The 72089-nt window shown below is 37.9% G+C and overlaps 1 long non-coding RNA gene across 1 annotated transcript; it reads left to right on the top strand.

Moving 5' to 3' along the window:
* Nucleotides 1-3340: 3340 nt before the first annotated feature.
* LOC149792839 (uncharacterized) lies at nucleotides 3341-26075 on the top strand. Its single transcript, XR_016422641.1, has 2 exons — nucleotides 3341-3491; nucleotides 25222-26075. It is a non-coding gene; the product is annotated as an uncharacterized LOC149792839 (long non-coding RNA).
* The last annotated feature ends 46014 nt before the right edge of the window (nucleotides 26076-72089 follow it).

The raw sequence follows: 72089 nt of genomic DNA on the forward strand, positions 1-72089 counted from the left end.
TATTGTTTTAGTTGATGTCAATATTGTTGAAGATGCGCTAAAAATGAACAAATCTCCATGGACGCTAGGATACGCGATGACAATTCACTCATCTTAAGGATTAACTATTTCTGATACGCGAGTATGGATCGTAGATGATCGTATCGAATGGTCAAATTTAGTTTATCTCGCAGTGTCTCAAGTCAGACGAATATCTCGGCTGCGGAGAATTGTCATGGACGTTACAGAAACCACAGCCGGTGTCCTCGATCGCAATGATATAATAAGAAAAAAAAATAGCTGGTTATAAGCAAAGTGACAAAAAAAAAATAAACGCGATTTTGATCTTGATGATAAATTTATCAACACGTTGAAACAACGGCAGAATAATCATTGTGCAAGTTATACTTGTGTAATGCTGTGGCAGTACTCGAATAACAATCCACGACAATATTCCGTAGATAGAAAAGATAATCGTCTTGGCCATACACGAGAAAATGTGATGTTGACCTGTCTTGAGTGCAATCGGCGTAACGGAACTAATTAAGTGATCGCGGCGGTAATGCCGTATCTTCAGGAATTATGTGTAATTGTTCACTTGTAAATCCACGTTGAGGAGCAGTTGAATCCAGTCTGTAGATTGCAGGTCTGCCAGTAGATCTTGTTATGTTAGATATCTTGTGCGTCGTAATACTCCAAAAAGGATCAATCGCTCTTATTTTACCACCCTCAAGTTCACCGGGTTCATATTAATATCTTACAGTAACATTACCTAATACTGACTGCACTGAAAAATCACGTCGTTGTACGGGTATGTGTTTTGTAATTGCATTAATGGGTTTCATGTAGGTTGTTCGAGTAATGTAATTATTTAACGCGGTTATCACACTTGGTAATTTTGCAACCCATTCACGAGATCTTTTATGTTGAATGAATTCCTTCGTGTATTGATATCCAAATAACCGCTCAGCAAGTGTTGGATTAAATCGTTCAACGATCGCCTGATGACGATGAATTGCAGTGTGTACTCGTCTGATTTTGACATTATGTCGTTTCATCAATGATGATACTGGACCAAGAAATTCTTGGCCAGGATCAACCTGTAATAGTTGTGGCCATCGTAGACCACCTCGTTGATAAATTCGTTCAAACACAGAAGCTACTTCAGTCGCTGTCTTTGTTGATAATGGTTCTGCATTTTTGTACCTTCTTGCAACATCAACAAAGGTTAGCGCGTATTTGTATGTTATTTGACGTCTTCCAATTTTGATATTATCGTGTGGTAGAAACAGAATATCTGCTTGATGAACTTCATTAGGAACACTAACATCAGAATACGAGTACTGAATTTGTTTCGGTGCTGGTAGTTAATTTGCCATATTACCTGTTTAGATAACCACGCTTTAGCAGTATAATGTTTTACTTTTTGCTGCATAAGCGAGTTTACTAAGTGCTGTTCTGCCTTTCCAATATCCTTCTTATAGAATAATAAATCGATTCCATTTATACATTACCAGCCCCTAGCGCTAATTTACCTTTCATCGCGGATCTTACTAACCACTTAGCTAATGATTTTCTTATTTTTTATTTTTTATAGAATTTAGCGCGTGAATCAACTTCACATCTGCGATATGTCGCTGCTGCAGATCTTCACTTTTAATAGCCACATCATGAACATGACACGCTTTATCAATAGCGTTTATTGGATACTCACCTGGTTTTTGTTGATCCCGATTATCAAGCCTGATATCGAGTCGAATACCGGGACCGCAATAATTATATCCTGGTAGATGTTTTTCTCCAGGGTATTTAGTCCACGGAGTTCCTGGTAATTTTCCTAATTTTGCTGCAATATCACCTCCTAGTTTTTTTCTTTCTTTCTTTCTTTCTTTTTCTTTTAGGCTGACTTTGTCCCTGACTTATCAACGGGGATAAATTTAAATTTCTTTGTACCACACCGCGTACACTTACCCGTAAGTGCTGATATGTTATTTTTTGTTATAATACTTGTTAGTGTATTCGTCGGGGTACGGGTCCTGCACATCACACAATCTAAATCCATATTATATATAATATGGACGTAATTTATTTTTCTGCAACACGAAAGCAAGAGCCGATCAAACATCATGCTGCGCTACCAAATTCTATTATAATGATAATAATAGGACCATCTGGATTGGACAAGACACAACTATTACTTCATTTAATAATGAGATGGCTAAAATGGGAGAAGTTGTATTTGGTAGCCCCGTCTGTTGATGATCAGAGATGCTACGATGTGCTTAAAGATTTTAATTAAAACGCAAGATTACTGGATGACGTTATCGAGTTTATAATCGATATTGATGAAGCACTGTCTGTAGATGATTTAGATGGATTTATTAATAATTTGGTTGTTTACGATGATGTGACGCTGGACAAACAATCAAATCCAGCTAGGATATTTTCTCGTGGAAGACACAAAAATACTGATATGATTTATGTTGCTCAACGATATGTACAAATACCAAAAGTGATAAGAGATAACTGTAATATTTTAGTTGTGTTTAATGGAGTCGATACACATACGTTGCGAAATATTCATCAAACTTGGCGTGGCGGTGACATGGATATACTTAAATTTAAAAATTTCTTTTCACGAGCACAGTCAACCCCACACGGATTTATAACAATAAATTTACATGATCCTAGAACAAGATATCGTGTGGGTCTGGATAACATATTTGGTAAATAGCAGCAGAGGAGGTGCGACCTCAGGTTGGTTCAATTTTTGCAATGTAATCGCTATTGACGAGAAATAACGTGGATAACCCCAGGACGGACTCTTAGAGAGAAACGCTCGGAGAGAGTCCTCAATGTAGTTAGTTATTTTGATTTTTAAGGTTATTAATCCCTTTTTTAGGAATGTTTATTTCGGTATTTGGACGCTTCTACAAAAAGGTCTGTTCACCTCCTCTGCTGCTCAAACTCGTGTTGTTTGAAAGTATGTTCTGTAATCTTGTACATTAGATGCATGCTTGAGGAAACCATCTTGGCGATTAAGTCAACAGGGGGAGTTGAATCAAATGAATATGGACACCGAATCGTTTCTTTTCCAGCTAGGCACACCATTGGGCGCACGTGCGTATTGCCAAAAAATCAAAATACCAACCATACAGTAAGTACTAAGTGGCATATATCCCGCTGATGGAGTTCGATGTATGTGCCAGTACAAAGCAAAGTTAAATGTAGAATATCATGTACATGACGTTGCACACTCCCTAGTCATTGTATCTGTACTTGACGTGCATATCTTTTGAAAGGTGGAGTTTGCATATACGACACACGTACTTGACTAGTTCATTCCTTTTGAAGGGTGGAATTTGCATATATGACACACGTACTTTACAAGTGGTGAAACCCTCGTATACTAGATAACTATTTGAGTTGTACATGCCTCTTTTAGGATGAAACTCGACCAAATCCACACCTTCCCCGTGGCCGCTGATAATGGAACTCGTTCCTGTCGAGAGGTACTGCTTCCATCCATAAATCTTTCTTCTTTTTTTTCTTTCTTTTTTAAGCCGTACAATTTTGTATGTATCACGAAAGGAAAGCATGGACTTTTGTTATAAAAATGTGGTTTACATGAAGATTTTTAAATGCCTATGTTCAAGTATTTATTGTACTTAGTTTCACACTTTTATATACTTTAAAGAATTTTAATATCGTTACTGTTTATCTTTTTTATTTGCTTTTTTTTTTGGGGGGGGGCGACATTGTAAATTAATTATTGAAATTTTGGACTTAACTGTTTTTCATCTAGATTTGTGGTATACATATTTTACCACTAGATTTTGGCTATACATATTTAACAAACACAAATATAACTCTGAACATTATTAATGAGTCCATTTATGGTCGTCCCATGTAAAACGGACGCCTGGACACACGTAGTTTTCAGGAAAAGGGAATTTAAAAGGGAATTTAACAAAAACAAAATCTAAACTCTGTGTACCTTGAAAAGAATTGATTCGGCCATTGGGGCAACTTATGATTTTATGTTCCCATATGGGTTTTTTATATATATTTTGGCCATATAACTTCAAAGAGGTTAGCAGTAACTGTTCATTGTAACTCATTACGAATGTTTGGAATATCTTAGTAGTTAAGGGGGATCTTATAGGGTCTATGGGATTTATCATTAAAAACACCCTTGGGAACATATAGGGTCTATGTAAATTTAACATGGAGAAAAATCGTGGGAACATATAGGGTCTATGGGAATTAACATGGACAAAAACCCTGGGACAATATAGGGTCTATGGGAATTAACATGGACAAAAACCCTGGGACAATATAGGGTCTATGTAAATTTAACATGGTCAAAAAACCCTTGGGACTGTATAGGGTCTATGTAAAATTGAAACAGGGAGGGTCTCTATTTTTTTTATAAAAAAATAAAATAAAAAATAAAATAAAAAAAGGGGTAGGCAATTCAAAGGCTATCTATTTTCGAGAAATATGGGGCCCTGAAAAGGGCCTTTGGGTTTTCTTTTTCTTCTTCTAATTTCTTCTTTTTCTCCACCAAGTTCTTATTTTATCTCCTACACTCTTCTTCCCTTTCTTTTTTTTTCTTCTCCTCCTCTTCTTTCTTCTTCTCTTCCTCCTCTTCTTTCTTCCTCTTTTCATTTTCTTCTTCTTTTTCAATTTGTTCGTTCCATTTGCGTATTCTTATTATTTCCTCTTCATCCTACTTCTCCTCCTTTATCTCTTTCATTACACCACTAATCTTGTCCTTTGCTTTTCTCAAGTTATTAATTTCCATCTTTACACGATGGGGACTATAGGAATAATGGTCTTCAACGAGTCTTATTAGCATCTGTTCCATTATTCCTAAGTTGTCTAAAACGTCTTGCAAGGTTTGTATTTTGTCCATTTGGTTTGACGCCATCTTCTTTTTATTCTTTGCAGAATGGTTTGAACAACAAACACTGTGGGTTCTTATAGTGAAAGCGCGGACGTGAAGGAAAACATCCCCTAATAACATAAAATTGATCTTACCTAGATCATGACCTAACATCGCGCGGACGTGAAGGAAAACATCCCCCCTACTTTCTCATTTCATATAATATAACCACAACTATACTCTCTACATACGCTAAGAATCAATAAATAAACCCATAATCTACTATTCACACAAACTTACTTCATCATTTACAAACAAAAACACACAAACACACAAACTCATACACTCTCGCTATAAAAAAAGAGTTAGTGTTTATATTCACACTACCCTACCTGCACACATTGGCAAATGGATAGTTATTTCTTTTCCAGAGTATTGGGTAGCCCTTAAAAGGGCTGTTTTTTAACTCCAGATGCACCTATCTAATGGTTGCACCTTCCAGGCCTGGCGCCGCACACGCATCTTTGACTCCAGTCTCTTTTTACTTTTTGTCTTGAGAGTGCAGAGGCGGGATGATTCGCTTCAGCACCCCAATCCTCTGTCTCGGGAATATTGTATGACATCCTCTCTTCTATTTTTTTTTCTTCCTCTTCCCTCTGTCTTCTCTCCTCTTCGTTCTTTCTTCTTGCTTCTTCTACGATAGCCTCCGCTGATAGTTCATTTACTATGCGCCTGGCATATTCCAGGTGCATCTGGAGTTCTAACAGTTTCACTATTCTGCTATTCATTCTTCTGGCTGTGTTGATCAATCAACAAGGGTAGCTGGACTGCCGAACGAGTTTCAATTTATACTGAAAGCGCGAACGTGAAGGAAAACATCCCCCTAAAAACATAAAATTCATCTTACCTAGATCATGACCAAAAAAAACAACAACGCGCGGACCTAAAAGAAACACTCGTTCACTTTTTTATGCTACCCATCACTATTGTAAAATTTTTATAAATCACTTCAATAGACTATCCACATACGCAAAGCAATCCAATCTAACCCAAAATATACACCTCTAACAGCCAAAAAACAAACATCATTTTAATCTACTATCCATACCAACTTACTTAACCACTTACAAACACAATCACACAAACACATACCCTCTCATATTTTAAAAAGAGTTAGTGTTTATTTTCACACTACTCTACCTACACACATTGGCAAATTAATAGTTATTTCTTTTCTAGAGTATTGGGTAGCCCTGAAAAGGGCTGTTTTTTTGTTTTGCTATGGCATTCTTTTTTTTAGTTTCTAAGAATGCGATGTCCTCTGAGGATAGACTTTCTGGCGATAGGTCTGCTTCTTCGGAAAGAGAAGAAGAATTCTTTGGTGTCGATACGACAATCGACAAAGCCTCTGTCAGCTTCAGGTTGTTGCTGCTGTTGCTGTTGTTGCTGCTGTTGCTGCTGTCTCTGAAGTCTGTACTTCTCTGTCCATTCTTCTTTTTCCCTGTTCATTTCTTCTCGGAAGAGTTCTTCTATCAGGTTTTCAGTGATTTTTAACATTCTCACATTCTCTATTTCTTCTGGCTTCGGTATTAGACTGTGTCTGACCCTATGCAGATTCACGTAGGCTTCGTTGAGCTTAGCTAGTTTGGAGCACATCTTCTTAGGAGGATGAGTCGACAATGGATGGCTAGACTGGGAACAACCCGGTTCTTAAAGTTAAAGCGCGGACGTGAAGGAAAACATCCCCCACACGGTTTTCGAGCTGCAACGTTCATGAGAGGGATAGTAAGAAATGAAAGAGCATCAATCCAACATTCTTATAGCTAAACAAACCACAAAGGCATTTTTTTTTTCAAAACACAACATTTTTTATTCAAAAATCACTTAACACTAAACAACAACATTTCTAACATTTTTAACAATAATCCAACACTATAACATCAAACAATTTTTTTCAAATCACAAACATTTTTTCTCAATCTACAATCTACTTTAAACAGGGCTGACAGCGTTGTGAATGAAATTGTGATTTCCACTGTTGGAAATCATTAGGCCATTGATGGACACTACGTTTCCTAGCTTGAGACAAAAGATAAGCATAATGGTCACAAAACCATCGATCTACTTTCACATCGTTTCTAGCAGAAGAACGAGGATCGAAATGAGTCACTAAATGTTCTAAGGAATAGCCCAGGCTGCGATGATGCAGAAAATACACACAGTACTGTCCACACACCAAGGAATCTGTGCCTTGTAATTTCACGTTATTGAATCGGGTGGTCTGAGCATTTCTTCTCATAAAGTCGATGATATCGTCTTCCAAAGGGGGCAATCCGTACGAATCGAAATATTCCACACATCCTTCTTGAGGAAAGTGGGTTCCTGGGAGATGACTGTCGTCCGTGTTGATCACGTAAGCTTGATGGTCTTTAGGTTTGCGATGAGGGAGTTCATCTTTAGCACAGACGACAGGATTCCAAGAAGACGTATACGAACTGTGGTTCAAAAGGTAATAAAGTTCCCAGGTATCCATTGATTTGTGTGTTTTTTTTTCTTCACAGGTAATAATAAGTCGTCAATTCGATCCTGACTTTTTGCTTGAAAATGTCTGACGAATAAACGGTTATTCGTTCTGTTTCCTCACTCTGATTCAGGAGAGCTTCGATACGATGGATCTCTTGAGTGGTTAATGGTGGACAAGAATGTTCACGCAAGTCTTTATACCACTGGTGCAACACGTCTTTGTTCGAGATGAGACTCCAAGCTTCGTCCAGATACTCGTCCAATTTTTCTTCTTGACTCAACATCAGGCATTTATCGTGTTGAATTTGACTGGGATGATCGTTTTGACATCCATAACAATTTTTCTTGATCAATTCCGTCATTTTATCGACCAAGTGTTTGGCAAAACAGGAGACTAAATGCGCTTCTTGTTCTGGCCATCGGGACTTCATCATGATCACTTCTTCTTCCACAGTCTCCTCACATTCCATCTCCAAACTTTCTCCACTAGGTAAAGAGGGATAACAGTCTTCCATGGCTTCTAATAATCTAGAATGACTTCTCTCAAACTGTTGATTTCTATGGTATTATCGAATTCGGCATACAGGATGACGTTCACTGTCTGTTTCAGTGCTTCTGCAAACTGAAGTTCCACACGAATCTGGCCAGATTTTATAGGGTGGAAATGTCCCTCGTCGCTGCCTTGGTCTGGAGTGAAATCGAAAGCCCACAAAGCGTAGCCTCCTGCGTAATCTTCGTACGTAATGCCGTGACTGGTGTTGGTTCCTAACTGGCCGGTGGCTTCGTACAGGGACAAGTACGATCTCAAGTAATTCATCTTCTCGTCAGTAAAGTCAGGTTCGAAAGGTCGGGTACACAAGGTCTTGCCATCGCGACTGACTTCGATTTTCTTCACGTTGAAGTGTCGAAAGTTGAAAGGATTTTCTTTGAAGGCTCCGTTGAAGGTTGAATTCGAGACCATACCAAGGATTAAACGCTTGGGTAACTGTCCTTGGAACAGATGATCTTCGATCATGGAATGCTGTCCAGCAGGAATGGTGAACGTTTTCACTTCCACACGTCGTATGGGATACTTGGCGGTCGTTCTGCTCAACGTCTGACTGATGTCATTTCCCACTTTAGGTAACACTTCCACGCGTCGTACGTAGAGTTTGGCCTCCTCGATTTTGCTTTTGGGATTGATGTCAGCATTTTCAGCTATCAAATGGAAAGCGGCACTGCTACGATTCAGTCTCAAGCGGACATTGACCCCGTTCAGCAAATATTTCTCTTGCAACCACATGTCCAAATGCAAACGATCCATCAGTTCTAAACTCTTTCCATCTTTGATTTTGTTTCTTCGTTCTGTAAATCCCTCATTGTATGGTTTATTTTTATCAGTTGTAATAATTTCGAATGTTTCAAATTCGTTAGCTTCGTCAGGTTCCCATAGCACGCAGGCATTGAGATGGGTGTTCTTGGCATCTATTCCGTACGTCAAGAGATTTTCCAGGTAGGCACGATAAGGGTAAGTATCCATGCTGCTACTGACTAGTTTGTTATTCAAGTACAAGTCCACTGAGCTGAACAAGGAATGCATGAAATTGTTGACGGGAGCTACTGGCTCAGTGTCTATAGCATTTCCATCCTTATCTAGAACTTTGACTTTCAAGTACAAGTAACTGCTATTCAGATCGATGTAATCTTCGGGCTGTCCCTTGATTTCAAACTCGATGGGAGCGGAATCGGCCAGTGAGGAGACGGGGTGAAATTCCACCCACTGGGATTCTTGCATGGTCATCATGGTGGGGGGCATGGCAAACAGATCCAGTTCCGTCTTGGAACAGGCGCAAGACTCTCGGTGCATCATTTTTTTCTGTGTTTCAATAATCGAAAACATCTAAGTCTCGAACGGTTCTTCTTTTCTTGGCCTTTCTCGCTTGAAGTCTGGTGAAAGGGTGTTTTCTTCGTCGTCTCTTTCTGCCTTGTCCTTGCTGAATGCTTGACTCGGTAGCGTGCAGGGCATTTATAGGTGTGTCTCGTCGGCCCAAAAGGTCTTTGCCCGTTTGCAGCAAGACATTTTTGCCTGCCCTCATGAAGGCTTCTTTAGGGTTTTGTTTGTCGATGATGACATTTTGGAGAAATTCTTTGCCTTGTGTCAGTGCCGCATCTTTCAAGGCGTGCAATCCGCGTGTCACCATTGGTTTCAACACTGGGGCCACCGAACGAAAGGCCGATTTTAACATATCTCCTAAGCCGTGTCCTCGCTGTCGTGCAACCCCTTGGTACGCTGGATACATGACTTACTTACGAATCGTGAGAAAACCGTTTTCGAAAATGGAGTTTCACCGTGACTTTTCCTTTGGTGAATGGAATATTTTGTCCCAGATCTCCTTTTATAGCAATGTTGACCGTGTCCAAATACGACTTGCTGACAGGCAAATAATGAGGATGTACAAATTCCCGGTGGACGTGATAGGTATTTCCACCTTCCTGGTCACTGGTTGTGGTACTATCCACTTTGAAAGGAATGACACGCAGTAACGGTACGGAGGTGTGTCCCACCACGTTATACTCCACCACATCGGAGTACACGAACATTAAATTCAGTCCTTGGTTCAGTTCTACCGGTTTTCCAAAAGCTTTGTAAAAATCCATATTACTGTTGATCTTGGGGCTCATATTGTTTGTGACCATTGTTGAATGTCCACCCAAAATTTCAAACAAACTACCATTGAACCTGAAGGACAATGTGTCCGTATCTGGAAATTTCATCAGTAAGCGACGAGCCACTTTATGGTACTCCAGGGTGACACTTTTTTGGGCTCTGATCAGGGCTTTGCCAAAGGCGAACTCGAACCTGTCCGCAATAGTGTCCACCAAATGTTGGCCACTAAAATAAAACCCTGCTGGAATTTTCACGGTGTAGATACTGAAGGCTGGTTTGCTGGCTGGTCTTGTGATCCCTGAAAACCCGATGTCATTCATGGCTTCTTGTAATTGTTGGTTCAGGATTTCCACCTCAAAAAAGTTTTGTTTTTCGGTGATGTTTTGGATTTGTGTAGGATGAATCATTTCTACTAAAGCCACTTCCCAATGGGCTTCGTGATCTAAGGGGATGGCCTGAGGTAATTTAGCCGTGTAACAGCACAACGTGTTCTTGGGAAACACCTCCATGGAACTGTCACTGGGTAAGGTTAAGTAAAATTGGTTTTGGTGACTCATAATTCCAGAGTTCTGTGGCTGTCCGAGGGGTTAGTGGACGTCAGAGGCGTGTCTCCGTCTAAAATGGGGTTCTGATTGTGATTGGAGTGGTGACTGGCACTGGCACTGGACACAACGTTCCCGTTCGAGGAGAATTTCAGGGAGGGATTGGGAAGCAGGTAACCGATGCAACTGCTCAATAAAATGGTCCACAATTGTTTGTCTCCTTGTTGCAAACTCAAATTGGCGATGGCTGCCCCGATGACACAATACACCACAAAGATTTGGCAGAAAAAGACGATTTGCGTTTCAGGCACACGTTCTCCACACCACACCCACAAGGGTTGTTTTTGTAAATCTTGCACAGAAGAACTGGGTGAAGAAGGAGTGGTCGACGTAGCTGCGTCTGATGTGTGAAAGGGCATGATGGTCACTTCTTTTTATAGTCGATGACTTGCGAAGCGTCGATCCAAGAATCGAAACTGGGTGGATATCCTTTCCAACGTACTTTGACTTCTTTGACACGTCGTTTGCCCACTTTACGGGTTCTGCGTTCGAGAATGCTTTCGATGTCGTACACGTCGTCTTCTTTTTTGTTGACACGTTGTAACTCGGGCAAATAAAACGTTCCTTTGAGTACTTCTCCGTTCATGTCTTCCAATTTATAGACGGCAGGATGACGGCCATGCACTCGTCCAGTGACGCGAAACAATTCGGTCGTCCAGTTAGGTAAGTAACCTTTGTCGAAAGTGCGTTTGGTTTTGCCAATGCGCACCCAATCTCCTACGGCCAACTCTCCACTTTTCTTGGGGACAGCCCTCGTCGGGGACGTACCGAACAGACGCTCGAACACCAGCACTTCGTTCTCGGGAGTCACGTCTTGCGGGGCACGTCCGATGCTTCGATGGTAAGATTGGTTGTACGTTTGCACCAGATGCGGTAAGATGTCGATGTACTTCAGAGTGTGGTGATGCGTAAAATATTTCCACATGCGTTCTTTCAAAGTGCGTTGAAAACGTTCCACGATGCTGGCTTTGGTTTCACGATTCTCGGTGGTAAAAAAATGAATGTCACGTTTCTTTAATTCTTTTTGGAAAGCTTGGTTCAGAAATTCGGTGCCTTTGTCCGTTTGCCATCGAAGAGGGTGACGACCGCTTTGTTTCAACACCCGTTTTAGGGCTCGCACTAACTCGCTGCTGGATTTGGAAGTCAAGGGCACGACCCAGGCAAATTTGGAAAAGACGTCGATGACACAAAACAAATATTTGTAGCCACGATTGTAGCTGGCCAAATGAGAGACATCGGCTAAATCGGCTTGCCATTGATGATCGATGCCTTCCACTCGGGTGCGACTTCTGGCAAACTTGCGTCGAATGGGTTTGTGTAAAGTGTAGGTAGCTTGTTCTTGTAACCATCGTTGCACTTGAGGTAAACGGAGACTTTTCAGTCGAGTTTTGGCAGCACGATACAATTTTTGAACTCCTGCGTAACCTGCAGGATGGGAGGGATCGTAGTAAATGCTGGCTAAGACTTTTTCCATTTTTTTGTGTTGGTTGGTGTGTTAATAAGGCACCCACTCTTGGAAGAGGCTACTCTTTTTCTCTTGGGGTATTTTCTTGGATTGCAAGGCTTTGCGTGTGCGGCCAGCAATAGGTGTTGAAGAGGAGGAGGATGTCTGAGCAGGGGATATCGGTTCTTGTTTCACTTCTGTCTTCACTTCTGTCTTCACTTTCTTTTTCTCTTGTGATGAAGAAGGGGTGGCCATCATCTTTTTAATCCATCCAATTCTGGAGGTAGGTGGTGTTGTTAACTTGCGTACTTTTTCTGGTGGAGTTTGAAACCCTTCCTCTTCTTCTCCTTTTTCTGTCTTAGTCACGGGTACTGGTGGTACTGGTGATGGTGTTGAACTTTTCATCAAGGTCTTAAAATCTTTTAGAGTGGGTAAAGCTGTTTCGTCTAAAGCTTTCTGGTGAAAGAGTTGCAGTCGTTGCAAGAGTTGACCGTACTTTTGCGATTTTTCTGTTTCGGACAAATCTTGGCGATCCATCAAGGATTGCAATTCGTGTTGTAACTGGGACATCTCGCTCAAATTGGGATTGGGAGGTAAATGCGGGGTGCGTTGTTCTTGCCACCGATGGTATTCCATCCATCGTTTGTAAGGCACTAAAGCTAGTTTTCGTCCTTCCATGGGGGTTGTCAGGGGTCGATTCTGAGATCTTGGAACTTCCGAGGCCTTTTTATCTTGCTCCCACCAGTCCTCCCAACATGGTTCCCAAGACTCCTTTCAGTATGGGGCCTAACAAGAGAGGTAAAATGCCTCCACGTTGGACCAACATCTTCTTTTTTTGACGAATGGGAATTTTCTTTCGAACCATTTGGCGAAGAACGTGACGATGTTTGCCTAAGCATTGTTTCTGGTGTTTGGACAAAGGGATCGTGCCTTTCAAAACGTTCAAACAACATTCGCACACGGTATCGATGACCTCTTTGGAGGCCGTTTGAATGAGTTTTTTTCGTAGGGGTGAAGAAGCTTTGGACAGGACAGATAACATGTCCCCATGTTTAGCTAAACGTGGTGGCAGTCCTTTCCTTTTCTTTCCTTGGGGTTTTCTGGAGGGTGACATTTTTGCTTGTGGGTTCCGGGACATTCACCGAACAGACACTAACGTCGATGACTTAACGCACACCCTTTTATCTTTTTTTTGGGGACTATCGCTTTGTCATAAAGGTGACAATGTTTTTCCCAAAATCGCCAAGGAATCCTCCCCTTTGTTGACGCCTCTTTTTCTTGGAACGACTGTGTCTTTTCTTAGGGTAATGTCGATGCTTGGCTAAGCGCTTTGTCGGATGACGCGTCTGCCTTTGTCTCTTTCTTTTGTGGCTTCTTGGAGGTGACATCTTTTACAAGTTCACTGATACCCCGACTTGGTCACAGGCTCTTTTTATACTGGAACGCGTCGCCACTGATTGTCTTTACGTTTTATCAGTTTGAGGACAGGCATGACACGTCGTGCAGGGGTACGCAACGGACTAAATCGAGCCAGTTCTTGCTTGGACAAATCCAGTAAACTTTGTAACATGCCCGATCTTTCTTGGACTTTGATTTTGGGAGAAGGTACTTTGTGAGCAGCAGCCACTGCCACTAAATTGGAGGGTCCTGCCACTGGGGAAGTTCTTTTGGGGGTCATCAACGGAGATGTTCTTGGTGTGATCAACGTCTCCAAGTACTCTTCAGTTCCTGGTGACATCAACGGAGAAGTGGATGAACGTGAGGATGCCGGAGACGCAGTCACTGCCGTGGCAGGTCGTGGTTTGCGAGTGTAAGGTTGCGTCCTGGCCGAAGTGCCTCTCTTGCGACTAGTTTTCTTCTGTGGACTTTTCTTTTTCTGAGGACTTTTTCTCTGTTTCTTTTTCTGGGGGCTTCTTTTCTTTTTCCGGGGTGGTGGTGTCTGGTAAGAGGAGGGTCCTGCCACTGGAGAAGTTATTCTTCTTGGGGACCTAGTCTTTTTCTTTTTCTTCTTGGGGCTTCGTTGGACTTTTGTCTTGGGGATAACTTTGGGGGCATTAGGATCCCATCTTAAGAGTGAGCGAATGATGACCCCTCCTAGAGTACCGCTCCCTCCAGGTTTCAAAATGATTTGTTTTTTGGTTTAAGTGTCGATGCGGGGATCGGCCAGTTGGACCAAAGCGACTTTGTTTCGATCGAAAAAGCGTTTGGTTTGATGAGGAATCTGAATGATTCCTTGGAGTAATTGACGTGCCGTCACCGTGAACCATCGTAAGACTTCTTTGAGACTAGCTTCTAAGACACGGGCTCGTGTTTGTGGATTTTTTTCTCGACTGATGCCATACAAGGCACGAATCAATATGACGGGAAGATGCGACTGAAGGGACGTCATGTTCACACTGTGTGAGACAGACGAAAAAGGGTCTGAGGTTTTTATAGATTTTTTTTCATGGGGAGTGAAATGAAGTCGAGGACGGAGACGTGTACAGGACAGGCCCTCCGTCTTGGCACCAGTGGTGAAACAAGTGGGTACGAAATCGCAAATCCTCGGGAGTCGTCGTCGAGTGGCATCGTCGTACGCCTGAGTCAGCCAAGGCGTTCCTAACTGTTTGGCTAAGACTTGCACTTGCGATTTATCTCGAGGGCTTTTAAACAAGACCACGTAATGCGCATTGAGACTGATGGTGCGATGGGCTTTACTTTGTTGAAACAAATTTTGGGTGATGTAAATGACACTGGCATTACGGTGATGCCCTTTGCGCGTGAACCACAATTTAATTTCTTCTTCGTCTTCTCCTAACATGTCGTCGAAAATGACCAAATGGGTTTGACGGGAGTCAGAGACGATGCCGTCGTCTTCTTTAGGAATGCCTTCCACAAACACGATGGAATCGCCTTGACTTTCTCGCAAGAGGCTGTACGCCGATTGCCACTCTTTGTAACACCACACGATCCGTTGAGGGGGCCGATCGATCAAATGATGTTTATGTTCGATCAAACGTTTGACGAATTCGGTTTTGCCTGAACCGCTAGGTCCAGCAATGAGCATGTTAAAGGGATGGCGAAGATACAAAGCCTCCCAACTGGCACGATCTAAGTGTTCGTCGATGACTTTGACAGTAGAGGAAGAGGGAGCAGAGACAGTAGAGGTAGCCATGGTGTGAGAAATGTCACTTGTGACACGAAAACAAACAAGACAAGAGTTTATATACTTTTTTTCAGAACACGTTTATTGAATGTTTTTTTTTTCAAACATGAATACGAAAGACAAAAATACATAAAAGCCAAAGGCTTAAGTACAAGGATAAAAGGCACATGATAACGATGAACGTGGAATAAACACAAGTGTCTGTACAACATGTTTTGGGTAATGTTCTAACCAGTTCTATAGTAGGGGGTAAGGTCACACAAGTGTCCTCCCGAAAGGGTCTTTCAGGTCTGTCCACGACAGTCCTGTCCTGGGTGACGGGTTCTTCTGGCACCGTCACTAACACGGGTTGAAAAGTAACTTTTTTCCTTGAACAACTCTCGTGCATACTGGGCCACTTCTTGGGTCCAAGCCTCAAAATCCCATTCTTTCCAGGCACGGACATCTGTCCAGTGGGGATGTAAGTCACAAGCTACACACACATCGTCATACACGTCTTGGGTAGCTAAAAGTTGACGAATCTTTTTTTCCCGTAGAGGTCGAGAAGTATCCAGATGAAAACGCAAGGCTTTGAGCAAAAGGAGTTTTTCGTGACCATTTAAGGCCATGGAGGTGGTAAATACTGATCGTAAAGAGTCCACAAAGAATTGGCTGGTAAACGAAATCCCAGAAAACAAGTCACTAAGACACACACCACTTGTCGTCCCAAATTGAATGGATACAGTTCTTGTAATAATCGATGGTAATGATTCACGGTTTGAATATGGTCATTGAGTTCCTTCCACGGAATCTGTTGGATGACATGTGACATAAGTCGTGGCATGGCAGCCTGTTTTTATAGTCTCTTTGTTTCGGAAACAATACACGTACTTTCTAGCCAGAGATCTTCGTTCTCCAGTAGGGAATCTAAATCTTGCATACTGTAACCGAAACTTCAGAGTTCGTTTAGAAGTTTCCTCTTCCTCTAAGTAGATTCCACGTAAAATATGTTGATAATCCTTTAACTTGTCTTCCTCAATGTATTGCTGTAGGTGAATCTCGAAGTAACCAAAATAATGAACATTTCGATCATTCACTAACTCAAAGTGTTGAACAAGGTCTGACCACTGAAACAATTTCTGACGAATCAGTTCTCTTATACCATTCAGGTACCAGTGGTTAAAGATCTGGTGACGTAACGGATGCAATTGTTCTTTACGTTTGACTTGTATTTTCACCAGCTCTCGGTAAATGCGTTCTCTCAACTCCACAGGCAAAGCACGAATGTTCTCTAGCAAAGTATCCATGAATAGGTCATACTAAATCCTCTTTGGTCTGACACAAGAAATGTACTGTTTGCACAAACATGGTTTCACTTCAGTGTCAAATTTAAATCGTTGAGTCACTAATCTACACATTACAATTCGTTCAGAAGTTTCCTCTTTCACTAAGTTGACATTGTGTTCAAGATGTTGGTAATTCGTTAACTCTTCCTCTGGAATTCGATGCAGTACGTTTACAATGATGTAGGTAGAATCGTCCATACCAAACCAATCCTTTTTAAAACTAGACGATCGTTCATCAATGTCTGTCCGATGAAACACTTTCAATTGAATCAATCCTTGTATAGCCTTCAGGTACCAGTGGTTCAAACACTGGTGACGTAACGGATGCAATTGTTCTTTACGTTTCACTTGTATTTTGACCAGCTCTCGATAAATGCGTTCTCTCAACTCCACAGGCAAAGCACGAATGTTCTCTTGTAAAGTATCCATGAACAGATTATTATGGTAAGAAGTTACTTCAATGTCTCGGTCCCACTAAAGGTAAGTAATGACAATTCGGTGACCATCGAGCATGTTCAACGTAGGCCGAATCTTGCGGTTCCCAGTGGTGAAGTGACACACCGCAACTGAAGCACTTGACTTTATCTCCTTCGCCCAAGTAGAAAAATCCGGCTCTGGCTAATTCTTCGGGGGTCGGTCCTCCCAGATACTTAGGCCATTTTCCTTTGAACGATTGAAGACGATTTTCAAAGTCGCAGTATTCCGACAAACGCACAGGAAACGAATATTCGTTTTTCACAGGTTCGTTTCGATGAGGGTTGGGTGACATGAACAGGAGTTTGCTCAGGGCTGGATGACATCCGTAGGGGGGTAGACGTGAAGGTGAACATTCCCCTTTAAAACGAAACCCAGTAAAATCTCCAAGAGGACGAGCGGCATCACTTTCGCATCCCACAGGTTTGACACGCACAGCATCACTTTCCATGATAGGGGTAGGGGCACTAAAGTTCCCATGATGCTTTACGGCATCGCTCAGGTCACAAGGTACAGCATCGTATCCATCGCAAGGCTCACAATCGCACTCGTCTGCAAACTCCGTTACGCAATTACAATGGTAACCACATGGACAATCACAGTTTCTTTCCGGACATTTTCCGTCGCAATGTCTGGGTCTTATCCATCCAATATTAGCCACACTAGAGGAAGATACAACTTTTTTACAATCCCCAAACTGGAACGATGTCTCTTTCAAAGTATTCATCTTGTTCGCTCGGTCTTGGTAGTCACAATGAACTATCGATCTTGACCATAGCCCCTTTTTATACTAGTCGCAATGCAGTCTCCAGCTTGTACATCTTTCCTTTTTTACGTTTTTTATGTCTTGTTTCGGAAGGTACCGTCTCTAAGGTACCGTCAACATTGTACCGTAGTGTAATGGGTGTAAAGGCCATAGAAAGGTAAGGGCAGTGCGGAGACCATCGAGTATGTTCCAGAATAGCTGAATCTTTATAGATACATAGATCCATTCGTAACTTCAGTCCGCAAGCGAAACACTGTACCTCGTATCCCAATCCTGACTCAGGTCCCAAGTAGACAAATCCTGTTCTAGCTAAAACATGCGAAGAAGGTAATCCTTCCCTATCCGTAGGCCATTTCTGAAACGTGTCCAATCGACGGGCACAATCACAATAGTCAGGTAAGAAGACTGGAAAATGGTAGGGTTTGAACTTGGAGTTCTCATCGGGTTTCTCACTCGATTCTTGCTGTGGCGAAGTCATCTTTCTGGTGGGTGGCTATCCTCTTACAACCAATGTTTTATACCAACGTGTCCATACGGTAAGGTGAAATGATTGGGAAGTCGAACTCGCTTCTGGTACACGATTTGATAAACTTTTTCCAAAGGTCGACTGACGATGTGGTGAGTGGGTAAACGTACAATCTTGTTCGGTTGGTAAGTGGTCACTTTAAAGTTTCCATCCTCTTCCGATTGCAAGGCTTCTTTCAATACCCCAAAGTTGACCACTCGACTGGTACGATGATTCAGAGTCAGTCCTTTCACTTTGCACGTCGTGTGCACTTCTCCTTGTTTGTCCCGGTATTCGTAGCCGTAATTTTTGGGACCGCCACTGACGAAACTTAGAATCTTGTCGTCGGGATGCTCGTCTGTCCAGGCTCCTAAACGGTCTCCTTCGATGTCAGGGTGATGTTGAATCGGGTGATGGATGTAAATGCAACTGTCCGTGTCAAAGTACAGGACGCGTTCTTCTAACAGTTCTAAAGCTTCGTACAATTTTAAGCGAGCATGGGCTGTCACGTAAGCCGCAATGATGACATTTCCAAAGGGGTCGTCTTGTACAAAGTCCAGATCTTCTTCGTAAATCCTCGCGAACGACGTCCACGTGTTTCATGAATTTGGTTTTGTCGTGAATCATCTGAAAGTAGCGGGAAGGTTCTGTCAAATATTCCGTCTTGGGTAAACACGGGCGTTGTGCCATTTTACCCCACAAGCAATTTAACATCACTTTGGCAAACGATCGCCTGCCTTCGTTTTTCTCGATGTGGTCTAAAGTGATGCCTTCTTGTTCGTAGTATTTCTCTTTGAATTGTATTTGGTCTTCGGGAGTGTGACACCAGGAAGGATAGCCGCTGGCTTCTTGCTTCAGTTTCAAAAAGGCATCCACGTAGTCTGCGAAAATGCCTTTCTGAGTGGGGTCACCCTTATGGTATTGTTCTGTCTTGGGAAAGTGGCAAAGTTCGTACACTTCTAACAGTTGGTATCCCATGTCCAGAGCTTTGAACAATTCTACGCTGACCCAGGTTCCCGTCAAGGCCCGTTCTTCCTGGCTGTGCTGACAAGGTTGGTCTTGGTTGCACGTTTCGGCACAAGTACGGCACAAGGGAAACATCAGTTTGCCTTGACAATGGTGAGGTAAGACGGGATGGTATAGGTTCGTGGGAGGCAAAACTTTACACTTGATCAAGCCTTCGTATTGTCGAATGTTTTTCAGGTCGATGTGTTCCGTTAACAATTGCGGGTGCCCTACAGGAAAGCGACAATATTTGCACACGTAGGGATACAGCGAACACACGTCCAAGTATTTGATTTCTTCTCCTTTCTCTTCGTCGGTTTGGTACAGCAAACAGGTGGCATTGGTCCTTCCTCCGTACAAACTATCCCTCGGGTTCAGCGGGTCCATGAACTGGTAACTTTCCACGAGGCGTTTAAACTCGGGATCGGTTTTCATACGGTGATCGTACTCGTGTTCCCACATTTCCACCACTTGGTATCCTTGCTGTTCCAACTTTAGGCGTCGCTGACAAGTGTCCTGGTACAAGTCTTCCATGGTTCGTTGTAAAAACTGATTTTTAGTGCCACGGTCAGGGTAACAGACGGGACATCCGTGAAATAAGCAACCGTTAAACTCGTACACGATCTTGGGGTTTTCTAAGTCCCAGCCATCGACCGAATACGTTCCGATGGTCTTTTCGCCCCCTCCGTTGCGGGCATGCTGAATCCACTTGTCTTCCTTATCGCACAAGTAATGTAACCAATGTAGGGCTTTGACCGAGTATTGACGCTTGACATAGTGGGTCGTTTGAATCGTTGTCGATACACTAAGGAACACGCTTTGGCAATGGTGCAAGCTTCTTTCAAAGGATCGACCCCTCCGTGTTCCATGAACAGTTCTCGAAATTTTCCACAGCAACGCCGTAAAATGTCCACGTCGGAACGACAATACTTTAGCATTTCTTCCTGAAAGTCGAAAGGGTCCGAAGCGTGAGCCTGGTACCAAGCGTAGAAAGCTTCTCGTTGTTCGGTACGCATGTTGTCGGGGTCGTAATAGTGAGCCTCGGGCAAATGGGGTAGAACGGCGTGTTGATTGGCTTCCGTATTGAAAAAGTGTGGAAAGTACCCTTTAACCATTTCTGTCATTCCAAACGTTTTAGGCATTCGGCTCAAAGGCATGGCCAAATAGCTCATCGAATCTTTAAACTGTACTTGTCCCACTTGCATGAAAATGATTTTGGCTCCGTTCAAAGTCACTTTAGGACGCTCGGTGCCTTGTTCCGTATAGTATCTGAGAAGAAACTGTCCATCGTATCCGGAGAAATTGTGAGCCATCACCGTGGCATGACGATGACAATCTCCGTAACGTTCGATGTCCTCTTGGCTCCACGTCTTGTCGATGGAGTCTAAGACCCATTTGGCAAAATCAGCTAACGTGTTCGGTCCCCGAAAGATTTTTTCACGCCCTCCAGGAATCTTGCTGCAGAGAGGGCAATGACTGAAGATAGGTTCTTGAATGCACTTCTCGCACGCTCGATGAGCCACGCAGAAATTAGGAATGTGAATGCCAGTCTCTTGCATGCATTCGAAATCGAAAAAGATGAAATTGCCTTTCTTCTTGTGACCGTCCTCTTTCTCTGGTGGGGGTTGGTATTTTTGCACGTAACATTGGTGTTCCAAGTCCACGATGTGGTGACAAATGTGACATTTTTTCTTTCCTGAACATACGTGTGCCTTGGTATTATTGATACGTATGACTTGTTCACACGTAGGGCACAATCTCAGGAGTTGACAAGCACATTTCTTCTGTGAACCTTGCGTTTTCAGATGTTGTTGGTAACAGGTAGGGCTGACAAACGTACGCAGACAAGTTGAACAAGGCACTGGTTCTTCGCTCAGACAGGGTGAAGAGGCCAAACATCCTGAGCATTTCGATCCACAATGCTTGTGTTGCTCTCGATTATTATAACCATGGTCACATTTCTCACAGTAATAACCGTATCCCAGGAATCCGGTGATACTGGTAATGGTATCGAAATGGTCATCGTGATGATAAACGTGAATGTATTTTCCGTCCTTAAAATCTTGCCCTCGAAACAACAAAGACCCGCGCACTTCTTGAGGGTACACTTTCAAGGTGTATCGTGGAGCTAGGGCATCTTGCAATTTTTGCATCTCAGGTATGCCACAGGGTGTGTCTTTGGACATGCCAGCTTGTCGTAACAGGAGTTCTGCTTCACTTCGTTGTTTGGCTCGGTCCGATTGTCGAATGTTCTCCCAGTCTCTTTTCCATTCTACCGTGTCGTTCTTGTTGGCATAGGTTCGTCCCACCACGATGGCACGGGCTAAACACATCTGGTCATGAGGATTGTGAATTTGGACAAGGCTACGCTTAACGCTGCGAAGGTCATTCACCAATAACATCTTTTTGCGTCCGGTTCCTTGAGGAGGAGAGACGTGGGTCATGTCCAATGTGGCTTTTCCATCGGTGATGTCAAACTGGTCATTAGATTGTTGCACGTGTTGAATCTTGTCCATGACTTTGGAAGCGGTCAATTCTTCAGGGGTGCTAAACTCGATCCAAACAGGGGATTTCAAACCGTCGTGTTGTATGGAAAGTCTCAAGCGATCGTCTTCTTTGGGTTGACATTGTCGCTTGAGTGCAGTGAGCAGAGAATCCCATACTCCGGTGATGAACCCTTTTGCTTTCTCTAACGGTACTTCGGACTTGAAATCTTTAAACTTCACCGTGTATTTGTAAGCCGTGGTTCTAAATTTTCTAGAGGAGCGCTTTTCCGTCTCTCGAATGGAATAGTATTTTTCAGGGTTGACTAAGGGTGGTGAACTTGGTTTAGAGGGTTCTGATTCTGGTTCACTCATGTCCTCTTCAAAATCACTGGCATGAATTTATGCCAAGATTTCAGCCCTGGTACGAGGCGATAGATCACGTTTCTGCCTCTTACTTTCTTTTTCTTCTTCTTTCTTCTCGAATGAATTAGATCGTTTCATCTTGAAAGCAAAAAGTCAAATGACTCAAGTTCAAAAACCATGAGCTACTTTATAGTCATAGCAGACCAGCGTATATAAAAGGGTGTGTGTCTTATCCTTTCACTATTCATTTCACTCTCAAGCCGAGCACAACGATGGAAGAGACTAACCAGATGGAACGTTTCGTCAGAGCTTTGCGAGGGGTCATTAGAAAATTCTCTTCAGACCAGCCTACGGACTACTCTCCTTCCTTTCGAGATAAAAGTCAAGATACTTGCTATATCTGCCAGAAGAAAGGGCATTGGTCTTCAGAGTGTCCAGATCGTCAAAAAAGAACAAAAACAGGGGCTAAAAAGACAAAAGTCAAGATACCTGTTATTATTGTAAAGAAAAAGGACATTGGTCTCCAGATTGCCCAAAAAAGAAACAAGAGGAGTCAGAAGAAAAGAAGGATTCTTCAGAAGAAGAGAGGGATTCTTCAGAAGAAGAGAGGGATTCTTCAGAGGAAGAAAGCAGACAGGTGAAGAAAAAGAAACAGGAGAAGAAAAGAAGAAGGGAAGAAAGTGAGGAGGAAGAAGAGGAAAAGAGTGTGACAGTGAAGAAATTCAAAAAACAGAGAGACTAAAAAAGGAGAAAGAAGAAGTCAATGAACTTTAAATTAAAGTGTTGTGTTGTGAATTGGATTGTAAAAAATGGATAAAAGAATAAATGAATGATATAAGGTAAGAGTCTTTGAGTTTTGATTTTAAAATAAGAAGCTACACTCACGCACTCATACAAAGACACGTACTATAGGGTAAAATGGGTGGGTTATTTTTTTTTTTTGAGTTATTGGCAAATTGAAATTGTATTTCTTTTCGAGATATGTGGGTGGCCCTGAAAAGGGCCTTTTTTCTTTATGACGTAGGGGTGAGTTTAAGCAATCAACTTTAACTGCCTTATGCCTTTGCCACGGCCAAGGCCTACTTCTGGACTGCGTAATGTTGATGATGATGATAATGATTGGGTTGAAATCACTAAGGGTGGTACGGTAGGCTTAGTCACAGGGTTGACGTGTTTAGCTCGGGAAGGTCGTATTCTCTTCGGTCGTGATAAAGAAGTCTGATACATTTGTTTCAGACTTCTTAACTCCGCTAAAATGTCCAACAGTACCGTAGCCGTTTGATTTTCACCCTCTTGTTTCTTTGCGGCTACTTCTTCTTGCTGTTTTTTTTTTTCTTACCTCTTCTTCTTGTTGCTGTTGCTGTAAGAGAAAAGCCTGTTCCGCTTCCTTTTGTCGTTGTATAAATTTCTCCAATTCTTCTTTCTGTCTCTGTCTAAAATTCTCCACTTGCGGTAATGAAGAAGGTAACGAAGGTTCCGGAACAAATTCTTGCGAGGAGAGAAAATCGACAAAATCCCAATTCACCTCTTCTGAAAGTAAGTCCGGGTTCCCTTGGGCGGTCTCCCCTGCTGGTGCACCCCATTGGATCGTTTTCTGAGTTTCCGTCATGTTGAATCACTGTCGCATAGATTGACTGCACACAAGCGCTAGCGAATCTATATAGACTACGTGACGTCACAGACTGCTCTCTTCGGATTGGATGCGGGCTGACTGAATTCTGTAACGCGTGTTCGGCTTGGTGAATGAACTCAATCCGTTTCAATCCTTTCTGTCCCTATAAATAAGCGCAGTTCACTGCATTGATTCACCTATTGTCGGAGCCTCAACATGTGGACAGACGTTGAATCTTCAACCCTTGTGTCAACAATGATGTTCAGGACGGACATGCTCATGTATGTCCGATCCAAGTGGACCGTTGTCCACAGGACCAGCAGCAGCCTGTGGATAAGAAGAGTCTATATAGAGAGACAAGGTTGCCTCAAGAGGACTCTGATGTATGGCCCTGCTGTAAGACGAAGTTTGAGGACAAGAAGATGTCGCAAATGCCCTTTATGTTAAGGGCATATTAACATAAAGCAAAGGCCCTTTTCAGGGCCAGCCATATTTCTCGAAAAGAGATAGTCTTTCCATTGCCTACCCCTTTTTTTATTTTATTTTTTATTTTATTTTTTTTTAAAAAAAATAGAGACCCTCCCTGTTTCAATTTTACATAGACCCTATACAGTCCCAAGGGTTTTTTGACCATGTTAAATTTACATAGACCCTATATTGTCCCAGGGTTTTTGTCCATGTTTATTCCCATAGACCCTATATTGTCCCAGGGTTTTTGTCCATGTTAATTCCCATAGACCCTATATGTTCCCACGATTTTTCTCCATGTTAAATTTACATAGACCCTATATGTTCCCAAGGGTGTTTTTAATGATAAATCCCATAGATCCTATAAGATCCCCCTTAACTACTTATCTTGGTTACGTTATGGTAAATAAAAATAGGTATAAAGGTTGAATCGATTGTCATGAGCACACGCATTTCAGTTTTTGCTAGTTTTCAAACCTTTTACCTAATAATTACAATAATACATGTACTCATAGCAGTTAGAATTAATTACAATTATAGTTTGTCTTCTACTTAATGTCATGTAATCAAAATGCAATGTATAAATGCCGAGGATGGGAACAAACAGCCAATTAGTTCTTTTCATTCGTTATTGTGTGTAGTAAATTGAATGTATATAAGTCCGTTGGCTTATCGAGCATAAATATTTATTGTCTTAAGATGCAATGTGTTGTCACTGGAACTTATCTGTTTACCCTGATTTATATGCTTGTAGTTATCTTTATTAATGACAAAAATCTCTCTGAAAATATGAAATAGTCTTATTCTTCACACTTTCACCAAGGACACAAGTTCGTCTTATATTTCATACAGTCACATCAAGATACACTTGTTCGTCTTATTCGTCAAGAAACACTTGTCTTATTCTTCACACAGTCACAGAAAGACACTTATTCGTCTTATTCTTTACATAATCATGGAAATACACTTGTTCGTCTTATTCTTCACAGCCACATAAAGACACACGTTCGTCTTATTCTTCATACAGCCACGGAAAGACATTTGTTCGTCTTATTCTTCATACAGCCACGGAAAGACATTTGTTCGTCTTATTCTTCATACAGCCACGGAAAGACATTTGTTCGTCTTATTCTTCATACAGCCACGGAAAGACATTTGTTCGTCTTATTCTTCATACAGCCACGGAAAGACATTTGTTCGTCTTATTCTTCATACAGCCACGGAAAGACATTTGTTCGTCTTATTCTTCATACAGCCACGGAAAGATATTTGTTCGTCTTATTCTTCATACAGCCACGGAAAGATATTTGTTCGTCTTATTCTTCATACAGTCACATAAAGACACTTGCTCTTCCAAAAATGTTGGTTTGCATCAATAATACACGCTAGATCCTCGTTTACGTTTGGTTGGGGGCGGGGTTGGGGCAATGTCTGTCTCACCAGATTAGCATTATGTTTGAAGGACAAAAAAGATAAACCAGGATCATGTAGGCTTGGGATCACAAAAGACCAAAGTATATGATGTGTATACTGTCGCTGGAGATTATCGAAATCTTTTTGACGTTGTTGTCGAAATATTTGAACCGAATAGCATCATCATGTTACAAATTAAAGAACATAAAACATGACGCTCTAATAATTAATGCACAGATGAAAAACATGTCATATATGAGAACAGATATGGCAGCCATTCTGTACAATAAAATGTTTGGATAGGAAAATGCCGTGATAATATATATTTCAGCATACGTTCCAGAGTGCACGATTTCAATACGTTTTGTCGACTGAAGACTAGCTACAATTCAAACGTCTTGCTCGTTGGGATAAAAGGGCCGCAAATCCACATTCTATTCGGTTGACTTCTATCTTGTGTAGGCGAAATTCTCTCTCTCTCTCTCTCTCTCTCTCTCTCTCTATATATATATATATATATATATATATATATATATATATATATATATATATGTGTGTGTGTGTGTGTGTGTGTGTGTGTTAATTTGCGATTTTTGTCATCTGATAATCGACTCCCTTATAAGTGTGACCAACTATAGTATCTATTGTCTGAAGAAAGCAAAATAACATTGCTCACATTGCATAAACAATAGAAACCTTACCCGTTTCTTTCACCGCTATTTGCATAATTGTTTTATATTTACAATGAAACGATTTAGAATTTCAAGGTATGGTCCAAAAGTGTATAGGAATAATAGAACAACTTATTTTAAGGCTTTAAATAATATGTTCATGACTAGAAATATCAGTCTTAAAATGATCCATATAAAATTACAAAACTGAAAAACCCTTTAGAAAACAAAATGTATAATGTCTTGTAGTAAGACGTATTACAAAATGCAGTAAAACAGTAATCCTGAGGCAATGCTCACAAGAGTTTCAATACTAGTATTTCACAAATATAATTTCGTAATTAGGTTAAAATTACATTGCACGCCATGTGTTCGTAGAAGTAATGTAAGCTGTGATTTATTAAAGCGGGCTTGTATGTAATTATGCCCCAATTAGACCCTGGATGACTCGTCTTCACAAACTTAAGTTGCATCTAGTTCGGTAAGGTTCCATAGAAAGTGCTAAAACATACGGAAAAAATATCTAGTAACTCAATATAAAAATCACGTGGTGTTGACATCTCAGTCCAGCGAAAAAAGTCCTTCATTATCATACACCTTACTCCCTCCATCAAGACTGCCTCCATAGCATAGGATTACAGGGCATATTCTTTATATGTTAGTACTCAAGAGGACGGGTCATTGCAGGGACTTGTTATATATCCATCGTATATTTCCGACAGGTGCTTGGGTAACACCTGATATTCGTATCACCTGTACTTCCTTTTCCAAATACATTTGTTATTTATTTATGTCACCCCAACCGATACTCAAATATATTCATACTGACCGATGATGTTGCATCGAAGTAGTATGACATGTACGTAAACATCGGAAGTAGATGACAGCTATAGTAACATAGTAAATTGAGAGAGACGATGTTTAAACAATTTATACATGTTTACTTGCATAAAACTATGATTTCTAGCTAACCTCTCTCTCTCTCTCTCTCTCTCAGCAAAATAGCAAAATGAAAACAAATAACAAGATATCTTCAATAAAATATAAAAGTATTCATCTAATTCAAATTTATCACAAAAATGGCATTCCTGGTTTTGCCTTCTTTATTTTTATCAGTGAAAATAAATGAACCCATGATCAACCCCCTTCCGGACCGTGTCTTGTTTTGACAGGACATTGTCTTATCACATGAATTATCAGTACACCGCAAGTAAGTTTAAAGTCCAAGAACATAGCTTATTTTAAATCGTTCATTACGCAGACTCATGTCCACTACTTGTATATCAATTATTTAGTTGAAGTGAAGATAAGCTATCGTCACGAACGTAGTCGGTTATCCTCATCCAGGCCATCGTGATCAGAATAAAAGAGGTTTTCAAATGGAACTGTTCGAAATGAAGAGCGAACTGGTCTTAAGTCTATGTCGGTAGAGTTGTAAAATAATCCATAATTTGTTTATATAATGTGGACACTAATTGGTCCATCTTCGCCGACCAAGGGTCATAATAATACATGTCGTTCCAAGAAGGCCAAGAACTCAATGGATGGATCATTCTTGGCAAATTTATATTTTAGTTGGTCAAAACAGACAAAACCATTCTGAAAAGAAATGTATAAAAGAAAAAATTACTACAAGATCGCAAGGGCAAGTGAGCGAATTTGTATGTATTTGTAAAACAAAAGACAGACAGACATATTCGAGACAAAATCATCGCATCTCTGTGTATGACATGGTTATTCTTATTTTTTTTATTTAAAAACAGTTAATGTAGCCAAGCATACTTGCAATTTTAAAAACAAAGCCGATGAAGTTCACACATTGGGCTTATTAAAGAAAGACACAGTGACCAGTGGAAAGACTACTTTTAGTAAAAGACAAGCTAAACACCACCCGTAGCAAGGAGCAGATCTTGATATTTATTCTACACTAAACTAATCAATGAACAGACATGAAGACATAATGAATACTCAGCTGAGTATGGAACATTTCTACAGACATGCTGAATACTGCGTTCCGTAAAAAACATAAATTGAACACTAGACTTTGAAACTAAGAGACCTAAAGATATGGATGACCAGACTTTGTTAATGTCACGTTATAAGTAAGGAACAAATAGCCAGATTGCCACATGTATATGCTAGACCATGAGGCTAATTATTCGCTTCATAAATGTTGCGAGTGTAGGCTGACATGAAAAGAACGGGTGGGAAGCCAGTTGTATATAACATGGCCATATGAACTTGTTACCGACGTCTTATTTGGCTGCGTGCAATTCACTGGTACGTGGCATAAATTGCCCGCATTGTGCTCAAAGGAACAACAAGTGGAGGTCGTAAATCCACCCTTGACAGACTGCCGGGGAGGGGGCAATATCTGCTAATTATGTAGATGATGGGTGGATCAACATCCACTCGAAATTGAGCAAGGCGTGGCCACCATTGGAATAGCAAGTTTAAATCTAGTGTCTTGAAACTAAACGTCAGCAGTCGCTAAACCATCTTACGGGAATTACATAAGGACGTTATAAGCTACTCCGACGTCATTCGAAATTGGCGGGAAACATTGTTATTCTGGGAATTACAAAGGAGCTTTGGAAAGGTCAGTGACTTATTTGCTCCATTGTCGCAATCCATTACGGCAAGATAATTGTACTTTAATTATGTGCAGTATGTATACATCATTACTAGAATCGTTAGTACGTATAATTACCATTTGTAGGGTTTGATTCATTGTAGTGTTTGATCTACATGCATATTTTGAGATATGAGCAATGTTTATGTAAAGAATTAATATTGTAATTCGCTATTTCGCTAATTTGTAGTAACCTCGTGCATTTATTAATGGGATATTATAGATTTGCAAATGTTGAATTGAATTATAACTTATAATTGTTGCAGTGTGCAACATTTGTTAAAAGGGGTATTTGACTATTTGTGTATACTTTGTAGGAGTATAATGTGTAAGGATATATCAGCGCATGGATATGTGGATATCTGTGTACACTTTGTATAAGTGTAATGTACATAAATGCGTCTGATTATGTGATATTGTTCTGTATAATAAGATTGATAATCTATATATACCGATGTGATGAAATCTATTGATATATGCATGATAAGCAGTTGATAAGGTGTATACCATACCAGAAAGTATGGGTATTTCGATGTGCACGAATGCGTGACCTAAGAAGGTAATGGCTTATCTGATGATAGATTGTTGTTTAGTGTGAGACTAGATAGCTAGAGGAATATAGTAATGTCCTTATGTGTGTTCGGACCCCAAACTTTTAGGGACCGGGGGAGCTGTAGGAGACAGAGAAATACCTTGGTACAGTTGGTCCCGAGTCTCTGGGAGACAAGGAAAGGAGAGAACGGAAGTGGAGGAAGTGGAAGGGAGAAGGACGTGGTTGTTGGACTGAAGGGGTACTGGGTGCAGTCAAGAAATACTACAGATGAGTAGACAAGTCAGATGATGAAATAGGCCGTCACTTGGTCGAGTGAAATACGAGTGATAGGGTTTTGAATATTGAATATCATTTGAGGAAGGACTTTCTGTAATTGAATGGCATCAAATTTGTTGTTTATATGAATTTCACCTTTTGTGTATTCAGTAACTTAACTGTCGGCATCGCTGACTGTGGGCTCGGAGCTTAGCATCTCGATCACTACTTCAGTTTCTAACAAAAACGAGCCACGGTGGGTCTTCTGTAATAATTAAAGATGATACTGGGAGCACCCGATCCCAACTTAAGGTAGTCTACGAGACCCTTTACAGTTAAGAACAGAACCTTCAGACATATTGCACACTGTCCTGGGTAAAGAACATAATTAATGGTAAATTGGACATAATGTTTAGTAAGGAACATAAGTAAAGGTAAATATGACACTATGCTTCGTAAGGAAACATAAGTAAAGGTAAATTGGACAGCATGCTTACTAAGCGAAATCTCTAATGACATAGTGAAAACGAGGTTTGGTAAGAAAAAGATTTACACATACACACACAAAATATCGAAGACTATGCTTTGTAAGGAACAGACCTTGAAATATTCCGGCCACTATTCTAAGTAAGGAACAAACCTAAACACGTTTTGAACACTAAGGTTTTGTAGAGAAAACAACTAGATGGAAAACAAGCATTTTCATGTTAAATCGGCTTTGATTATTCAGATAAATAATGAAGGTAATATTTAGCCTTTTAATATCATTTGTTATTAACACGTGACATAACTATTATACAGTGTACAAAGGCCACTAACTTTATCCTCAGTGTAAAGCCTGGTGAATATTCAAAGTAATAATAAAGATAAACTGACATGTTCTATAGGTGGAGATTCCCCTGTTGTTTTGTGGTCGAGGATACAGAGTCAGTGCTATCGATCTAGACTTCAAAATGTATTGCATGTAAAACCACGCCCTATGCTGGATGTATTCCTTGACAAATAAATGCAACAAAACATCATTTTATAATATCGATCAAGAGAACTGTAGTTCTAAATACAGTAGATACATAATATCATGACCTAATAGAGACATATTTCCAGTTGGGTATGGTCACACTGCATGGTATCTTACCCCATACCGACAGATTTTTATTTTTTGTGCAATCCATGTTGTTAAGACACACACACACACACACACACACACACACACACACACATATATATATATATATATATATATATATATATATATATATATATATATATATAAGCCCTGCTTATGAGACTCTTTGATAGATAACAGCGATCAGTAATAGTTGACAACCCTGCAAGTAAGCTTTTACATTGGAAAATAACACCAATCTGACGATTGCCGTTGTTCCAGCAAACCGTCCAAACCATATTTTTATCAAGAACAAATTTTAGGCTTATTTTTTTACTAATTAAAAATGAAAATAAAGAAATATATAGGATATAAAAAATTTAAACCTTTATGGTAAAAGAAAAACAAACGATTATAATTGCTTTCTAAATGCGACATCTTTATTCGTCGATGACTCGCACCTTTTAATAACAGCATGGACACAATATTCCCGTCGCTTAAAGTGTCTGCAGATCAGAATCTATGCTGTTCACTTGCATAAAGTAACATAAACATCATAGACCGTTATCTCCCAAATGCATTATGTAATAAACAGCATATACCCTTATCTTTCATATACATTATATAATAAACAGAATATACCCTTATCTCCCAAATACATTATGTAATGATCAGCATATACCCTATCTCCCAAATACATTATCTAATAAACAGCATATACCCTTATCTCCCAAATACATTATCTAATAAACAGCATATACCCTTATTTCCCAAGTACATTATCTAATAAACAGCATATACCCTTGTCTCCCAAATACATTATGTAATAAACAGCATATACCCCTATTTCCCAAATACATTATGTAATAAACAGCATATACCCTTATCTCCCAAATACATTATGTAATCTCATAGATATATCTATCTTGTCATCTGTTGGACGCATTTTATGCATGAGCATTATGTAACGAGATATATGTATCTATATTGTCCTCTGTTGGACACGTGTTATAAATGTGCATTATGTAATGGCATATATATCTATCTCGTCCTCTGATGGAAACGTTCTAAATGAGGATTATGTAACTGCATAAATGCGTCTAATTTTTTTGTTGTTTGGCACGTGTTATACGGAAGAAGCTACGGTAACAAATCGATTAAGACAGAGTAATGACGGTCTCAGTTTACAGCTACGCCCTGGTGACAGATTTACGTCAAGGTGCAGATGTTTCTATTGCCGTCGCCAGATAAACTGTGCCAGCATCAATAGAGAAACTCAATACCAGTAATTATAATTTTCGTCAGGAATTTTAGTAAAAAATTTTAAGTTCAAACGAACTATGTTTGTATATGACCGTCATTATATTACGGACTTGCATCCAACACCAGCCCCTCAGCGTCAGCTTTGGGTCAAAATATTTTGATTCAGGCCACGTGATTTGGACTTTTATCCAAATTTACAGCTAACTGCAATCTTCAGACAAATTCTCGCATGAGACTAAAACGAGCAACCAGCTACTGTTTTGAATGTTACTTATGTTTTAAAAAAAATTAATCATACAATTTGTACAAGAGAGTTCGTTTTATGACTGTCACGTGCCATTTAAAGGAAACATCTGGTATGGAGGCAGCATACAAAATATTGTGTACTGTAGTGGTGTGCAACCTTTTCGCTTGAGGAGCAAAAGTGCAATGTTTTATTACTTACAGGGCCGTTGCTGCAAGTTATGAAAAGATGGCGGGCCAGATATAAATCTTTGGAGGGTCGGATTCTGGCCCACGGGCCATATGCAGAACATCCCTGTTATAAAGCATAACATAATCTCGTATTCTTTGTAAGATATCTCCATTCATTCTGTTTATAACATATCTTATTTGATTTATATGCTATCTCATAACACTTGTAAACGATCTTGTAGTGTGTATGAGATATATCCAAAATGTTATAAGATCTTTTTTATAGTTTATGAAGATATCTAGTTTTTCAAATAAATATCGATAATATTGATTAATTCAAGTGAGAAGTCTACTAGCCTGTTATACATTACTGTTTACCCCAACCCCAACACCCAGCACTATGGAATATAAATGTACGTGTCCTTGATTTCTTTTCATGAGTTGGAATTTGACAGATGTACTGCATATCGCCAGGTAAACTACTGAAGCCTGTCAGGGTTGAGCATACGATAGGCATTCTCATATTGCGTGAAATCTTTATAATTATCTCAAGCACATAAAGTTTTCATGTTACGACATTTGAGAGTGGTCTGACATTATATTGAGAGTGGTTTGACATTTATCTGGTAGGCACAATCTCCACTTTAAATGAAATCCTTTAAAATACCAGGCACTTGAACACCTCAATACTACAACTTAAACTCTGCAACACGAGAGAGAGAGAGAGAGAGACTCAACCATGCTGACTTTTTTATTTTGTTTATAGAAATACAATTTTATAACAGAAAGCTACAAACTCTTACAGGGTACAAACTATTCCTGTGTAAGGATAAATTCAAGTCAAATCAGTTCATTGAATGGTACAAAACATGTTCCTATGTAAGATTCTCCACGCAGTAATGGAGAAGGATCAATTCAAACCAATTCATGCATAGTGCAAAACATTGGTGACATTCCTCACGTAGCAGGGCAGTAGAACGAATTCAAGTTAAGTCAATTCCAATTTGTGGTACAAGATATGTTTCCATGTAAGATTTCCCACACTTGGTGGAGCACAACAAATTCATGTTACGTCAATTCAAATACATAGTACAATAATTTTCCTATTGAAGATTTCCCTCGCGGATGTGGAGCAAGACGAATTTAAGTAAAGTCAGTTCCAATCAGTGTTTAAGAAAGCATCTTCCTGTATCAGATTTCCCACGTGGTTGTGGAGCATGATAAATTAAAGTCAATTCAGATTTTTGGCTTAAATATTCCTGTAAAAGACTACGCATGCGGTGGATGAATTCAAGTCAATTAAAATTTAAGGTACGAAACAACGTTCTGGTGTAAAATCGTACACTTGTTGGTGGAGCAGGATGAATTCATGTAAAGCCAATTCTAATTTATTGTACAAAACATGTTCCTGTATAAGGTTTCACACCCGGTGGTAGATCAGGATCAATTCAAAGTTAAGGGACAGTTATTGATGTGTAATATTTCCCACATGGTGGTTGAGCAAGATGAATTCAAGTCAATTCAAATTTATGCGCAAAACATGTAGATGATTAAGTAGAAGACAATGTTAAAAATCAAAGACAAGTGGCAAGACAGTGGTACACTTCAAAGATGTTATGTTCGAGTAATTACTATGACATTGCTGTCCTAATATTGTGACCACTCATATTGAACCGTTTAAATTCTATCTGCATTTCATATAAGCGGTAATGGCTTATGTATTGGACAGCATTGCATATCAATATACGCTACTTTACAAGGAGTAATCGCGTCCATTTTTAATACAACCACGCATTTTTTAAATGAAATGACAGGATAGAAAACACTTAAATGATAGTTTATTTACAGCCATTTTCAATCTTTGAGAACAGTTTTAACCAGGTTCGAGAGTGTCCCTAAAAATATATATATCTCTCTCTCATGAAAAGTCTGAATAATTGAAGGTTTATGTGAAGAGCTTCATAGCATGGCAGCTACCATAAATGTTGTCTTTTATCTATATAGTATTCCATGTTCAACTCATAATTTAACATGAAAGAACAAACTTTCTCACATACAACTTCTCTTTTGTTTTTCTGCAATATTCTAAAATGTTCATGCAAAATCAAATGTGTAAAGCTGAAATTTTTACAGAGACTGCGCTTGAATACAATGTCGAAAAACAGGGCCGTTGTTTATGTTGCTTTTCACTTAGCATAAACGGATGCAGTAACAGAGGTTCTCCTTGGATAGATGGATGGAACTGAGTGCTTGGGGTCTTTGGATCGAGTGAAAGTACGTATTGGTCTTTTATTTGAAACGAACGCTTCAGTTCTACTGAAAACTCGTTTGATGTACCTGATATGACCCTGTATGACTCGATCATAGTTAAAATTAGATTCTAGAAGTCGTGTCATGTCAGAAGGGTTTCTTTCAAACAATTTACTGAAATATTACCTAAAGATGGTGTGATAATGATAGGATAGCCATGTTACATATAAACATTTTTAAGAGGAAGATTAGAAGAGGAAAATTAAATCCCAATAAACTCGTCATCATAGAAGACACCCAACTAGGGGTATGATGAAGAAATAATTTGTCACGTGCAAGAGACAAGTATTGAAAATAAAAGGGATGTATTAGGATGTTGGAGACGAAATAAGAGTAGTGGTAACATTTAGAACAGCGAACAGGCAAAGGAGTCGAGTTAAACGGATTGAAGGCAGCCGACCCGAGCTGGGCTGGATGGGTATGTTACCTGCATTCCTTTGATTACGACTCTGGGTTGTGCTTCCACTGTTTTCTACAGTGTCCTTGTCCACTGAGCTAACCGTGTGCAATGTGCATTTACTAAAAGGGAACGGAAAGGCAAGCAACTGCCGTCGTTGCTGTCAGTGTTAATTCTCCCTAAATATTTAAGTTCATGCCTGTCATGTATCATTCCATTTTTTTAAGAAGCTGTTTCTGTAATTAATATCAACATTTGATTGGTTGTCTTCAGTGTGATGCAGACTGACAATTTAAAAAAGCCTGAGGACACTGAGAAATGAATGTGAGATAGATTTATATTTTTGTCGACTGATAACAGAAACAAATATTGATATTAATGACGGACTGATTTCTGCGGGGAACAGAACGAAACCATGTTATAATGCTTGACGTTGACTGGTGAAAATTATCAAGGACTGTCTTGTACGTACTCGTATAAGTAGTGAATGGGGGCTTTATACGGACAATGGGAAAATACATTACAGAACCCCCATGGGCCTGTATACGGACAAGATTTATACGGACAATGGGAAAATACATTACGCCCCCCCCCCGGCCTGTATAAGGACAAGGGGAATTTATCATGGGAAATTGAACATAGGAACATGTATAGGGACAATGGATTGGGCCTGTTGACGGACAAGGGGAGTTGAACATCGGGAATATTGGGCATGTATAGGGACAAGGAAAAGTGGAGTCTGTATAGCGTCTGACGTCACGGTAGGGAAGATTGGTAACAATGTTGCAAGTAGGGGAGGTGACATCACAGTACTGAGCAAAGAGCGGGTGTACAGATATAACACAGACAATAGACAAACACATATACAATATTAAAAACAATTTTTTTAAGGCAAGTAAGCAATTCTTTTTGAGGCATATGAGTTGCCTTATAAAGGGCCTTTGGCTTCTTCTTCTTCTATTTTCTCCAATTCTTCCACCAGCTCCTGACCTTTGCTAATATTCATTTTTACTTCTTCTTCTCTTCATTTTCTGGCATCCAGTCAGGATGGCCTATGGCTCTGAATTTCTCCTGTACTTTCATCCAGTTGTTGTTAAGTTTCTCAAATTCCTCTTTCTTCTTTATGTTTTCTTTGTCATTTCTTTCTTTAGCTCACATATCTTTAATTTTCTTTACTTAGCCAAAACAAATATAAAATATACTATCCACACACGCGAAGAAGCACAATTAAGCCCCAAATACACTATCCACATGCGCGAAGAAACAAAAACAAACCCAAAATATACTATCCACATATGCCAAGAAGCAAACCTCCCCCCAAATATACTATCCACACACGGGAAGAAGGAAAATTAAACCCAAAATGTACTATCCACACACGCGAAGAAGCCAAAACAAACACAAAATCTACTATCCACACACGCGAAGAAGCGATCGCAAACACAAATCTACTACTTACACGAGCGAAGAAGCCAAAACAAACACAAATCTTATCTCCACATACGCGAAGAAGCAAAACCTAACCACAATCTGCTATCCACATATGCTAAGCAGCAAACGCTGACCACAAATTTACTATCCATACATGCGAAGAAACCAAACCAAACAAATATCTGCAATCCACACACGCCAAGAAGCAAAAACTAACCACAATATACTATCTCCACACGAGAAGGAGAAAATCAAACCCAAATTATATCATGCACACGCGCGAATAAGCTAAAAACTAAATCCAAAATATACTATCCACACACGCGAAGAAGCAAAAAACAGACACAAATGTACTATCCACAAAGAGGTGGGAAGCAAAAGCAAACCCCAAATATACTATCTACATAGAGGGAATTAAAATACTATTATATACTATCCACAAACCTAAACTGTACTATCCACACACGGGAAGGAGCAAAAAACAAGCTCCGATATACTATCCACAAAGAGGGAAGAAGAAATATCTATTATATACTATGCACAAACCCCAATATATACTATCCACACACGGGAAGGAGAAAAGCCAAACCCCTTAAAATAATATCTGCACATGGGAAGAAGAAGAAAAAAACTAGTATATACTAAAAATCCCAAACTATACTATCCAAACACGGAAGGAGAAGAAACAAACACCAAACATACTATCAACAAAGAGGGGAGGGAAAACAAGCTCCAGATATAATATCTACACAGAGAGCAGGGAAGAAAACCAAATCCCATAACTACTATCCACACAGAGGGAAGAAGACAACATAACCCAATTAACACTATCCACACAGAGGGAAGAAAAAAAAAACATATTATACTAACCACACAGAGGGACGAAAAAGCCATTATATACAATCAACACAGATTGAAAGAATTAACCCATTATATATGCTATCAACATAGTGAAGAAGAAACAGTTTGTTTGAAAGCACCTAAGCCAACTCTTACAATGACCAACTCTACCAATCACCCACCCACCCACACATCCCCCCACACACTCTAAGATCCATTTAACCCATTATTATATGGCAGACACATTTTAAATATTTGGGTCCAAAAACAATCTTTCTAATAAAGGACAAGGGTAAATCCAAGGTTATCTCACTCCTTTGAATACAAGTCTTTTGTTGGAACAAGGAAGACAAAATACATGGGTGTCAAAAGACCGAACTTGAGGTAACGATTTGTGATGTGCCCAGATTCTCAGACTTTCTCAAAATTTAATTATTCTATGTTATCATCTCTGAAGAGAGAGAGAGACTTTAAAATTAAACACATATATCACTTTTCTATATGTTAGTATTGCCTAGTTTGGTATCTAAAGAATGAAATGAAACTTAGAAAACAGAGTTTTGAGGATGACACCTTCTTGACAATGACAATTACCCCATAATGTAACTAACTTAGTGAACCAAGTCAACAAGTCCTTGTTATTCTAAATTTACACTATTAGTTTCAAACTATCACGAACTGGGAGGTTCAGTTTGAAAAAGGAAATCCTTCTTGACTAATTGCCCCACTTAAGTAACCCTTGTGATGATCAGCAAAGTGTTATCACAAGGAAATCAAATACTGCTGTTGGTTGGTATGATAAGCAGGCGAGTCATGTAGACAGTGAGATCATGGTCATAAGAAGTGTTTGCATGCAATATATAGTCATCCACGTTCTTACGAAGGTCAGGGACGATTCATTCATTCATTCATTCATTCATTCATTCATTCATTCATTCATTCATTCATTCATTCATTCACTTATTCATTCATTCATTCAATCAGTGGGAATATTATCGCAGAATCGAAAATAAAATTTATCCAGATTTGTTTTGCAATCGTTGTACTTAACATGAATTCAGCCTAATTCATCGAATGTCAGATTCCTTGCAAAAATGTTAAATATACCGAATTTCTTAGGTAAACGTTTACACCTTTTGTTTTTATTTCTTTCTTGGCTGATTAGTTACCAGCTTGGGGGAGATAACTGAAAAATGTAGCACTACAACTGGCAGTAGTATGACTACGAATCGTACGAGGTCTGTTACCGTTAGAATTAATGACCTGTTTTTATATTTCAGAAATGCGTTAGTATCTCATTAATTATCTTTTTTAGATTAGATAGAAGCTGTAGTCTGCAACCAGTCTCTACAAATTTAGATAAAAATAAATTAACACTAATTGACTAAAATCATAATGAAAGAGGAAGGACATTCATCCTAACGCGATACTTTAAAATCGACGCATTATACAATTATGTTCATATTAATGAACCATAAACTGGGTATGCTTTAGCTCATCATTTTTACAAAAGAAACAAATAAACATACTAACTCTCCTTTACTCAGTTCGACTGATACAATTAAAAATAAATTCACTGAGCAAGAAATTTGATAATAGCTTAGATAACAAAACACGGTTTAATCTTGAGCTGGTAGAGTCAACAACTATACCAGAAATTGTCTATTAGGATAGATGAACAAAACACCAATTATTCAACAAATTTTACCAGGCAACCAGTGTAAATCTGTTAGTCCTTGATTGGTTTGGACAAGTCTGCAGGTACAACCGACAGGAACAGTTAGTCCAATGTTTCAATGACCCCTTTAATTGAAATCCACATGTTTAATAATAACAGTATTTGTACCAAAAATGCATTAACCAGTATCTATAGCCGTATTTATAATCTATCCTCTGAATATACGTTTGATTCTTTGTTTTTAATTAATTGCAAGAAGAAAAGTTGACATATAATAACGGTGTAATAGAAAAGTTGGACACATGATATCGATATAATAGAAAATTTGACGAATGATGGAGATCTGATAGAAAATTTGACATATCATGGCGATATGATAAGAATTTGACATATGATAAAGATGTGACAAAAAGTTGGCATGAAAAAGATGTGATAGAAATGTTAACATATGATGGAGTTGTGATATAAACGTTGATAATAACGACTGATATAAATGTTGACATATAATAACGATGTGATAGAAATGTTGACAGATGACTCCATTGTGATAGAAAAGTTAATATATCATATCAATGTAAAAATAGTTGAAATATAATGGCGATATAGTATAAATGTTGACATATGATATCGATGTGACTAACAAACTCGTTGCATTCAGTCTCTACTAAATTTAGTACAAACAACATTTTCACAGAATTTTTCACTCCAATGTTTATCATATCATGTTTTTTCTGTGTGGTTTTTCAACACAGTTCTGCCAGAATGAATGATCTGGACGTCATTTATACAGTCCTAAACAGAAATGACTCAAGCTGGTCCTTTTGAACTTGAACCTGACAACCTTAAACAAAATAATAATTATGTGAGCATTAACATTTCTTTCTCCTGTTGATATGAACACCTTGTTGCGTACATTCTCTTATGGGATATCGACCATACAATATGTCACTTGTACTTGGCCAATAAAGCCAGATACAGTGAATATAAGTGTGAAACGTTTAACGCCTACGTTATTAATGTATGTGTGTATGATCATGGAAAAATGCTTAGTAGGTTCTGTAAACTGTTGTATCAATTAAAATTACTTAATGCAAATTAGAAATCAATATAAAAGCCTTCAAATGTTGTATCAATATAAAAACCTTTAAATGTTGTATCAATATAATAGCCTTTACATGTTGTATCGTCAGTATTGAAGCTGAGAAAAGTGTTTAAGTCTGATCTATTGACTTCATTGGCATTACGATGTACTTTATATATTATGAGTTAACACACATGGAACAGAACAAGGTGGAGGAGAGTTAAACTGTTTATGTGAACTAAATATTAAGTGTTATTTCAGTCTGAAGATGTTACTACTATTCCCGAGAGATGCTTTGCTTCGTCAGCAACTGGAAATACGTCTGTTAAATTTTCACTAAACGTGCTACCACTAGGAAACAAACGACATGGTTCAATGTGCAAATCCTAAAGTAGTATATGTTGCCATTAGTTTTGTGTTTTTAGCAAGATCTCCTTTCAGTTTCTATGGATGTCCTTTTTTAATTCGTACATTCAAACGTTCACTGCAATACCTCTTAGTCTCATTTCTGTGTTCCATTCAATACTGAATCCCTCGGCTAGATGTGTTTTAGTTTTAACCGCATAAGTGATTCAGTTGAATGCCATAGTAATTTTGCATACTGCAGTTTAAATACATCTCTAGCTATTAATAACATTTTGCTTCAGCTAAGTTTAATTTTCTATCATTTGTTTCACGCTTTGTTTATTTGGTCAAATTCGATTTGTACGACACCGATAATATTAACCAATTCTCAATCAAAATACACATTTGTGTCAGTATAAAATTAGTCATCCAAGTGCGTAACTTGTAAAATTCGGATTACGTAACCGTATTAATTGCTTTAATTTTCTCATTCAAATGTACAACATAGCGATTGCAAGTTATCTTCACAGATCTAATCGAGCGTTTATTTACATTAATATTGTTTCTGATGTGTTTTATGTTTTTGGTTATCTCTATTAAATAATACTGTTTCTGCATTCACATACTTTTCAATTTCGTAATCATTCTGTTGATTTCATTATTCAGAGAGTAATGAAATCAACTGACCATGATCAACAAGAGAATATTTCTACTGAACAAACAAACACTTGATTCAAGACTACCAGCAAAACCGACATAAAGTGCAAAGTGAAATGATATACGACTACCAATGTCATCATCAAAATGTTCTTAAATAGTATCGTTTAACATATATGCAATGTACATCTTAATTGCATGGAAAGCAACTAATCATGTAATAACAACTATTGTAGCAACTCAAAGTGCTTCATCAAGAGAGCAATCAGCACACATTTCTTGAAAGCAACTAGTCATGTAATAGACACCATTGTAGCAACTCAAAGTGCTTCATCAAGACAGCAATCAGCACACATTTAATTTGACAAGCATTTTCAACATATTTTATTTTCTCATTTTTATATGTTGTCTATAGAAGTCGTTTATTTGTTTTGGAGAAATGTTTTTACCAAAAGAGCAATGTTATCAAATTGCGCTTAGTGCAGATAGAGGCAACTCTAACATAAATTAAATACACCAAGTGAAGTATCTTATTCCGTTTCATGTGATGTGGTCATAATCAAGTTCATTTTCTAAACTGTTCTAAACGTCGGATGTAATAAACCAGGCAATAAATGATGTCACGGTATAAATTACGATATCTGATAATGATTGGGATATTTTTAAGTTCTAGATATGCAAAGCTTTCATACATTCTCATGATTTGTTTCCCTTCCATTTTAGCAACTGCCTTTAACCTGGTTTTGCCTCTGGCTATTGGTTTTGTTTATTTCATTTCCATTTGTTATGTTAAATCCATTTTCATATTCTTCAATTTCTTTGTAAATGGAGTTACTTAAATACGGTTATATCAATAATCATTATTTATTTCTTCCATTAATCTCATTTATCTTTACAGTTGTATGTTGTTCATTTCTTTGTTATTTAAAACAAGAAATGAAAAGCCAGTGATGGTACAAATATTTACTTGAACGACTTTAAAGAGTACAAAAGTCATGAAGATAATAACAGTGATGAATGTAAATATATACGATATTTCGAAACTATTTAAATACCTTTGGTTAAAATAGTCTATCAATTGAAGGTTTCATAATGAATAGTGTTTTTTTTTTATATTAAAACAATTAATAAATGACAATTAATTTTCGAATTGAGCACAATAAGTTCTATCTGTAGGACGAATGTTTTAACAAAGTTAAAACATCAGACTGAGAAAAAAAAAATCCAAGAGAAATTTCGGTTAGCAAAATCAGTAAAAAATGGCCCAGCTAAACAGGCGGAAGGTAAAGTTTTAGCAATTAGTTAATTCATTTCAAATGTTAATTTTGCTAAGATAAGTTAAGACATTTTATACCTCAAATGGAGTCGCATTTTGATGGTAAAGTGCTTTATTGGTTATAGTTTCAATCTGAAGTCTAATATTTAGAGTGAATAATTCAGTACGATGAGCAATATTCACTTATACATCGTATACAAAATTGACTTTTTGGGTGCAAATACATTGATTCTTTTTTTAAATTTGCTTTTTATCTACATTCAGAAACAAAAATTATATGTTCATTTATCTATCTTATCTGTTTATTTTCTCAATCGTAATGCCAGCATATTTTTTCTTTTATGTAAGCTTTCCATCTCTTGTAGTTTGTATTTAGTTTATATACGTACTCATTCAGGTTTTCTATGTTGCCGTATTTTATCACTATTGTTTGTCATTCATCGCTGGGAGTGCAGTGCCTAGAGGAGAGGTCAGCTAGAACAAATATGCGTGCTGAATAAACTTTTCGTGCCATATTTACAATAGTAATCATCTTTAAATATGATTGTAAGTTTTTCTCTATAAATTTATTTCAATTATTATTAGATGTATGTGAAAACTGTATCTTTAAATACTGTATATACACATCAGCAGTATCTTAAATGATACTGCTGAACAGACTAAATCCACAGGTTGAAAAGATCATTGCCGAGGAGCAGGAGGGGTTCAGAGCAGGGCGCAACACAACAGAGCAGATCTTCAACCTCATGATATTGTGTGAGAAGTACCTCCAACGCCAGCAAGATCTGTACCAGGTCTTCGTGGATTTCAAGAAGGCATTTGACTTGGTAGGGCATGCAGACATGTGGGCGACCATGAGACTGTAAAACATTAATGCCAACCTCATCACAGTAAAAGAGCACTTCTATGACAAGCCACCAGTGCAGTATACATCAACGACAGCATACGGGACAGTCGGATTCAGACAAGGCTGTCTACTCTCTCCTCCACTATTCAACATCTTTCTGGAGAGAACCATGGCAGACGCGCTTGATAAGCATACCGGGACAGTCAGCATCGGAGGCAGAACAATCACTAACTTACGATTTGCTGATGACACTGATGGACTAGCAGGAAATGAACAAGAATTATCTAGCTTAGTAGAGAGCCTTGACAAAACCTCTACAGCCTATGGCATGGAAATTAGTTCAGAGAAGACCAAAATGATGACCAACAACATCAAAGGCATCAGCACTGACATCAGGGTCCATGGTACAAAGCTAGAAACAGTCCACAGCTTCAAGTAATTGGGGGCAACTGTAACAGATGAAGGATCGAAGCCTGAAATACTATCCAGGATTGCACAGACAACAGCAGCGCTGACAAAACTGAAGCCCATCTGGAAGGACAAGAACATCGTACTCAGCTAAAAAGTCAGACTGATGCACTCACTGGTGATCTCCATATTTCTATTTTGCCTGCGAATCATGAACTACAACAGCGGACTTGGAGAAAAGGATACAGGCTACAGAGATGATATGTTTCCGAAAGATCCTCGGCGTCACATACAAGGACCCTATCACCAATGAAGAAATACGGCAATGGATAAGATAAGCCATTGGGCCTCACAATGACGTCCTGATCATAGTGAAAAACGGAAACTTCCGTGGTATGGGCATGTCTCACGATCATCAGGACTTGCCAAAACAATCCTACAAGGCACTGTACAAAGAAGAAGAAAAAGAGGCAGGCAAAATAAGAGGTGGGAAGATAACATTCGAGAGTGGACAGGCTTGAAACTGAGTGACTCACTGAGAAAGACAAAAAATTGAGAGGAATGGGAGAATTTCGTTGTTAGATCTTGTGCGGTGCCCCAACGGTCTTCCAGACTACGGGACTGATGATGATGATGATGATGATGATGATGATGATGATGATGTGATGATGATATACACATACTGTGAAAGATCAATGGATTAAACTTTATCCATGATCGGTAAGAATCATTCCTATTTGAGCCGGCATTGATTAATTATATGGTAATTCTTTGTAATTACAACTTTTATGGCTGCCTTGAAATCGGCCATTGTAAAATAGTTTGTCAAGAAAATACTGCATAGCTGATTGTAGTTATGTGAATCTCTAGTATAAGTAGTTAAGTGGGATACATTAGGGACAATGGGACTTAGCATTACAGAGACCCCTGGGACAGATTAGGGACAATGGAAATTTAACATGGAGAAAAATCGTGGGTCACTTTAGGGACAATGGGAATTTAACATAGAGTTTGGGTCTGTCTAGGGACAAGGGAAATTAACATGAGGAATAGTTTGAGCTTGTCTAGGGACAAGGGGAATTGAACATGGGGGAATAAAGCGTGGGTCTATCTAGGGACTAGGGGAATTTAACATATGGAAATTGAACATGGTGGGTCTGTATAGCGTCAAGGGGAATTGAACATGGTGGGATTGTCTGTGGACAATGATGGTAGAGGGTCAAACACAACAGAGACAGAAACATACATACACTAGTACAAGCGTGAGATTTATATATAAAGCATTACCAAGACCTGAAATCTTGCTGGGGTGTTCAAAAATTTGCATAATTGTAATGATGCTATAAATAGCTATAATCAAGGAAATGCTCAACGACAAAATGGATGTGACTAAAAGTAACGCTAAAATGACGAAATTGTCCCAGAATTTAAAGGAAAATAAACATATCCCCGAAAATTAAGTTACAATGGTTTAGACTAAAATGGATAAAATTAGTAACTACTTACAATATCAACTTCTGTGACGATCGTGGATAAATACGTATGTATCTATAATCAGCTGAAATTCCTATGAAATCCCACTATCTATTTTTAGCTCCAACTTGTGGGTTTTTCCTTTGGAAAATCCCACTATCTTTTTATAGCCTCAGCTTGAGTGACGTTCCTGTTTATGAATTCTAGTACATATGTATAGCTACAAAATGTGGAAATCCCCAAGTCGATATTTATAGTCTCAAAGTTTCCAGCGTCAGTGACGTCACTGTACTGAACACTAGGGGATAAATGGCAACAGTGTTGCAAGTGGCTGACCTGAATACGCGCTACTGTAGGTAGGTAGGTAGAGTGTATCTGATAGGGATAAAGTGAGTTTTATAGGGACAAACAGAGACCAATACACACACACACACACACACACACACAACATAAGCGCGCAGACACACTCACACACACACGCGCGCGCACACACACACACACACACACAGAGGGAAGAGGAAAAAACAAACCCCAAATATACTATACACACTCCGGAGGAAGAAAAAAAAACAAAAAACAACCAAATATACGATCTACACAACGTACGCGAACAAACATACACACACACACACACACACAACATACGCGCGCAGACTCACACACACACACACACACACACACACAGAGGGAAGAGGAAAAAACAAACCCCAAATATACTATCCACACTCGGGAGGAAGAAAAAAAAAACAAATATACGATCTACACAACGTACGCGAACACACACACATACACGCACACACACACACACAGAGGGAAGAGGAAAAAACAAACCCCAAATATACTATCAACACAGAAGGGAGATAATACAAACTCCAAATAAACTATCCACACAAACGTACGCGAACGGATACAAACCCCAAATATACTATCAACACAGAAGGGAGATAATACAAACCCCAAATAAACTATCCACACAAACGTACGCGAACGCATACAAACCCGAAATATACTATCAACACAGAAGGGAGATAATACAAACCCCAAATAAACTATCCACCCAAACGTACGCGAACGCATACAAACCCCAAATATACTATCAACACAGAAGGAGATAATACAAACTCCAAATAAACTATCCATACAAACGTACGCGAACGCATACAAACCCAAAATATACTATCCACACAACGTAGCTAACGCATACAAACTCCAAATATGCTATCCACACTCGGGAGGAAGAAGAAAAAACAACCAAATATACGATCTACACAACTTACGCGAATACACACACACACACACACACACACACACACACACACACACACACATACAGAGGGAAGAGGAAAAAACAAACCCCAAATATGCTATCAACACAGAAGGGAGATAATACAAACCCCAAATAAACTATCCAAACAAACGTACGCGAACGCATACAAACCCCAAATACACTATCAACACAGAAGGGAGATAATACAATCCCCAAATAAACTATCCACACAAACGTACGCGAACGCATACAAACCCCAAATACACTATCAACACAGAAGGGAGATAATACAAACCCCAAATAAACTATCCACACAAACGTACGCGAACGCATACAAACCGCAAATATACTATCCACACTCGGGAGGAAGAAGAAGAAAAACAACCAAATATGCGATCTACACAACGTACGCGAACACACACACACACACACACACACACGTACACCACAGAGGGAAGAAGAAGAAAACCATTATAAACTATCCACACGCAGTGAAGAAATAACCCTTTATATATACTATCAACAGAGAGTAAAGAAAATAACCCATTATATTCCATCAACACAGAGTGAAGAAGAAAAAGTTTTTTGAAAGCACCTAAGCCCTCACCTGCAATGACCAACTCTGCCAAACACCTACACCCCACCCACCCCCACTCCCAACACTACAAAACCCATTTAACCCGTTATTTTATGGCATCAGTGTGTGATCTAGGAAACATCAAGACACAAAATGATGGACGAATAGACTGACTATTGTTTACGGACTGGCATGCCTAAAGAGCGTGCGTGAAGGAAAACATCCTTCCATTTCAATTCTAACTAAAACATGATCCAGAGGGATAGAGAGAGGTGAAAGAGCACAATTTCATAAAGTGTGAGTAAAAACAAAACACGCCATCCTTATTATACAATGTCAAGACCAAGAGACACTTGCGTTTTCTTTCTGGTCTATTCTCTTTTAGAAGGTAGTATGAAATTTCACATCAGGGCCAACGCATCGGCTCACATTGTCAATTTTTCCATTTCCATGTTTTTACTGGCACAAGTTCTTCATCATCTTCAATTTCTTCTTCTTCTGAATCCCTCTTCTCTGTTTCGTCTTGTTTTTGTTTCTTCTCTTTTCTCGTAGGGCACTCTGAATTCCAGTGTCCTTTCTCCTGACAACGATATTAGGTATCTTGACTTTTGTCTCTCTTTCTTAGACGAAGCAGGTATTCTGGAGACAAATACCCATTTACCTTTGCAGATATAGCAAACTTCATTAGCACTTACACACTTTCGTATGACTCTCATCAAATCAACGACCAAAAGAGTAAGTTTTGTTGCCACTTTCGCATGTGAATTATGCTTTCGTATGACTTTTAGCAAATATTTGACCAGCAGGTCGATCTGTGCTGACTCTTCCATCTTCTTGATCGTTTGAGAGCGGAATGAATACTCTGACGCTAAGACACTCCTTATATACATGGACCTGCTGCGTATGAAACCTAGTCAAATGTAATTTTGCAATAAGATGAAACGATTTCATTGAGGAAGTAAAAAGCAATGATGTACCGTATCGCCTCACACAAAACCTGAAGTTTTAGTTCAAATCCGTGTCAGCGATTTCGAAGACGACATAACTGAGCTTTAATCAATGCTCTCCAATTATGACACAAAACCACGAGTTCTGATTCACGCCAAAAGAAATTTCGTTCGGTCCATAAAAAATAGTATCACATCTGAGAAACGCAAAAGCGAACTTCCAGAAAACTGAGAACGACGGCTTACACCTACAACGTAAATGTGTGAGTTCAAGTAGTGCGTAAAACTTAGTCAAATTAGATTTTTATAGTCAAGACGAAACGATCTCTTTTCGAACAAGAAAGCAGACACCAAGCGACAATGGCGATCCGTGTCACACAACACTTTTCAAAATGTATATTATCAGAGGTTTGTTCTAGCGATCTGCACGGTTAAATTAAATGTTGATGTATTTTGCAATAAGACGGACACAATTTCCATGGGATCGCCCATGGTACGATTGTTCGTGCATTAGTTTAATTTTTAAAAATATTTTTTTATATAAATCGCCTATAGGATAGACCCAGTAAAGCATGGCCATTCTCGTCACTGTCTGAATAGCTACTTAAGTCAATTCGAAGCGAACGCGGTAAGAAAATAAGTATAGCCAATGAAATGGCTTACAACGGGTGATGCATTGTTTTGTTCTAGGGCTGTGTGGCATAATAATCCCTATGTTCTTGCGTTGTTACCATTACAGTGCAGACAGACTGAAATGTGAACTTACAAGCCCTCTTTGTGTGTGTGTTGTACCATTTCCTCTTACCACATCAAAATACTGAGCGTCACAGTATTGGTTCGCGTTTTCAAGCTGACCATTTTTTTATATCTCACTTAAACATTTCGACATAAACACTCACATCGGTAGAGTCAGAACAGACGTGTTACAGTATTGAGGGGCATGTTATCTTTTCTTTTTCAAACTAATAAATTTGGGGTTTGTATGAAGTAAAGAACCGAAAGTACAGTGAAACTCAAGGATGATGACCCAATCTGTCTGTCTATTGATGCGTGTATTTACTTAAGAAGAAATATGACCTCTAAAACACAAAGAGATACGGCAAGCATGATTAGATTAAACACAACGATGTTTTCCTTCACGCCCGTGTAATTTAGAGTTTCAATCGTCTTTGAAGACAAACTTGGTCTCCTTTTGTGGGGCTTGAAATAATAAAAAAAAACTGAAAAATCTTAAGCACTTTGCTATAGATAATTTCATCAACAGACCAAACAATATAAATACCGTTACAACAATAGAAAGCCTTAAATCTTCTATCAAAAAGAAATGCATGAAAAAAATTAAAGATTAACGATAACTAACCAATGAAACCGAATTTAACAAAGGCAAAAACATGTGAAGAAATGCCTCTCACTTTGGAAAGGTAGGCGAATGTACTCTGTCATGCACCGTCAACTTGAAAAAAATTATAAACAGAGAGAAACCTGAATTCAAAATTCAGTTGTTTCTTTTTCTTCAAAATTATTTCGTTTCTTTTTTTCTTTTTTTTTTTTTTTTGGAACAAATCTAAGCACTAATATAGAGTGGAAAAGGGAAAATGCACATACAAGCTTTGATATTTCTGAAAAAAGGAGGGGATATTCCTAACGTTCATAACCACCTATATATGCTTGGACTTGTCTGTGACTTATCCACAAAACAAGATATACATATTTCTGGTCAAGCTGCAAGTGTGTGCGTGTTTTTGAAAATGGTAAAAATTGGATATACAATTTTCTCGTGACACTTATAAAGTGAAGAGTCTGTGCAAGTGTCAAAAGCCAAAGTCATATAAGTTTTGTATTTTGTACGGCTTGTAAAGATTTCTACTTTAGAAAATGTGAAGTATCACAAGTTATTATCACAAACAGAAGTGGAACATAGGGGCTTGCAAGAAAGAAAATAACCCAGACAGTTGGTGTCATCAAGAGTGCTAGAGACGGTACCCGAACTTGCTTGTCTGCTTACTTGAATTAAAGTAATTTTCGCTCTAATGGAGCATGTATCACTGGTTTAATAACGCACCGCGTGATTTTTAATTACTCCTGGGGAAGGAAAGAGAGCCTCATCCCCCAGGCTTTTATGTACTCACAGACTATTTTTAAATTTAGCCACTCAGGTGTAGGACTAACTAGTCCTTAACAACCTGACTGAAAGACTTTAAACATGAGTGGGAATTGTCTCACCACACACTCATTTTTCTGTCCGAGCGTGGTAAAGGAGGAAAAAGGTGCTCAGCAAGACAGCCATGGATGTTAAGTACTCACCAAAACGCTAGCCCGTACTTATTTCAAATCAAGTCCCGTTTTTGCTAATGGACAATAAAAGGTACCAATAATGTGTTAACCACCTGTGCAATTAGTTCAAATCTAACGAGTCTGTTAAATTTCCTACTTCCTAACATATCTGTCTAATACTAGTACTTAGTGTACATAAAAATAGCCATACTGATCTTATTTTAAATTATTATGTCTAAGCGACATATACCAGTTTGGTCACTGTTAGGTTTAAAAAATTAAGTTTGTTGTGGTGTTCCAATGGGTCAAGTTTGTTTCGAGAATAGTTTAGTCAAGGAGGGATACCAAGCCAAATATGGTTCCCTATTTAATAAAAAGCAATCTTTTGGAGCCCTAAAAAAAGTCTGTTTTTTCTGTTAGAAGGTAACACGTCTCTCTTTTGCTTTCACGTTCTTTCCCGCACTCCTAGTCTCATGATTCTTGATATCAGGAAATGCGTAGCCATGATGGGCGGTAATGTAAGCAGCGGTTTCTACCAGTTGACTGAGGGGGTATCCAGTGTAGGCTTGTCTGTAGAATTGGGGAAGAACTCTGACCCCTAATCCCCATTGAGAAGGTCTTGGTTTAAAGGTGTCTAGAGATTTGTAAGCAACGTATTGTATGGCTGTAATAAACTGCCCTGCTATGTTGACGTCATACAATGCTTGATCTAGCCCCATTTCGGTGTACTTCTCAACGAGGGTCAGCGTCCCCCTCCTCCTCAACCGCCTCAATTTCCTCTTCTGGTTCTGATACTAATTCTTCAGTTGAGGTAGATAGTTTCAAATCCGCTGCTATGGTGTCTGTCGCTGTTATTGTTGTTGTGGTTGTTCTTTCAGCTGAGATTGCCTGTAGTATCGGAGTGAGAAAAGAACGTAGTGCCTCCGATAATTACATTTGAGTTTGCCATACCGTTTGTGTAACATAATTGGACCTTTGTTTTGCCACCACTCTTTCCGGGACGGGTTGTTTGTTAGGTATAGTCGGCTGTTGACTGGCTGTTATTTGTGTTCTCGAGGTGGGTGGAGTGCTAACTGGCTAGGTCTGCATTTCTTGCTCCCGCTGCTGTTGCGTATATTTCTTCCCTCCACACCGAGTTCTGGACCTAATTCTTTAAATTTCGTTGTACCCGAACTTACATTATCCATATTATCACCAACAAAAGAAAACAAAACGCACAGACCTAAAAGAAACACTCATTCACTTTTTACAGAACATTACTATTTTTAAAATTTTGATAAGCGACGGAAACGAACAACTTAGAGTCACACTTTCTAACCAAGATAAAGAAATCATGTGCTGATAGACTCACTTCTGTATTTTTTCTTCTAACTGACTAACGTATCATAGACAATGGAATGTGATTTCTTTTCGAGAGCATGGGGTAGCCCTGAAATTTTTTTTTTGGGAAGTTGAAGCTATGGCGATCGCTTAGGTTATAAGATGACGGCCTCCTCTGACGACATGCTTTCTCACAGGATAAGGTCTGCTTCTTCGGAAAGAGAAAAAGAACTCTTTGTTGTCGATAAAACTGTTAACAAAGCCTCTGCCAGGTTCATGCTGCTGCTGCTGTTGCTGCTCTCTCTGCTGTTTATGAAGTCTGTACTTCTCCGTCCATTCTTCTTTCTCCTTCTTCAATTCCTCCTTGAAGAGCTCTTCTTTCAGGTCTTCAGTGACTTTCAACATTATGATATTGTCTATCTCTTCAGGTCTCGGTATCAGACTTGTCATGACCCTATGCAAATTCACATAGGCTTAGTTCAACTTGGCTTATCTTGAGCACATCTTCGTAGGAAGATGAGTCGACAATGGATGGACAGACTGGAGAAACAACACAACACAACAATTTTGAATCCACACACTCACACACACACACACACACATACACACACACACACACACACTGGTAGTTACTAGTGAAAAAGACAAAGCCAAGGTATTGATCTGGATTCATCTATACTCCACATCAACTTATTTATTCTCCATATCAACTTACTCATCTATATTCCACATCAACTTACTCATCTATACTCCACATCAACTTACTCATCTATACTCCACATCAACTTACTCATCTATCCTCTGTACAACTTACTCATCTATCCCCTATACAACTTCCTCATCTATCCTCTATACAACTTACTCATCTATACTCCATATCAACTTACTCATCTATCCTCTACACAACTTACTCCTCTATACTTGATACAACTTACTCATCTATCCTCTATACAACTTACTCATCTATCCTCTATATAACTTACTCATTTATCCTCTATACAACTTACTTATCTGCACTCCATATCAACTTACTCATCTATCCTCTATACAACTGAATCATCTATACTCCATACAACTTACTCATCTCTATCCATATCAACTTACTCATCTATATTCCACATCAACTTACTCATCTATACTCCATATCAACTTACTCATCTATACGCCATATCAACTTACTCATCTATATTAAACATCAACTTGTGCATCTATACTCCATATCAACTTACTCATCAAAACTCCACATCAACTTACTCATCTATACTAAACATCAAGTCATGCATCTATACTCCATATCAACTTACTCATCTATACTCATATCAACTTACTCATCTATACTAAACATCAACTTATGCATCTATACTCCATATCAACTTACTCATCAAAACTCCACATCAACTTACTCATCTATACTCCACAAGAACTTGCTCATTTATACTCCACATCAAAGTACTCATCTATACTCCACATCAATTTATCCATACAGGATGGAAAATTTACATGATTAGTAAATTTGACTTAGAGGCCCACAGTAACTTCACCTGTGTGCAGATTGGTTATGACTCACCACGGGTTCACATTGTCTTGCTTAAATCATATGCTCTGACGTGACTTAAGGGTCAAGGCATTGTCTATTGAAGGCAGTAACCTTATCAGTAATCCCAGTCAAAAATGCCTACTATAACACAACCCCTAACTGTCATCTGTACAGATCTCTCACTGGTCACAACTACTTTTCTATTCCCCCACCAATCAAATGTAATTTTTTATATAAATGTACTGTGTATAACAGTCCTCCTCAGGTGCCTTGTAATCAACCGTGGCTTCTGCTTGCCTTAAGTGGCCACTTTTTTACTTGCTAGGCAAGCCACTTTTTAGATAACGGGATATTATGTGAAATGATGTATAAACATTTCATATCTTGCTTGTACTTAGTGTAGTCCAGTCACAATCAGTTGTTGTGGGGTTTAACGCCATTTTGTAGCGCACGATAGGCTATACATGGCGGCCAGTATTAATTGTGTAGGAAGAACCCAGGAAAACCCTGGAAAGAACAACCAACCCACGAGAAGCATCTGGCAAGCTTTCTCACATAAGCATAATTAATGGTTTTGCTGAAGAGTGTAAATAAAACAATCTCAATAATAATAAATAATAATAATACATGTAATAATAAAGTTAACATCAATATTGCTAATCGGTGCATGGTATTTGTTCAAAAGCCAGTTTTAAATGGTGAACATGTGTGGTCACAAGTGTATAAAGCCAGGCTTTTCCTATCTCGTGGGTGGCTGTTAAATTGGTGACAGGCCTTATTGTTGTTTTGTGGTTTAACACCATTTCTAAGTGCAAGATATTCTATATCTCATGGCTGTTAAATTGGTGACAGGTTTTATTCTTGTTTTGGGGTTTGACACCATTTCTAAGTGCACAGTAGTCTATATCTGGTGACTGAGACTCAAACCAACATAGACAGAGTTGAGATGGCAGTAAACGCGAGTGTTTTAGACCATTTTGTCACACAGGGCCCACAGGCCTGATAGTACCACAATGATTACAGATGCATGGATGGAAACACATACAGAAGACATGATGCCTGCATTTTGCCACTGAAGCATGGTGATAATTGTTTTCTGACTTAATGTGTTACTAGCAGGATAACATTGATATACGTGAAGTAGTTTGCGATATAACTTCAGGATCAATGTTTGGATTTGGTTGGACTGTGATATGACCTCAGGATAAATGTTTGGATCATGTTGGACTAAAGGGTGTGAGAACAAGGATGGCTGTCTTTGAATATGCAATGGAACCTGTAAGAGTTTGAAATGGCTTAAGTTTGTTAGTGTGATTTGGATGTTTAACCTAGATTTAAAAAACATTCAGTCATATCACTACGATGTCTGCAGTGTAGCAGTTTATAGTGATGTCTACCACTGGGGCATCATACCACAGACATGTAGCATGATGGCCCACCTAGTCACATTCTCCTGACACCAGGCCAACCAGTCCTAACACTAACCTCTTAATGCTGAGCGACAAGCGAGGCAGCTCTTAGTACTATTTTTATAAGTCTTTGGTATGACTCGGCTGGGGATCGAACCCACGACCTCCTGCATCCGAGACAGATGCTCTAACCACTAGGCCACTGGAGAGGTTCAGCTATGGCTTGATTTACTCTAGCAATTAGCATTATTTTAATGGTAACCATAACAACTACTATCACATTCTGACATAATGACTGCATGTGCTGCTTGTAAAATTTCAATCTGGGTCCATGGCATAAGTTTAATATTCAGCATCGAATGCTTGTAAAATTACAATCTGGGTCGATGGCATGAGTTTAATATTCAGGATGGAGTGCTTGTAAAATTATAATCTGGGTCCATGGCACAAGTTTAACATTCAGCGTGGAGTGCTTGTAAAATTTCAATCTGGGTCCATGGCATGAGTTTAATATTCATCATTCAATGCTTGTAAAATTACAATCTGGGTCCATGGCATGAGTTTAATTTTCAGTATCGAATGCTTGTAAAATTATAATCTGGGTTCATGGCATCAGTTTAATATTCAGTGTGGAGTGCTTGTAAAATTACAATCTGAGTACATGGCATGAGTTTACTATTCAGTGTGGAGTGCTTGTAAAATTACAATCTGGGTCCATGGCATGAGTTTAATTTTCAGTATCGAATGCTTGTAAAATTATAATCTGGGTTCATGGCATGAGTTTACTATTCAGTGTGGAGTGCTTGTAAAATTATAATCTGGGTCCATGGCATGAGTTTAATTTTCAGTATCGAATGCTTCTAAAATTACAATCTGGGTACATGGCATGAGTTTAATATTCAGCATGGAATTCTTGTAAAATTACAATCTGGGTCCATGGCATGAGTTTAACATTCAGCATGGAATTCTTGTAAAATTACAATCTGGGTCCATGGCATGAGTTTAACATTCAGCATGGAATTCTTGTAAAATTACAATCTGGGTCCATGGCATGAGTTTAATATTCAGCATATAGTGTTTGTAAAATTACAATCAGGGTTTATGGCATGAGTTTAATTTTCAGGATGGAGTGCTTGTAAAATTATATTCTTGGTCCATGGCATAAGTTTAATATTCAGCGTGGAGTGCTTGTAAAATTTCAATCTGGGTCCACGGCATGAGTTTAATATACAGCATGGAGTGCTTGTAAAATTACAATCTGGGTCCATGGTATGAGTTTAATATTCAGCATTGAGTGCTTGTAAAATTTCAATCTGGGTCCATGGCATAAGTTTAATATTCAGCATCGAATGCTTGTAAAATTACAATCTGGGTCGATGGCATGAGTTTAATATTCAGGATGGAGTGCTTGTAAAATTATAATCTGGGTCCATGGCACAAGTTTAACATTCAGCGTGGAGTGCTTGTAAAATTTCAATCTGGGTCCATGGCATGAGTTTAATATTCATCATTCAATGCTTGTAAAATTACAATCTGGGTCCATGGCATGAGTTTAATTTTCAGTATCGAATGCTTGTAAAATTATAATCTGGGTTCATGGCATCAGTTTAATATTCAATGTGGAGTGCTTGTAAAATTACAATCTGGGTCCATGGCATGAGTTTAATATTCAGCATGGAAGTCTTGTAAAATTACAATCTGGGTCCATGGCATAAGTTTAATATTCAGCATCGAATGCTTGTAAAATTACAATCTGGGTCGATGGCATGAGTTTAATATTCATCATTCAATGCTTGTAAAATTACAATCTGGGTCGATGGCATGAGTTTAATATTCAGCATTGAGTGCTTGTAAAATTTCAATCTGGGTCCATGGCATAAGTTTAATATTCAGCATCGAATGCTTGTAAAATTATAATCTGGGTTCATGGCATGAGTTTACTATTCAGTGTGGAGTGCTTGTAAAATTATAATCTGGGTCCATGGCATGAGTTTAATTTTCAGTATCGAATGCTTCTAAAATTACAATCTGGGTCCATGGCATGAGTTTAATATTCAGCATGGAAGTCTTGTAAAATTACAATCTGGGTCCATGGCATAAGTTTAATATTCAGCATCGAATGCTTGTAAAATTACAATCTGGGTCCATGGCATGAGTTTAATATTCAGCATTGAGTGCTTGTAAAATTTCAATCTGGGTCCATGGCATAAGTTTAATATTCAGCATCGAATGCTTGTAAAATTACAATCTGGGTCGATGGCATGAGTTTAATATTCAGGATGGAGTGCTTGTAAAATTATAATCTGGGTCCATGGCACAAGTTTAACATTCAGCGTGGAGTGCTTGTAAAATTTCAATCTGGGTCCATGGCATGAGTTTAATATTCATCATTCAATGCTTGTAAAATTACAATCTGGGTCCATGGCATGAGTTTAATTTTCAGTATCGAATGCTTGTAAAATTATAATCTGGGTTCATGGCATCAGTTTAATATTCAATGTGGAGTGCTTGTAAAATTACAATCTGGGTCCATGGCATGAGTTTAATATTCAGCATGGAATTCTTATAAAATTACAATCTGGGTCCATGGCATGAGTTTAATATTTGGCATTGAATGCTTATAAAATTACAATCTGGGTCCATGCCATGAGTTTAATATTCAGCATGCAGTCCTCTTAAACTTTCAATCTGGGTCCATGACATGAGTTTAATATTCAGCATCGAGTGCTTGTAAAATTACGATCTGGGTCCATGGCATGAGATTAATATTCAGCATATAGTGTTTGTAAAATTACAATCAGGGTTTATGGCATGAGTTTAATTTTCAGGATGGAGTGCTTGTAAAATTATAATCTTGGTCCATGGCATAAGTTTAATATTCAGCGTGGAGTGCTTGTAAAATTTCAATCTGGGTCCATGACATGAGTTTACTATTTAGTGTGGAGTGCTTGTAAAATTACAATTTGGGTGCATAGCATGACTTTAATATTCAGCGTGGAGTGTTTGTAAAATTATTATAGTCTATTTCATATAATGATTTTAGAACAAAACTTCATCAATAAAGCACATATCATAAAATCTGCAGGATACGTAATTTATTAAATGAAATTAGGAAACGCCATTTTTTTCTTCTTATCATTATAAACAGACAATTTTAATTTTATATTGCAAATGGTTGAAGTAAAGCTGAATTGTTCATATGAAGTTATTCAACTAAGGCTTTTCTTAAATGCTTTTTCTCTGTCCTGATATTGACCACTGTTCATATGAAGTTATTCAACTAAGGCTTTTCTTAAATGCTTTTTCTCTCTCCTGATATGTACCACTGTTCATATGAAGTTATTCAACTAAGGCTTTTCTTAAATCCTTTTTCTCTCTCCTGATATGTACCACTGTTCATATGAAGTTATTCAACTAAGGCTTTTCTTAAATGCTTTTTCTCTCTCCTGATATGTACCACTGTTCATATGAAGTTATTCAACTAAGGCTTTTCTTAAATGCTTTTTCTCTCTCCTGATATTTACCACTGTTCATATGAAGTTATTCAACTAAGGCTTTTCTTAAATGCTTTTTCTCTCTCCTGATATTTACCACTGTTCCAGTAAAGTCGAATAAGATTATGGTTAACATTATTTTCATTTTCTAATATAAGTTAGTTATATATTTTATTGTCATGTGTAATTTTTTATTATTTTGGAATAAATTGGTGAACTTAAACGTGGAGTCTGACTATTCAAATTATTTTTTGTGGATAAATATGCACACACACACACACACACACACACACAGGCACACACACACATGGAAGCAATACAATTAAAATTAATTACCTGTATCCACAATCATAACAGTCATATAAACACATGGTCCTGAAGGCTGTCACAATATAATCAATATATTAAATTATATTTTGTCTTCTAATTCAGAACAAGAATGTTGTTTTAAGCAAACTGAGGGCTGGATATTATCCAGCCCTTCCTTGTAACAACCTCCTAAGTAATTTGAGGGCTGGAGATTATCCCGTCCTTCCTTGTAACAACCTCCACCATCATAATGCATTTTCAGTCTCTTCTGGAATGTAAAAAAGTAAACAAAAAATACAAAATGATAGGTGTACAAAATATTGTTCAGGACCTCAAACTGATAAAAGCATTGCAAATACATAAAGTAACCATAAACACCATCGTATATAAGTTACAGTTAATAAACCTGATGTAACTATTGCCAATTTCATTCAAAGGAGGAGGGCATGTTTACCCCAGACACCATCGTATATAAGTTACAGTTAATAAACCTGATTAACTATTGCCAATTTCACTCAGAGAAGGAGGGCTTGTTTACCCAAGACACCATCGTAAATAAGTTACAGTTAACCACTTAATAAACCTGATGTAACTATTGCCAGTTTCACTCAAAGGAAGATGACATTTTTACCCGAGACACCATAGTAAATAAGTTACAGTTAATAAATCTGATATAACTATTGCCAATTTCACTCAAAGAAAGAGGACATTTTTACTCAAGACACCATCATAAATAAATAATGAATGCCATGCCTTAAGAGCCTAACTTCTTCCAACACAAAGAATGAACATAACACTTTTTAAAATTTAACACAAATACAAAGCATATCTCTTTTTTATATTAAGACAAACTAGAAACTTAGATTTTTTATATATAACATAAATAAGAAACAGTTTGTTTCTTGATGATGGAGACATTTTGATAATTTTTCATTTCTAGAGAAGATCAAGAAAAAATATTTTCATTTTGATCATCAGTGGAGTATATGGCTATGCAAAAGTAGAGTCAAAGCTGAAAACAGCATGAAAAGCATAGAATACAGAAGCCAGATCTCAGATGACAGTACAGACATCCTATCACTGGAATTAAATGATACATGGTAATGTGTCATATTAAAAACAAGCTTTCAATTAAACTAAATATAAATGTAATGGCAAAATGGTAACAGCTTAATCTTCCCAATTAAGAGATGAGAAATGACTGGTGCAAGTTCATAGCATTGTAATATTGTCAAATCACTAAAAACTGGTTGTACTATAGCTACTATAGGCATGTACATAAACAATTATGAACAAGGTAGGTCTGTCCAAAACAGAGCCATAACCCATCTCAAACCAACAGAACTTTTCAAGATGGCTGTAGTAGCAGTGGCAGCCGTATATGTCAGATCTTCACTGTGTTCATTTTGTGCCATGTACACAATGTATGACCATTGGAGAAATTTTTGTCAGAAGACTCTGGATGGCCAAGTGGTTCAAAGCACTCACCATTACAGATCACTGACATCTCACCTCTTACTGTGTGTGTTCGACTCACAGGCTTAGTCAATATGGGTAAATCACTCAACATTACAGATCACTGACATCTCACCTCTTACTGTGTGTTTGACTCACAGGCTTAGTGTGATGTGATATGTGTGATTTTGATTTTTAACGTAGCTTTAACAATTTTTTAGTCATATCGCTACGATGTCTGCAATGTGGCAGTTTATAGTGATGCCGCAGACATGTAGCATGATGTCCCACCCAGTCACATTATCCTGACACCAGGCCGACCAGTCCATACACTAACCTCTTAATGCTGAACTAAAAATAACCCTTCCTACGAACAAAGAAAAAAGCGTCGACAGATTTAACCAAAAGCGTCGACACAAATTGAAGCAAAAATACAATCTTCCAAAAGATTTCTCAAATTGGTGTTACTTTAACGTCGTTGTCTTTTTTTGTTCGTAGAATGGTTTATTTTACCACGTGAACACTTTATTGAGGTCGCGTCTCTCTGCTGCTATATTAATTTATCCAAATATTTAATCAAGACCCACACGCTATCTTGTTCTTGGATCATGTAAATTTATCAATATAAATCCGTGTGCAACTTGAGCTCGTGAAAAGAAATTTCTGAATTTATTATAATCCATGTTGCCTCCACACCAAGTTTGATGAATATTTCGCAGCAGATGTGTGTCTACGCCATTAAACACAACTAAAATATTACAATTATCTCTGATCACTTTCGGAATTTGTGTATACCGCTGAGTAACATACATCACGTCTGTATTTTTACGTCTGCCACGAGAAAATATCCTGGCTGGATTTGTTTGTTTGTCTAGCATGATATCATCATGCACAACTAAATTATTAATAAATCCGTCTAAAACATCTACGGACGGTGCTTCATCAATATCTGTTATAAAATCAATAATATTTTTTTTTCTTCATTTATTAATCTTGCATTTTCGTGAAAGTCTTTTAATACTTCAAAACACTCTAATCATCAACGGATGGTGTTACCAAATATAATTTGTCCCATTTCAACCATCTCATTATCAAATTAAGTAATAATTGTGTCTTACCCGATCCAGATGGTCCTATGATAATCATTCTAATGGAATTTGGTAACGCAGGGTGGTGATTAACTGGCTCTCGCTGCCGAGTTGCTGAGAAATCAATTATATCCATATATTTTATAACATGAATTTATATTGTTTACGTTGTAGATATAAAACTCCAACTACTGATATAGCTACGGTTACAACAAAAAAAAAAAAAAATAGCGTATGGTGGAAAATGTTCTGTATGCGGTAGAAATAAATTTTCGATTTTACCTAATAAGCGCGGTGGTTATATTGCTAAACTGATGTCAGAGTTTGCAAGTGTTCCATGGGCTAAATACCCAGGAGAAAAACATCTACCATGATATAATTATTGTGGTCCTGGTACCAGACTTGATATCAAACTTGATAATCAGGATCAACCAAAACCAGGTGAGTATCCTATAAACGATATTGATCGAGCTTGTCACGCACATGATGTAGCTTATAAAAGTGAAAATCTACAAGACAGACATATTGCAGATGTGAAATTAATTCATGCGTTAAATTCTATAAAAAAATTAAAATATAAGAGAAAAATTAGCTAATTGGTTAGTAAGATCCGCGATGAAAGGTAAATTAGCGCTTGGGGCTGGTAATATATAATGGAATCAATTTATTATAGTCCAAGAGGATACTGGAGAGGCAGAGCAGCAATTAGTATACATGCTGATGCAGCAGCGGTTAAATATTCTTCTGCTGAAGCGTGGATATCCAGGCAAGCGATATGGCAAATTTACCTATCACATCCGAAACGAATTCAGTACGCGTATTTCGATGTTAGTGTTCCTAATGAAGTTCATCAAGCAGATCTTTTATTTTTACCACATGATACTGTACGTAGAAAAACATACAAGTACGCGTTAACTGTTGTTGATGTTGCAAGTAGGTATAAAGAGGCAGAGCCGCTATCAACGAAAACATCATCTGAAGTAGCCGATGCATTTGAACGAATTTATCAACGAGGATCATTTCGATGGCCACAACTATTACAGGTTGATCCTGGTAAGGAATTTCTTGGTCCAGTATCATCGTTGATGAAACGACATGGTGTAAAAATACGACGAGAACATACTGCAATTCACCGTCATCAGGCAATTGTTAAACGATTTAATCGAACACTTGCTGAGCGGTTATTTGGATATCAATACGCGAAGGAATTTATTCAAGATAAAAGATCTCGCGAATGGGTTGCAAGATTACCAAGTGTGATAGCTGCATTAAATAATGAGATTACACGAACAACCAACATGAAACCCATTTATGCAATTACAAAAAATATATATCAATACAGCGAAAGGATATTGAAAAACAAAAATTACTAGGTGATATTACAGTTAGATATTTATATGAACCAGGTGAACTTGAAGGTGTTAAAGCGAGAGCGACTGATCCTATTTGGAGTGTTACCACACATAAAATATCCACCATGACAAGATCCTCAGGTAGACCTGTAATCTACAGATTAGATTTAACTGCTCCTCAACGTGGATTTACACGTGAACAACTATAGGTGATTCCCGAGGATACACAACTACCACCGCGATCACTTAACTAGCACCCCGACGAAGAATACACTCGAGACAGGTCAACATCACCTTTTCTCGTGTATGACCGCGACTACTATCTTTCCTGTCTACGGTAAATTGTCTTGATTCATTATTCGAATACCTCCACATCATTATACAATTACAACTTGCGCAATGATTATTCTGCTGCTGTTTTAACTCAGTAATAAATTCAACATCAAGATCAAAGTCGCGTTTATTTTTTTCATCAGATTGTTTGTATCCGGTTAATTTTTTTCTTATTATATCATCATCGATGATGATGCTGGTTTTATTAACGATTTCAGGAATTATAATTCTCCGTAACTGAGGTATTTTTCTAACCCTTGATACCGCTAAATAAGCTAAATTTGACCACTCGATACGATCGTCTACAATAAAAAACTCGTGTATCAGAAATAGTTAATCCCTGAGACGAGTGGATCGTCATAGCGTATCCCAACACCCATGGAGATTTGTCAGCGCGTAATGCATATTCGACAACACTGATATCAACAGCGACAATATCATTTAATACGAGATTTTATTTCTCAGTCTGCCCTGGAATGTCAACATTAATATTCTGTTTTCGTGTATCTGATGGTCTATAACATAACGGAACGGGCAATTCTAAGTATTTTTCTTTATGCAGCTGAAATAACTGCTGTTGTAAAGCATCTCTGATTATTTTTCTGCTTGCTACTATCAAATCGTCGGGTCTCCATAAATTCAAAAAATCGTTCATTGAAGTCTCTGAGATCACTCGCGTATTATTTCACAATGAATTTTGTTTGACTGTAATCTGATTAATTTTTTTAACTCCTTTAAATTTGCATCAAGAGATCTATGATCATCATCTATTTCTTCGTAATAATCAACGAAATTTTTTAACCAATCATGTGGAGATGGTCCAACAAAAGGCGGCGGCTGACCATGATCGCCACACATTATTATAGCGGTATTTTTCGTCAACAACCAATCAATAAACGTTTTTAATGTATCCAATGACACTGTACATATCTCGTACCAAATAATTATTTTAGGTATATATGTTTCTCCCATTCGTTCAGGAGTCCATGTATTCACGCGCCATCGAAAGAAACTATGATACGTGCACGATTGCACTTGGCATTGTTTCATCTACAGTGCAAGTCTATGTGGGGGTGTCAGCACGATCATATCTGAATTTCTAAAAACATTAATTGCTCGAGTCGTTTTGCCGCATCCACCAGGTCCATTGAGATATACTGTCTTATATTTAGTTATTGGATCACTCACCGACGGCGCTTTCGACATTTCTGATATTTTATTACCTTTACGATAAAAATCTCTCATCGGAACATCTGCTGATTCTGTATAATTGTGTAATATTTCCTTTTTTATTTGCACGAACTCCATCGTTCATCACTACTTATAAATAACATAACAGATTCTAAATATTTACTCGAAATATGAAACGAATCTGTTGCGACTCTGACTGCGGTCTCAGGAAATATATTAATCATCGATAATAAATTTATAGAAACATAAGCCAACATAGAAGATCTTAGATGAGTATACTGTGGGGAGACATCATTTATGTAACTAACGATCGTAACCAATTTTGTTCCGTCGGATAAATAAACACTTTCTCGATTTACAAATATATCTCTCGCTATTGTATCAGCGATTCTAAAATCATATTCGACATCATCATGAATTAATCGTGCGTAATGTCTTTTATGATCATATGTACCACCCTGAGTAAATTTACCTATGATTCTTCTACCTAGATCTTTTTCGGTTTATTCGTTATTTTTAAGTTTAATCTCGAGAATTTTAGGAGTTTCTTTGACAATATCATCTTCGGAAATACCAGGACATTTTTCCTTAAATTCTTTAATAACTTCATCGAGACTGATAGAATCTGGCATGGGCAACCAAACTTCGGTCTGCGAGTGATATGATATAATTGTCTCACTGACAACCAACGATGTCAGTATCGCACAATTTAGCATATATCGTAATAAAACTATAGGCGCCCAAAGTTTTTCACAAAAATGTCTACCAAACCAAACATAACAAATGTTGTGAAGATTTTCTTTAAACTCGAATGATTCAACACAAGCGAATCCAGTCAGATCAAAATCAGGTAATGGTCCATTAATTACCACTCGCGTCTTCTCGTCTGTAGGGTGACCAAATCTAGCAAAATATCCAGAACAATCTCCGTATCCTAGAAAACTTCCCGGATAACATGCAACCATATCAACCGAAATAACATCATTGTAATTATACCCGGTATTCCATAATCCACCGAGTCCGTATTCAAAGCAACTTGCGCGTACGTCCTCGAGTAGATCAAATCGTGTTGGTTTCCATGAATATTTTTCTCTAGCAAAATGAGCCGAACATATGGAACGGTAAAACAATTAGTTAGTAATTTGTCAGTATTTTCCGCCTGTTTGTACTTGAAAAACCTCTCCGCGAGATTTTTCATCTCGTCGTGGAGAGATTCTGTTCGATATATTTCACCGTTTGGTCTAATAAACTGATCAAATCCACCTTTCTCATCACTTTTAAATTACCATACCGATACACGATCGTTTTTACTTATTTCTTTAATAGAATTAAACATGTTTCGGCGGTAAAATCGAACAGTTCGATCACGTGGAAAGATCGTTACTGCGTTGGTCCATGCGTGCGCATTATGATCAATAATATTTTTGGAGCTCCTTTCGATTTATATTTTGATTCGTATAATATTTCTCCCGTTATCGTTGATACTATTATTGGAAATTTTAATATTTTTCCTAATTCAGCAACATCTTTTATTGTAGCACCGGTATCCTTAACTGAATCAGCCCAAGGGTTTATTTTTTCACGTCTTAAATCATTTAATCCGTTTCCACGCAACGCGTTTGTAAAGTGTTATATTACTCGTTCGGCTACACAATTCAACCTTGAACATTTTATGGGTGCCAGCTTATCAACGTTGGGTTTCTTATTTATCTCATAGATTCCATAAATAACTGCTGTTACAGGGTACTCTCGCTCATAATACGGTTTGTCAATACCAGTCAATAGATCCGGTCTGGAATTTTTACTTAATATGGCAATTTTATCATTACCAAGGACACAATCATATTTGTCACGGATAATCCAACTATCTGTTTATGTTAAGACAATAAATTTTACTCTGAAGAAATATTTTTGATCGCCGTCGTACTCAGCGATGTAGTTAATGATAGTTGCCGCTCGTTTGTCATTCATTGTAGCATCAAAAACTTTGTCCTTGACTTCGTCAGCGTTGCGAATAATCTTGAACGTTGACCATACATGAGATGCACGATCCGTGTAAAATTCTTTCTTGGCGTCATGAATTTTCGAGATCAAACTTTTATTTTTCGGATAAACCAGATCTCGTACTGGTAAGTCAGGAGATAATCTGTCGAGATTAAATTTATATTTAGAATGCCTAGTTTGGGATAATCTCTCGAATTCGTTCATATAATTAAAACAAATATTTAAATAAAGAATATTATATATATGATGAACCAGTGTATTTTTGTCATGATCGGCTCAGTAACTCGCTGCAACAAATCCTATAGAGGGGAATTTTGTTGGATGCACTTACAAAGTATACGGCGTGGGAGTCTATAACCAATACCGTGTCTGCAATGTGGTGTTGGAGTACGAGGAAAACAGGATTATGTGGAAAATTGCGGTGGAAAACGGTTCAGAGAACTTAAGAGATATTATGACAACAAAAAAAAAAATAACAGTGAAAACGCTATAAAATCCGTGTAGGATTATATATCAAGATTTCAGACAAACAATGATTTAAACAAATGATATTATTATATAATGGAGCAAAATAAATTTGTCCCACATCCTACAATAACAAACTACGAGGCAAATCGTAATGGTGTCATTAGACACTGTATGTTAAAAAGACCGGTTGGTTATATTACTAATGCTGGTTATCTAATGTTCAGATACGGAGAGAGAAAACATTATCATTGTCATCAATTTGTGTATGAATATCACAATTGGTTAATAAAAGATGGCCTTGTGATCGATCATATTGACTCAGAACCTCAAAATAATAATTTATCCAACCTTCAGGCTATTACATATAGCGAGAATTCTGCACGGGGTAGGACTGGTAAATGTAAGACAGTTTCTAGAAGGGTGATTAAGACTACAAATACAGAGACCAGAGAAGAAATAATATTTCAGTCTGTGAGTGCTGCTGACAAGTATTTTGATATTAATCCACATTGTGTATATTTTGTGGCGGAAAATATAACCAGATCTGCTTTCTCAAAAAAATGTAAACAGAAAATCACCTTCCGATATCATTATTATCATCACTAGCAAGTATAATATTTATTAACTATTTATTTAATTATTTATCTTTTTTGTCAGAAATTCGCATTATTATACTACTTATTTTTCGACTTGAGCGAAGGGAGGTAATTTTATGATATATTGCTTTTCTCGGTATATCCTCATAATTAGTTCGATAATCATCTTCATAGTAATTGTACCCGTAGAAAGATATTTATTTTTTCTAACTTACACAATATACGGTTATATGTTTAGATCCGTGTATTTTCTGCTCTATTCGTGAAACATTTAGAACAGCGTTCTAAATACAGACAGCACATTAAATGCATGTATATTTCAACTAAAATACAGAAAAACCGAGCGCAGTATGACATGTATATTTCAGCTTACTGAGTGCAGAAACCAGTGACTAGTCTGTATCGATCGTGGTGGGTTAATTTTAGATCCACAGTACAGTACAGGGATTCTGCATATATTGACTCGATTACAGAAATACGTGTATAATAGTGTTTGGAATTAAAAATCAGTTGCATTTTCCTTGTTCAGTGCAGAAATATATATAATATGTATTTGTGTACGTATGTGTGGTTAATTATTTTTCTTTTTTTTATCGAGTAATATTTACAATTAAATACTCCCTTTGTCTGTGTTTTTCACGGATACAGATTTACGAGAGGGAAATCTCGTAATATGTATTTCTGATACTTTCTCCATTCATGATTTCAGGAACAGTTATAGGGAGGATGGAAAAATCTAGCAGTTAAGTTAGTATAAGAGGAGTCCATCGTCAGATCTAGACCGGAGTGTTCTATCATAGATGGCGTGGATCATAAGCGGCATAGTAAATAGGGAATTCCCTAATTATTTTTATTATCCAGAAAAAATATTAGCTTTATAAATCTAACTTGTTTGGTAAAAATATATTGTACAAACGAATTTCTTGAGTTCAGAATTGTATTTTGAGCAAAAATACTTGAAATCAGTTCCTTTTCAATGATTATTAGTTATGTATTAATTTCTAAAACATATGTTTGTAAGAAGGTTCGATAGCTCAGTCGGTAACATATTGGACTGTGACGCTCGAGGTCCAGGATCGAATCCCCATGGCTGACAACTGTCGGTGGTACGCATAATTGTGATTTTTATAATAATTGGGGGCTCCGCCAAAAAACCACCGCTCAACAGAACACCCTCCTACCATGTCAGACGTGGAAGATACATATTTTTGTATTTCCCACGGGAAATTGTGGGTGGGTGTTTCTGCTGAGCGTATATGTTTGTACTGTCCTTCATTCATTGTATATACTCATTCATTGGATGTTTGTGCCGTCCTTCATTCATTGTATATATTATAAATACTACGTGTTGTGCCGTCCTTCATTTGTTGCATATATAATCTGAGCTCGCTAAAACACTCGATTAAGGGCTTGTCATTCATAATATATGTTCATAATATATGTTGTTCTGTCCTTAATTAAAATTAAACTTAGTGGCAAGTGGTTGTAAATATGTAAATACTACGTGTTGTGTTCGTGTATCCTCTAAACTTAGGAGAATGCGGTGGCAAGCTAATGGGGATTGTCTTCACCAAACACACCCTCTTGGGCCGTTGTTTCGTGTGCCCGTTGAACTTTGGTGGCAAACTACGAGTTCTGGGTTGTAAATATGTAAATACTATATGTTGTGCCGTCCTTGAAACATCCCTCCGACCACGCTAAAAAAATCTATATGGGTACCATAGGGATATATTATTTTTATTTTAAAGATTTATATATTATATAATGAAAATATGAAAATATCAAAGACATTATTTTTGCTATTAAAAAACTAGAAGAAAACTAGAAGAAATAATATATCTGATGAACTAAATCCTGAAAAAATAATATTTGATTTTGAAACGTTAGAAGAACTTAAAAATGAAAATAAGTTCATAAAGCGGATTCAGGCAGCTATGTTTCAGTCACTAGCTATGGTAAACGATGATCAAGTGAATGAATTTGTTCCTCTTTATGTTGCAGTAGAAAAAGTCAGATCGGGATTATCCACCGAGTACGAAACGAAAAAACAATCAGTACCCGCATAAGATACTTAAGACAAATTATGTCAGCAGTTAACGAAGTTATATGTTACCAAAGCAACCCTGAGTAGCAATATTCTGAAACATTATTTTTTATTTCTGAAATATTATTTTTATCATAAAATGTGATTGATTGGCATAATTTTGAGTACCAATCACCCTATCAATTATAAAAAAATGAAATATTTCAGAATAATAATAAAATATTTCAGAATAATCATAAGATATTTTTTGTTGTATTTTTTTGGAAAACTGATTGATTGGCATAATTTTGAGTACCAATCACCCCATCAAAATTACAAAACTGATTGATTTACACGAATTTGAGTACCAATCACCCCATCAGAATTAATAAATTGATTGATTTACACGAATTTGAGTACCAATCACCCCATCAGAGTTATTAAATTGAATGATTTGTATACAAAGTAAAATATTTCTGAAAAACATATTTCAGAATAATAATAAGATATATTTTGGGGCAGTATCTTTTGCAAAGCTGATCAATTTGAGTACCAAACTACAAATCAGAGACACATTCTGATCGAATTCATAAAAATAAAATATTTCAGAATAAACAAAATATTTCTTTTCTGAATAAATTGTTTCAGATTATAATAATTATTTACAAAACTGATTGATTTGTATAATTTTAAGTATTATTTACCCCATGAGAATCAACAATCTGATTAATTTACACGATATTAAGTACCAATAAACCTATCAGACACACAATCTGATTAATTTGTATAATTATGAGACCAATCACCCTATAAACAAAAAAAAATATTTTTATTTATTTTGAAATATTTTTATTTATTTTGAAACATTTTATTTATTTTGAAATATTTTTATTTATTCTGAAATATTTTATTTATTTCGAAATATTTTTATTTATTTAGAAATATTTTATTTTATTTAGAAATATTTTATTTATTTAGAAATATTTTATTTATTTTGGAATATTTTTTCAGTTGATTGAGTTTACAGGAGTGTGCATAATTTAGAATCTGATCTCTGTTACAAATGACCGCGACAATATGTTCTCGACGGAGCTCATCTAACTGGTCTTGTGTTAATAAGAAATCTTCGTTCCCGTATTCATCAATAACTAAATTAACGTTAAATTGCTCTGTGTCTGCAGGTTGTGAAAACGCTGTTCTGGTGGCGTTTTCAAGTACTTCTTTGTCATGTATAAAAACCCTCACGTGCTGATACATTATGTAATATTTACTTCATTATTTCATGGATCTTTAAGATCAAAGATCTACGATGCAAGTCCTTAAGATTTCACATACAGATTTATTACAAGCTCTTCACCACGTAGGTCAATTAAGCGATTAAGGTGGTCTGTGAGCTTAAAATTTATTCGTGTTAACATAGTATTGTGACACCGCAGATACACAGGATTAGTTGGTTCTTGCACGATTAAACTTCCAGGGGATACTTGTGTTGTAAATGTATATAAAATATATCCCTGTTGAGCCTGATTTGATTTTCCGAGATCTATTTGATAGCTACCATCGACTACGTCACAAATCAGATTGACCACGATCGTGCTGGTTATATTAACGATTCCCGGAGATACGTGTCTACCGCCCCCGTGTGGATCGTTATTGTATCTGAAAACAGTTGGAGGTGGGGCTAGTTTTATCCATGCATCGAGTATTTTAGGAAAGTTTTCGCGATAAGACCATTGACAGATCTTTTCAATTTGTCTGTGGAAAATCTCGGCAATATGAACGTTGGTATATCCGTGTCTTATAATAATCAGTAAATAGTTTTTTAACTGTTATATGAGGTTTAGCATTATAAATAACACTACCACAAGTAAACGCAGACTGTCTTAGAGTGTTAATAGCAAGTGATAGAGTAATAATTTTATTAATATAATTAAGATCTGATATAACATTATTTAAATGTTGTATTGCTTCAATAATCTGTAGTCTTGTATTTTCTAATAAAGAAATGTTATATCAAGAAACAAATTTCGTAGATTACCAAATACACGTTCATACTCGGACTTAATTTACTGGAAAATAAATCAATTAATCCTTCACTGACAAATGCTTTTTCATTACTAACATAGTACATATTATTTCCTACCATTATAGGAAGTTGTGTGCCATCAGGTGCAGTAAAAACAGATCTAGCACCACCTATATAGTAATTTGTTAATGCCCATGGGTGTTTGCCTTGATATTCTGGAGTTATTATAAACTTTGTTTTATCTGTGATAACATCACTTAACTTCGGTTCTGGTGGTCCTTCATGCACTGGGGGAACATCCGGCCAACCGAGTACGGATCTTATCGTGGACTGACATATATCAACGACATAATCAGGAGAATGTATTCCAACCGCAGAAGATAGCGTCGGCTCATGAACGTTAATCGATATTTTTGCTTCTTTTCCTGTTATTGATTTTATTTTACGTTGAAATTCCTCATTGATTTGTTCGATCTCATAACTACCAGTTGGTATTCCAACATCTATCCAGTCAGGAGTACCATCTGGTTTGTTCTGGTTAGCAAATACAAGTGAATTATTTGCTGGTGTACCATTAAATGATTTCGATCTGATATTTGGCCAGCTGTAATATACCCGTAATTGAGCCAGTGCTATTTCCTTTAATTGAATTGCAGTAGGAAAGTTAATACTAAATTCAGGATTAGTTGAACTTACAGAGATCATTGTTATCTTTGGCGGAGTTGTATTAGTCACGATCTGCTGGAGTAATTCAGTCATTATTAGTACTTGTATCTTTAATACCGATACCTTTGTGACATATTTTAGTCATCATTGAAAACTCGAAATCAGATATAATTCCATCACTGAGACTCACTGATAACAACGAAGACAATTTCGAGTATGCTACCGTCGTTGTGTGTAATTTTATTATGTAATCGGATAATTTTTCATTCATGCAGGTGCATATTTTTTGTGACGATATTGAAAACACCTGTAATTGTCGTTGCTGCTGAAATACATATTGTTACGGCTACTGGTGCCATCATTGTCACCACTGATAATATAACACCTGTTCCAGCAACAACAGCGGATACTGAATAAACAACCACGTCAACGATAACTAATCGTCGTCGATACTTCTTTACTTTTACTGTAT

Source organism: Sinohyriopsis cumingii, chromosome 8, assembly GCF_028554795.1.
Source record: "Sinohyriopsis cumingii isolate HCF-2022 chromosome 8, ASM2855479v2, whole genome shotgun sequence".
Classification (NCBI taxonomy): Eukaryota; Metazoa; Mollusca; class Bivalvia; order Unionida; family Unionidae; genus Sinohyriopsis; species Sinohyriopsis cumingii.